This window comes from Periplaneta americana, chromosome 1, assembly GCF_040183065.1.
Source record: "Periplaneta americana isolate PAMFEO1 chromosome 1, P.americana_PAMFEO1_priV1, whole genome shotgun sequence".
NCBI lineage: Eukaryota > Metazoa > Arthropoda > Insecta > Blattodea > Blattidae > Periplaneta > Periplaneta americana.
In genome coordinates this window covers 190,567,333-190,628,280 of record NC_091117.1, presented here as the reverse complement: position 1 = coordinate 190,628,280, position 60,948 = coordinate 190,567,333, and the positions used below count along the sequence as shown (strand labels likewise).

Below are 60,948 nucleotides of genomic sequence, written 5' to 3'. Positions count from 1 at the left end.
GTACAAATAAAATTTATAAAACAAAATGTTTCTAGCCACTACTGTAAGAGCCAGGCTAGTGTACGGTGTGGTCTTAGTCAATAATATAACATAAAATTTACAAATAAAGTTTACTAAATACGGTAACTAACTTAATTCAAATCAATAAATAACAGACAAGAGCAAAAAAAAAAAAAAAAGAAGAGAGAGAAAAAACACTTTTAATATAAATTGACAATCAGACAGAAGCCAGTGATATTCAATAAAACATGAATATAGTCGACAGAAATAAAAGGTAAAAAAATACATTTGTTAATATTATATATCATGAATAATTTTATAAATTTCTTTTTAAAAGCTTCAATTTTAAAATATTTCAAATTTGGAAAAGGTTTGTAATTTTATTACAAAGTCTTGGGCCGAAATTAGCACCATGTTTAAGAGCTGCACTTGTATGACATTTAGGCTCAATTAATGGGAAAATAGACTTTTGTCTTCGAGTACGATATTCACGTCGATTAGATTTACTGACTCCACTATTCAAATCCATGGTTTACTGATTATAACGACGGTGTTTTGAACAAACCGAAAGAAAATGCAAATGTAGTAGGTTATCACAACGAAATGAAGTAAATTTGCGGTTAATATTCGCCAAAGCGTTAATTACGTAATTATGGCCGCGTTGCCGTTTTATTTTTGGTCTAGAGAAAATATCCCGTCATGTAACATTTTTGTATTACTTACATACGAGTAATATGTAAATGAAATAGTTTATGTTTAGAGTTACAAATTATTTATTAAGTACAATACGATATAATTTAAATGAGTACATGGACAATGATATGATATCTTACGTTTAAATTAATAAGTTTTGACAGCCATATAAAATATGACAGCATTTGTACTACATAATATGTAAATGAAGATTATATTAAAATCTCACTTGGCTATCCCCTCAACTAACCTAACCTAACCTTGTCACATTCCTCGACCTCGTCACTTAACTATCCCATCATCAAACCCTCCCTAACTTTGTCATATTCCACAACCTCATGTCATTTAGCTACCCCTTATCTAAGCCACGTAATCTACTCGCACTATTTACGCAAATACACCCCGGGGGAGAGTAAAACATAGTTGAACACAAGATTCTTTGTTAATAAGAAAAACAACAGTATCGAATGCTAACGTCAATATATTTGAAAATATTGATAAGGAACAACACAATTCTAATGAGAATGTATTTCAAGATACTTTTAAAGAACAGCATAATCCTAACTAGAGTATAATAATAGTTTAATAATAATAGTTTTATTTTCCCCGGCAGAGTTAAGGTCATCAGGCTTTCTCTTCCACTCACTAGGCCTATTTAAAAATATTAATATCTTATCACTGTTCATGTGTCTAATTTAGACTAATATATATACCTCTTCATCAAACCCTACCTAAAACCTTGTCGCTAAAAGTGGTGCTATCTCTCAGTAATGTTCAGAAGAAAGGAGGTAGAGAGAGAAAAAAAAAGAAAAAAGACACACAGGCCAACGTCATGCCCTCATGTTGGAGACATTGTGTATTTGGTCGTAACCGTAACGGCACGGTTGAAAGCTACCATAGCTAATTCTCCAGTTTAAACATTTCTGTTACTAAATTCAAGAAATGATTTTAAAGTGGTCTTTTAGTGCCACTTACAGCTTCAAATCGTTCGCATACTTCATCCCACGCTATATTATTTTACTCCCATATTAAAGTATGTTTTCTTATTTTCAATAACATCACATTTGAGGGGGTGAGAAGCAAAGGGGTACGAGTGACATTTCTAAGAACATGAGTTAAGTGCATCTAGGGCAAGCTAACACATTTAAAATTTTAGTGGCAAAGGAATGCATTTTTAACCACATCACACACTAAAATTGAAATAAAAAATTTCACGTAATTTACGAAATCTTAAGTACTTTCAACCACATTTTCTCACAAATAACTTAAGTGCACTTATATCCCTTTGCTTCTGACCTCATTTCTCATCATTAACAATTTTAAAACTTTATTTTTTTTCGATAAAGAGAAATTTCTCTGTATTTTTTATTTCAGTCATATTAATTGATATACCTGTATATTTACAACAGCAGCCACGGAAAATAATGAAAAAATAAATGACAACAGATTATGTAGAAACATCTGACAAACGTATGTACCAACTGCTAGAAACTTTGCATCAGTGCGTTAACCGAAAGTAAACTTTAACTAGAAGATGATAAGAGAAAAGCAACGTTTACTGCAATTTTACTCTGACCTTAAAATTAACAGAAGCTTAGCTTTACTCCTACATACCTGATCATCGTAAGAATGACTCTAAAACAAAAATTAAATTTCCTTGCATGAAAAAGCTCATCGGATAAAGCTAAGACTACGACTGAAACAAGCTACGAATATGATAGGTTCATAATTATTTTGTACAATTTCTCCGTTCGCTCCAGATTATGCTGGTACAATGCATTTATGCGACACGTGTTGTACATTAAGGACGCTACATGGGGCCTAAAAAAACAGTAGTGACTCTTAGGGAACACTGACATTAGTACTTTGTGGCTTAGTGTGTCAGCTAACTTCCGCTGAAAGTACTGTGTTCTAAGTGAAGATTTCTTTTCGTTAACATCTAGTCTCAGCAGCATCTTGTTTCCACGAAGACTGAAATCCCGCCATTTTCTGTCACGCAGAGACGTAATTCGTAAGTTCCCCATGATATTCTGACTTCATTGTCATTCATTCTTATTTCATTCCTTTTCCTATTATCACTGGCTATGATACCTTTTGCAGAATGGTACAGCCTTATATAATATAATAACAAAAAGGAAAGTACAGACAATGTGAAGCAAACAGAGAGTCGGAAGCAAATGTATAAAGAAAAACCAGTCTACAATTTAAGAAAATTATGTGTAAATGACAAACAAGTGGAAAAAGATATTGAAAAGAAAAAGGATGGAGTGTAGTGGGAGAGAAAGGCCGAGAAAAGCATAATGTTATAAATAATAGAAAGTGTAATAATTATAAGAAAAAGATAATAAATGAAATAGTGAAGTAATGTAAGAAGTAGAGTGAGCTAGGAGTAGAAATAAGCCATGATACATGCCAGTAAGGACTAAGAATTATGAAAGAAAGAAATGTAGTATCAGATGGGATAGAAAATACGAAAAATATTTTATGCCATATGAGTAAAACAAGGAAGAGATAGAAACGGCAATGATTGGTATGTATAGGGAAAATAGAGTCTGAATTGAATAGTAAATGAAGTATTAGGGATACGGGAATTAGATTTAGATAGGTTTAGAACGATAAATAGTGATAGTTGATTAAAGTACGAAACAGAGGAAGTGATAAGAGAAATGAATGGACACGGAAGGACACCATGTTGAATAAAGGAAGAGAAGTGCGTGAGTCGTCCACTAAATTTATAAAATTGATGTGAATATTGTAAGAACGGGAATGATGGCCCGAATACAGGAATGTGAAGGGCCAGCAGGACCGAAAAGTTGGGTGACAATAAATCAAATCATATCATACTAAAAAAAAAGTCTCTGTGAAAGAAGCGGTTCTTGCTGAATCGCCTTTTTATATAGACATATTTAGACCTACGTCAAAAAGTGCATATTATGATAATTCATTAGATCATGTCCGTTAAATGCAACCTGATGGATTTACTACAAAAACCAGCATATTTCAAATTTCAAGAAAAATCTGATGTAGTTAAGCCTTAGAATTTCGCCTCTTTTCCCGTAAGTAAGTGAAGATTTTTTTTAGAAATTGTAACTTTACCCATTACTTTTCTTCTGTTATGTATTATTCAAAGCATGATCTGTTACCATGCTAACGACATTCACTAGGAGTGCAATAGTGTAGACGTCAAAATTCTCATAAGAGTGAAGGTGATTATTGTTTTCTTTTGACGTTGATGACATTATTATTATTATTATTATTATTATTATTATTATTATTATTATTATTATGTTATTTTATTTATTTAAATTCACCACCAACAGAAGCAGGCTTCCAATTACAGGTAGCTTACACAGACACATACACAAAATCTATACTAATAATAAATCTGTAGCCGAAATTTTTCTGGTAATTTTCGATTTTCCAAAAATAATTGGTCCTAATATATATAATTAACCGCCCTGAAACCGAAAATCGATTTTTTGAAATTTTTGTTTGTATGTCTGTCTGTCTGTCTGGATGTTTGTTACCTTTTCACGCGATAATGGCTGAACCGATTCATATGAAAATTGGAATATAAATTAAGTTCGTTGTAACTTAGAATTTAGGCTATATGGCATTCAAAATATTTTATTTAAAAGGAGGGTTATATGGGAGCTTGAATTAAATGAATCGAAATATCTCCCTTATTATTAATTTTCATGAAAAATATTACACAACAAAAGTTTCTTTAACAATAATTTCCGATAAGTTTTATTCTATGCAAAATTTTGATAGGACTGATATTTAAAGAGATAATGAGTTTCAAAATTACAGTAACAACGCCATCTAAGGCGGTGTAATGAAATAAAAAACAAATGACTTCATCTATAAGGGGCCTTGGACAACAACAATCGAAAGCTATGAAACATTTCCTACAGAGAATGTTTCTGTGTTTGTATGAAGTAATATCGGAAGCTAAATTAACCGATTTGTATAATTAATTATTAGTTCACCATTGGAAAGTGTAGTTTCTCTAGATGGACATAATGCTATAATGTTATTACAGTAACTTCTGAGTGAATCTAGAACAGGTAAGATTAAAATAGCTTCTTATGCACAAAAAACTTGACAGGCTATTCTGTACATTCGTTTCCTGTATTTCCTAAAATAATTTTTATGACCGAATGAGAGGTCTCTGGATCAAAATGATAGCATTTTAATTTTTTAATACAATTTAAATTAAGTAACATAATAAACGATTTATCCTTGTATCAAACACGAATGTTCCCTGGATCAAATGTCCTATTTTAATTATGTAATCACTTTATATTTATTTCAAACGGGTGCAGCGGAGCGCACGGGTACGGCTAGTAGTACGTAATAAGAAAAAAAAAACAAAACAAACAACACAAACGAAAGAAAGAAAATACATAACGGTAATAGATGCTAGAATATAATATTGCAGTTAATATAGTGCCAAATACCAATATAATGATTATGGTGTTGGTAGTGATAGTGGTGATGAAAGATTAGTGGTTCAGGAAAAAGAATTTATCCGATTTAAATTTATTCTAGACTCTCATCTTGCTTCTAGAATAACCTTAATCAAAACATCTAAGACTAAAAATTCAAACGGTGGGATGGACGCTGTAGCACGCAAGGCTCTGACTTCAGGCAGGGAAACTGACAATTACCTGGTGTCCTAGTCCAACACGCGACACTTTGTTCCTAATAGTCCCACGTCTCTCTTACCTACTTGTTTCCTGTTCCAGCGCCTCAAGTCGTACGACATCTTCTCTCTTTGCTTTACCACGTCGAAAATGTAAGCAACTCTATACGTGAATTGTTCGACGCTATCTCAAATAAGAGAAAAATCAACATAAAACTAGCATATCAGGCCTAATCCTAGCCCAGATGACGAATTTCTGCAAGGAGTACCGATTTCCCGACAAATCCAGTTGGATTTATGTTGGATGAAGCAGGTTTCCTCCAAGCAGTTCGATGTTGCATGTAATTCTCATTTTGTTATTGAACTATTCTCGCTGTACATCTCTGCATTTCTGAATAACCTTGTGTGTGTACGTGTGAGTGTGTCCAATGCCTACTCACTTCACTTGCGTGATTCAGGTTCCGTATATTGCGGATAGATGCAGGACTGTGACCAATTTTCAAGTCGCACACCACTTCGGCGGGCCCCGCTATGCATGATGTGTATCTGTGGAGAGTTACGACGTGAATGGGTGAAGATGATGATGATGATGATGATGATAATAATAATAATAATAATAATAATAATAATAATAATAATAATAATAATAATAATTCTTTATTTATACTGGCAGAGTTAAGGCCATAGGGCCTTCTCTTACACTCTACCAGATCACAAAGTATACAAGCAGTTAAAATTTAACAAAAAGTTAAAGAACAGCATACTAACGATGATGAAGATGAAGAAGGGAGACGGGGAAAACGGTGCCGGCACGTAGCCTACTACTGTCGAATAGCACCAAGGAGGCAGCCAGGCTTAACGTCCTCGTCCGACGGACGAATCACTATCAACAGTGACCCAGAAACCAGCATTGTAACAGCGAGATTACCGAGGACGGCGGAAGAAGACGACGAGATGGTGGTGATAGTGATGGTGAAGAAGAAAAGATGATGATGATGATGATGATTATGATGATGATGATTATGATGATGATGATGTTGTTAGCCCACACCTGTGGAGTAACGGTTAGCGCGTTTAGTCGCGAAACCAGGTGGCCCGGGTTCGATTCCCGATCGGGACAAGTTACCTGGTTGAGGTTTTTTCCGGGGTTTTCCCTCAACCCAATATGAGCAAATGCTGGGTAACTTTCGGTGTTGGACCCCGGACTCATTTCACCGGCATTGTCACCTTCATCTCATTCAGACGCTAAATAACCTAAGCTGTTGATAAAGCGTCGTAAAATAACCCACTAAAATAAAAAAAAGTTGTGGTGGTGGTGGTGGTGGTGGTGGTGGTGGTGGTGGTGGTGGTGGTGGTGGTGGTGGTGGTGGTGGTGGGAATTATATAATGATCATGGGCTATTTAATTTCGGACATTAAAACCTACAGAATCGACTGAAATGAGATTCCTCCGCCATGTTTGTAGCTGAATATTCATTGTTGGACCTTAACCCAAGCAATGAAAATAGGAAAAAACTGAATGTCCAGAATATAGCGGACACACTCACACAGTCCATGATTAATCCATGAGCACTTACAACGTATCCTATGCCAGAAATCAGAATAGACAAAACTGCACTGCAGTGTAATGCTAGTAGACGACGAAGACGAGAACGTCCTTGGAAAAGACGAAAGAAACAAACTTAAAGAGCTGGAACAGGTCAAAGACCTAATTCTTAAAGTCGATTATGATAATGATGATGATGAATTTATAGTCAGTATGCCTGTACACATTTTGACTGACGTCTCCCTCCAGTGTTTTATATGTTTATCAAGCTCTCGCTTCCGCAACACCCAAATCATGTCTGACTCTCCCAACGTGACATATGCATCCGTTTCCCAACCCGAAGCCATGCATGGGCACTAACCTTGACCTCTACCTCATTTCATGACCAACGCACAGTCTATAGCGAATGAATAATTTCTACTGACCATAATGAGAGCTTTCTCCTCCCCTAATAAGTTATCCGAACAAAGGTTTGGGTTACGCGTTTAAAGGAAATTTTCAACTTACTCTTCAAAGGCACTTAAGATTTTAGAGAAACAGAAACAGAATATTAGATAACTACTAGTATTGAAGAAAATAAATGTAGATTGGAAAGACAGGAGGCTGTTCAGTAACCTAGTATATGAAACAACGAGTCAAAGTCAGGATAGGAGAAGAAATGTCTGCAGGAAGTGAAATAGGGAGAGGAGTACGAGAAGGATGCCCTTTATCATCTACCCTGTTCAACATCTACTTGGAGGATTTGGTGAAGAACAGTTTTCAGAACATGGGAGGGGTAAAAGTAGAAGGAAGTAGAATAAAGTGCATAACATTTGCTGATGATATCCCGTTGACATCAGAAGAAGAGACGATACTAAGGGATATGCTTACTTACTTACTTACTTGCTGGCTTTTAAGGAACCCGGAGGTTCATTGCCGCCCTCACATAAGCCCGCCATTGGTCCCTATCCTGAGCAAGATTAATCCAGTCTCTATCATCATATCCCACCTCCCTCAAATGCATTTTAATATTATCCTCCCATCTACGTCTCGGCCTTCCCAAAGGTCTTTTCCCCTCTGGCCTCCCAATTAACACTCTATATGCATTTATGGATTCGCCCATACGTGCTACATGCCCTGACCATCTCAAACGTCTGGATTTAATGTTCCTAATTATGTCAGGTGAAGGATATAATGCGTGCAACTCTGCGTTGTGTAACTTTCTCCATTCTCCTGTAACTTCATCCCTTTTAGCCCCAAATATTTTCCTAAGAACCTTGTTCTCAAAAACCCTCAATCTCTGTTCCTCTCTCAAAGTGAGAGTCCAAGTTTCACAGCCATACAGAACAACCGGTGATATAACTGTTTTATAAATTCTAACTTTCAGATTTTTTTACAGCAGACTAGATGACAAAAGCTTCTCAACCGAATAATAACAGGCATTTCCCATATTTATTCTGAGTTTAATTTCCTCCCGAGTGTCATTTATATTTGTTACTTTTGCTCCAAGATATTTGAATTTTTCCACCTCTTCAAAGGATAAATCTCCAACTTTTATATTTCCATTTCGTACAATATTCTGATCACGAGACATAATCATATACTTTGTCTTTTCGGGATTTACTTCCAAACCTATCTCTTTACTTGCTTCAAGTAGAATTTCCGCATTTTCCCTAATCGTTTGAGGATTTTCTTCTAACATATTCACGTCATCCGCATAGACAAGAAGCTGATGTAAGCCGTTCAATTCCAAACCCTCTCTGTTATCCTGAACTTTCCTAATGGCATATTCTTGAGCGAAGTTAAAAAGTAAAGGTGATAGTGCATCTCCCTGCTTTAGTCCGCAGTGAATTGGAAAAGCATCAGATAGAAACTGGCCTATACGGACTCTGCTGTAAGTTTCACTAAGACACATTTTAATTAATCGAACTAGTTTCTTGGGAATACCAAATTCAATAAGAATATTATATAAAACTTCTCTCTTAACCGAGTCATACGCCTTTTTGAAATCTATGAATAACTGATGTACTGTACCCTTATACTCCCATTTTTTCTCCAATATCTGTCGAATACAAAAAATCTGATCAATAGTCGATCTAATACGCCTCAAACCACACTGATGATCACCAATAATTTCATCTACATGTGGAGTTAATCTTCTCAAAAGGATATTCGACAAAATTTTGTACGACGTCAACAAAAGTGATATTCCTCGAAAGTTACTACAGTTAGTCTTGTCCCCCTTCTTAAAAATAGGTACGATTATGGACTCCTTCCATTGTTCTGGTACAATTTCCTTTTCCCAAATTGCAAGTACAAGTTTATAAATTTCGCTAGATAATACGCTTCCACCCTCTTGTATTAATTCTGCTGGAATTTGATAAATACCTGGAGACTTGTACTTTTTCAGATTTTCTATCGAAATTTCGACTTCAGAAAGTGTGGGTTCCGGTAAAAATGGCTCAGCAGTTTGTATGTGAATTTCGTCCCGATCATTTCTACTTGGCCTATGTATATTTAGTAGTTGCCCAAAATAGTTTTTCCATCTGTTAAGGATTGAATGAGAGTCTGCAAGCAAGTCACCATTCTCATCCTTGATCACGTTTACCCTTGCCTGATATCCATTTTTAAATTCCTTTATACCCTTATATAAACCTCGAATGTTTTTATTCTTACTGTTTGTTTCTACCAAGGGATATGCTACTGGAGCTAAATGACAGCTATGAGAGCATGGGATGAAGATAAATGCAAAGAAGACGAAGACCATTGGCCATAGGAAGAAGAATAAAGAAGGTAAACTTGCGAATTCTAAATGAGGCAGTAGAGCAAATGAACAGCTTCAAATACTTGGGGTGTACTATAAGCAGTAACACGCCGGTCTTCAAATGCCTATCAAATTATCTTAAAGAAATATCTGCACAAAAAATTTAAGAAAGTTCTCTAAAGAGTTTTAATTAAAAACTACTTTTACAGTGTTAATGAATTTATTGAAAATTGAACTGACTAGTAAAAGGCGGCTTACTTAAAAAAATTACTTTCTCTTTTGAAGGTCCTGACTTCAAGATGAGACGTTTTCCCACTGCTCGCAGACAGAATTTATAACCGTAGTTGGCCCCAGCCAACACGTACAGTAGTGGCAAAAAAAAAAAACCGGACCGATCCTTGTAGCTGATACAAAAGAATCCTGTGCTGTGTATTGTTTCAAACTGTGGTAATTTCAATATGGATAGTGAAGCCAGAGGCATGTACTGCTATTTAATGTAAAAATACGCAGTTATCTTTGCCGAATAGAGGTAGAAATGTAATATTGATGCCAGATGAAAATAAAACTCTCAAAGTTTTTTCGTCTGTAAGTTTGAGACACTGAAGGAAACAAAAGATGGTAAGAATCGAACAAATGCAATAAATTTCATTGTTACAATTTTATTAATTATACAACATGGATGTGTTTTGTGACTAGCAAAATTTGTATCTGTGACTCTGAAATCAGCTACAAGGGTCGGTGTGGTTTTTTTGCCTCTACTGTACACAACAATTAGTAAAATATAGTGTCCCAAGGAGTTATCATTAATGTGAATTGTTAATTTGGAAATTATTTGTACCTTATGTTGCAAATTTTGCATGTTGTAATACGTTTTGTATTTATGTTATAAGTCTGACTTGTTCTTTATGGTTGTGAAACTTGGACTCTCACTTTGAGAGAGGAACATAGGTTAAGGTGTTTGAGAATAAGATGCTTGGGAAAATATTTGGGGCTAACAGGGATGAAGTCACAGGAGAATGGAGAAAGTTGCACAATACAGAACTGCACGCATTGTATTCTTCACCCGACATAATTAGGAACATTAAATCCAGACGTTTGAGATAGGCAGGGCATGTAGCACGTATGGGCGAGTCCAGAAATGCATACAGAGTGTTAGTTGGGAGGCCGGAGGGAAAAAGACCTCTAGGGAGGCCGAAACGTAGATGGGAAGATAATATTAAAATGGATTTGAGGGAGGTGGGATATGATGATAGAGAATGGTTTAATCTATCTCAGGATAGGGACCAATGGCGGGCTTATGTGAGGGCGGCAATGAGCCTCTGGGTTCCTTAAAAGCCAGTAAGTAAGTAAGTCTGACATGGCCCATATTATGTATAATGAACAGTTGGCCGCAATAAATGAATTTAAATTTGAATATAAATAAGAATAATAATTTCTGCATCTTTTGTGGCCTATTTGAAATTATGTGGATTACTTATAGTGCTGAGAATGAAAGGTAAGTTACAGGCGCTCGTTTACACGCCAAAAAGCAGCGCATAGGAAGCAGGGAGGTAGAGTTCCCATACGTTCTTGACCTCCGCACCAGGAGAAAATTATTTGGTTTGCGCCACACTTCGATTTTCACCTTATGGGAAAATCGATGCTTCACTTCATAAAAATCTGAATGAACATCGGAACTGTTTCGAAGATAAACTATCCTTCAATTGGGTTTGAACCCGGACTCTATTTCAGGGGGTCGCTCTTTTCCAGAAAAATAATTCATCTGTCTATGCCGACGGTGCCCATAGAATTGACTATATAGACTTTTATGGCCACCTAATGTCAGAAAACCAGTCTAGAGCGAGGAACTGGATTTGCTGTTGGTTTCAAAGCTGAGGAATTCCTTTCGTTGCTTTTCTCTCTCATGGTTTTAAAAATAATATTCGTAATTACATGTAATTACGACAGCACAGAAACCTAAGGTTACCAAAAAAAAAAAAAAAAAAAAAAAAAAAAAAAAAAAAAAAAAAAAAAAAAAAAAAAAAAGACGGAAAGGCAGGAGAAGTGTTCCTCTTTGTACAAGATTCGTTTTCATGCTGCCCCTTCCTCTCCTCCTTGCTCTTAAGTAGGTCCTGGCGTGGAATTTAGGATGCTATCAGGATCAGTGTCGTTTCGACTCTCGTCACGGACGCTTCGGCAATGAAAATTAAGTAGTGCCCCGTGTACAGGGAGGGGGCAAATCGGGGCGGTAGAACTCTTGCCTTTCGCAAGTGTTGAACACATGGTTCGCGATCACTAGTGAGTGCAGAGTGCAGAGAGGACATCGGGTTGTCCAACTGGAGTGTGAGTCAACTCGAGCGTGCAGCAGTGACATCTTCACTTGTCTAGTCGTAAGTCCATCACACTTATCAATATGAGGCTTCAAAAGTGAAACGTATTGTATATGTAACATTGATGTGACATTTGTAAGTTGAATTCCAGTACTTTAAGACACTATTAAGGGAAGACTCCACTGAAAATCATGAAAATTTTTCCAAATTTTTTTAGCTATTTCACTTATTCAGAATTTATATTTTCATACCCCAAATGGATTCAGCTCAATTGTGATTACAAATACTCGTATGTTTACACTTTTTAAATTAAGGTTGGAAGAGGGCGTGGAATTTAAAGAGCTGTCAAAATTGTTTTTCATCGAAGAATTCTTTTTTAAAATTTCTGATTACAAATCTAGTAACTTTTTGTTGGCTCCCTGAAGTTACTAGTTGAATGAAGCGGAGGAGAATATTAATTTACATAAATATTCATTTTATTTTCAAGTATATTTTTCTGTGTTCATTTTTGTTGATTCAACACCAACTTTCTTATGCCAAATATTAATCAATCTGGAAGAAATTTTTACTGCAAGTATTTATGAGGTAGCTGCATGTCTCTATGCATTTATTTTGTGAGAAATGCTGCTAGTTTATTTTATTAATATTTTTCTTAAGAAAAATATTAATAAAATAAATTTGCAGCATTAAGAAAAATATTAATAAAATAAACTTGCAGCATTAAGAAAAATATTAATAAAATAAACTTGCAGCATTAAGAAAAATATTAATAAAACAAACTAGCAGCATTTCTCAAAAAAATTCATAGAAACATGCAGCTACCTCATAAATACGTGCAATAAAAATTTCATCCAGATTGATTAATATTTGGCATAAGAAAGTTGGTGTTGAATGAACAAAATTGAACACAGAAAAATAGATTTGAAAATAAAATGAATATTTATGTAAATTAATATTCTCCTCCGCTACATTCATCTAGTAACTTCAGGGAGCCAACAGAAAGTTACTAGATTTGTAATCAGAATTTTTAAAAAAGAATTCTTCAATGAAAAAAAAATTGACAGCTCTTTAAATTCCACGCCCCCTTCCAGCCTTAATTTAAAAAGTGTAAACATACGAGTATTTGTAATCAGAATTGAGCTGTATCCATTTGGGGTATGAAAATATAAATTCTGAATAAGTGAAATAGCTAAAAAAAAAATGGAAAAATTTTCATGATTTTCAGTGGAGTCTTCCCTTAACAGAATTCGACGCCGTGAAGCAAAAATTCGACAGTTTTATAAATCTTTTGTAGTTCCAAAATTGTACAGTTCTGGTTGATGCTATTTGGAAGAAAAACCGAAAAGCAGAAACAACTGAAATTTATTTTTAATTCAATTTCAAGTTTTAAACGAGCTGTTCATACACGAAATGAAAACATTAGTACGTCCGCAGAAAACACGAATGACCAAATGTAAGCTTTGGATATCGAAATAGTCTAGTGCAGACATTCTTGAAGCTAATGGTGATGATAATGAAGTTAAGTTTTATAGCGTATTAACTTATTGATTCAGTGAGTGAGATATACCACAGTCAGATCAGAAAAAGTAATAATAATAATAATAATAATAATAATAATAATAATAATAATAATAATAATAATAATAATAATAATAATAATATTGAGTTATCAGTCCGGAAAATTTGTGACACACCACAAAAGCTACTAAAATTCCATACGGTTTAAAGAGATCTTAATATTTAAAAAGATAAAATACATATATTTTGTTCAAAATTACAGTGTTTCTATTTTGTTTGCAAAATATATTTATGAGTATGTATAACAAAGTTACTCACGACTGTATAAAAAATTAATTATTACATTCAAACTGCTCCAAATAAACGATTGACAGACATGTTAATATTTAATTTTAAAACTATATATTTTTTGTTCCAAATTACACAATATTTCTAGTTTTTGTTTAAAAATACATGAACGAGTCTTTGTAACAATGTTTCTCATAACTTCATAAAAAAATTAATAATTTTCAAACAGCTCCAAACAAACCATGATTTAAAGACATGTTAACATTTACAAATATAAAAGACGTAATATAAGTTATTATATTCCAAATTACACAGTATTCCTATTTTTGTTTGAAAAATATAACAATGAGTCTTCGTAACATTCTTACTCACAACTTTATAGAAATTAATAACTTTCAAACGAAGATTGGAGGCCATATTAATATTTCCTAAGAAAAAAGACATATATACTTTGTTCCAAATTACACATTGTTTTTTTTTTTGTTTTTTTTGTTTTTTTTTTTTTTTTTTTAAGATATATTAATGAGTTCTTTGTTACAATGTTACAACTTTGTAAAAATTAATTACTTTCAGGCGGCTCTAAATAAATTACGATTGGAAGTCATGTTAATATTGTCTAAGATAAATTACATACGAGTATATTTTATTCCAAATTACACAGTGTTTCTACTTTTGTTTGAAAAACGCATGAATGATTTTTTGTAAGAATGCTATTCACAACTTCATACAAATTAATGATTTGGAACGGCTCCAAATAAACGACGATTGAAAGACATGTTAATATTCGTATTTACTTTTTTAAGACAAAAGACATACTTCATTCCAAATTACAAATGTTTCTAAATTTGCTTGAAAAATATAATAATGTTACAACTGTATAAAAATGAGTAACTGAGAAACAACTCCAAATAAATAATGCACGTAAGATTACTTTTTCGTTTATGTTTTCCACATGAAGGAAAAATTTTATATTTTGGAAATTCTATACCATACTGAATTGTTGGTGTTCTATAGCCAATGGTCTAAAGCAAACTTCCACTAAGCATACAATAAATGTATGAAATGGTGTCAAACGATTAAGTATGCTATCTTGTTCTGACAGTGAGAGCCCAATTACCATCCTCGTAAACAACACGATTCAGTCTCACTGACCTCTTCAAACTTGGCAATGTCTAGGTTAGTTTATAACTGCTCGCCTCACCATTTTATCGGTACGCCAGTTTTATACAAATGTTTCATGTTATTTTATTCTAAAGTAGTTTTTTTATTTACACTATGCAATAGAATACACAGAAAATCATAATTGAGTTCGTTTTATTTTGAATGATAAATACAACTGATTTAATTTTCATAGGTTAGCATAACTTTTCTTATAAAAGTAGTATTGTGGTTGTTACGACACGAAATCATATTAAAAACAGAGAGGGGACTTAAGAAATCCTATGGTATGCGTGAAACGTCTTTACTCATGGTATTTAATTAATTTCACAGGTTTTAGATCTCGTTCGTACCAGAGCCTGTCACATAAATATGTTAACAAAATGTTTATTAAAATAATTAAATAGTACATTATGCAACGAGCCTATAATGGTAGTAATTAAGACGCGAGAATGTTTATGAAACGAGCGCAAGCGAGTTTCATAATTTTCATACGAGCGTCTTAATTAACATTATAGTCAAGTTTCATATGACTTTTTATGCTCGACCATATTTCTAACTTGAAATTATTCATAAGTATTCATGTTATTCTTATCTGACTGAGGAGCGGAACTGACCTTGTGCAATACCTCGTAAATTGTGAGATGTGCGCAGACGCGAAAGTATTGATTTTTTCCGAGAGAGAAATGTCAACATTGACCTTGATATAATCTAGAGAGTAAAATAAACATTAATCTTGATATAACCTTGAAATTGAATTAAATTTTTTTATTTTATTGGGTTATTTTACGACGCTGTATCAACATCTAAGTTATTTAGCGTCTGAATGAAATGAAGGTGATAATGCCGGTGAAATGAGTCCGGGGTCCAGCACCAAAAGTTACCCAGCATTTTCTCGTATTGGGTTGAGGGAAAACCCCGGAAAAAACCTCAACCAGGTAACTTGCCACGACCGGGATTCGAACCCGGGCCACCTGGTTTCGCGGCCAGACGCGCTGACCGTTACTCCACAGGTGTGGACTTGAATTAGACATTGAAAAACGAAATGACAAATTGAATTTATTTGAATATTATTTACAATTAACGCTATCTTCGAAATCTTGAACTCTTCTATTCCTTCGTACCTGTCGTCTCGCTTCACTTACCTTTCTTCCCACCACAATCTGAACACACGCTCTCGCCATGAAACAATACTAACAATACCATCCCATCGCACCTCCTCATACTCATCCTCTTTCACAATAGCCCTGCCAAGACTCTGGAATTCGTTACCTGCTAGCATCAGGGACTGTCGAAATAAAATTCAATTCAAACGCAAACTTACTAGGCACTTGGTCAGTAATTGAGACTCGTTCAGACATGGTTTCTTGTAAATAGTTATTTTAATCTACCACAAAATATCTCAATATCCGGTAATTTCATCACTATAGAATTTTGTTATTCTAGGTTTAATTTGTAATTTAGTAAATACAAAAATATTCTTTGTTCTTAACTTCTATGATAAAATGTCTAGCTTTCATTAATCAGGTATTCTTGTCGTACTTTAATTTTTATTGTAATTGTAATTGTAAATTTAATATTAATTGTAATCTTATTGTTCATGTTATAGTTGTAATCCCCTGGTAGAGGGGCAGAGAATGCCTGACGGCCTTATCTCTACCAGGTTAAATAAATAAATCTAATCTAATCTAATCTAATTATTATAGTAACAGAACTGGCTTTATTTCAAATATAGGCGATTTATTGTGCAATTGATGAAATGAATTTGCGGGAATGTGCTTTGTGAAAGGCTGGAAGATGACTGCGAATTGATGTTAATTTGTGTGTTGTTTTTTTCGGCTGAATTTAATATTGTATTTGAGATTTCAATTTTATTTTGGATCGATTCTTCAACATAACCTTCTGCGACAGTATTGGATTTCCAGCCTCCGTGGCATATCCGAGAATAATCGATACTTGCGCTTTCATATTGCTACAATGGTATTTTCTGATTGGTGGAACACCTGAACTTTAATGAATAGGTGTACTTTAATGAGGTCGATTAAAGGGCTGCTACCAGGTGTATAATTACTACATTTCGGCATGGTCGAGCATAAAAGTTCTTTATAACATTTCTGTCTTTAACAATGATTACATTTACAGTTAATGTAGATTCATTACATAGCTATTATATCTTGTAAAACTGTTCATCGTTCCTTTTTGCGTTGTCTGTACTACCTTACACGTTCTTTTCTCACTCTTTTGGTATGTATTGGTTTTATCGGTTCACCATATTTATTTTCATTATTATCTTGTGTTTTTCGCTTGCGACTCTGCGACTTTTTCGCTTCCATAACAAAGTAATACTGACTTTAGTAAAAGTTATCAATTTTAAAAGCTCAAGAGAATTTCAGAAAAAAAAAAAAAAATCAATCTGGATTACAATCCTGTACGAACTGTCACATTTTTTTTAAACAAAAAGCAATGATTGCACAACAAATCTTTCAGATAATCTAACTCTATCTCAAAATTCACAGATCTAAGTTTAGTTATTCTGTAGTAATTATTTTTTTTCCTAAAAAATAATATGTAATTTTCAATAAGTTTCATAACAGAGAAATCTATATATATAATTTGAACTGGTAATGGAAATTACGGGAAAACGGCTGAACGGATTTTAATGAGTGACCCTTCATTTTGAAGCTTGGCTTCCAAGGATTTTCAGAAAACCAGTAACTTTCAGTGAAGCGTTAGTTTTCCTACATAATTTTCCTATTTTCCAAAATCCATTTTCCGTCGGTTTTGAGAACTAATAGCATTTCAGAATAAAACAAAACACACACTACAATAAATAATAGGCTATTACACGAAGACCATGACGTGCAAGATTGCTGACATATTTAGAGTTCAAATTCAATTGGTTATTAAAAATTTCAAGACCTGCTAAAATAATTTACAGGTCTGATTCTGCGGTGTGTAATTTTCTGAGTACAGCTGTGTATTGGATATTAAAATCTACAAAACTTGAGGTGGTTTGATGGCATATTGCCATTAGAAATTAAATACTATTGTTATAGTTAATTCCATGATGTTACAACTGCAAAACTTGTGTAAGATACTAATATTGTTATTAAAAATCAAATATTTTTATAGTTATTAATCAAGTGGGGTTGGGTCTTTTTCATATACTTAATGGCGGTGTGGTGTAGATACTTATATACGTCATTCTTTTCAGTATTGGCTCGAGAGAGCGAAAAAAATACAGTTCCTCAGGAAAGATCAAAAGATATTACTTAGTGATAAAATAAGAAGCCTACAAAATTTTGTAGTCCCCCGATCATTTCAGCAAGATCTCTTAGCAGGATAAAATGGTGTTACCCTCTACATTTCAAGCTCTACATCCAGCAGCTGTACCAAGATGCTATGTCTATTGTTCGAAAACATAGTAAACCTGACTTTTTTTTAACTTTCACCTACAATCCACAATGACCTGAAATCGCTATTGCTTTACTCCCACATGAAAAACCCACTGATCATCCTGACATTGTTACTTGCGTTTTCGCGTTGAAACTCAAAAACGGAAGGTGGATAGGTTCAAGAAGAAGTATTTGGCATAAAAGAACCATTCATAAGGAGTATGTTTCATTATTATGGAAGCAAATAATTTTCAAAATGTCTGGTATTTTTCATTGAAAATAAATCAGAAAAAATTTTATTTGAACGTCTAATGAACTTAGTTTGCAACATATGCTGCACAAGCCACTAGATGTTATACAGGGACATCATTTTATTTTTACTTCAATTTTTATTGTACCTGAGTTTTTGAATGTACTTCACTCCCACCCCTTCTACTAATGAAGTTCCAACTGTCCTCCACACAGAACCGTGGCCGCATATAGTAAACAGGACTGAGTTAGTGAGTATAGTACGTTCAAGAAATATGTTCGCGTTTTCCAGTGATGAAAGATCTTTCAATACTGAATCATATTTTCGCGCAGGTACTGTCATCCGTTTGCCTACGTCGCATCCCGATTTTCCCCATCTGCTTCTGCTCGCCCCTCTGTAAAAGCTGGACTGTCTTAGCTCTTTTCTGAAAACATTAATTTCTGTTAGGAATTGGACATTTACGTAAATTATACAATTGTTTAAAATAACTTAAATAAAAGGGCTTCGTTAAGTAATTAACTGTCACGTGATTTCCCCCCTTTCTACGATCCTGCGGCATAACCACTTGGACGGACAGTAGATAGCATGTCTGAGTAATTTTATCTTTTCGGATCGGGCAGAAGTGAAGACTGAATTTACAGTACGTAAGGTCCTCTTTTATAGAGTAGGTATATAATTATTTCAACATGAGTTACTAGCACGAAGGATGAAACTGGTAATTGGAATTAGGTACAATAGTCTATAGTGCGATAATATGCACATTAGAACTGAAGCATGTATCGAAATGAACAGCCACCATTTTCAAAAATGTGTTTAAATATCCATATTATGATTATTTTTCAATTTAACTTCATTCTCTATATTGTAAGCTAATGTGCTGTAGACAGTATAATATACACTGCATAATGAATACGTTCGCATGGATGACTCAGTTCGTGAGTAAAAACACATTCTTAATACAGCACTGCATTTTGATTAAACAAAAACCTAATGAAAATTATCGAACTCAAAATCGCGATATTTCCTAGTTTACGTAAATAGATGAACTACTTTTCTTCCCTCCTATACCTAGTAAAGTGATTTGTTTGTGTTTTACGCCAGTATCATCGAATTACAGTGGTGGAAGGGTGTAGCAAACGGTGTTTCCGGTTCTCTAAAGGTATAGCCAGGTTAATATTAAAAATGCTAGTAAAAATAAAATGATGTCCGTATATAATCCACAGTTTGGAAGATAGACATATTGATTTTGAAGTAAAAATAAAAACTTCTCTTGTCACAGGCATTTGGTCTGTGTATGAAAATCAGGGAGTTTCACATAAGTATGACAGGAGTGAAACATCACTTATGGAGGGGTGTCCTTAAACTTCTGGTTGGGGCTGTACACAATTTTGTAAATAGAAGGCTGATATTTTAGAACGTTCTTACCTGTCAGTTTCTTTAATGATTTTATGTTGTCTTTCGAATGAAAGAGCAATATAATTATTTCAAATAAACGGTTGCTAACTACATATAAAACTATGTCGATTAAAACTGCGAGAATTCAGAAAGCGCCTCATAAATTTCTAGGAATGTAGCTTGAATCCGGTACAGGTGTGCTCCTTTTCGACCTGCCTTGGGTGTCCTGTGCGTGCGTGTGTGTGTGTAGGCGGGTGCCGCCTCAATTACGTCGACCTTTGATTAAATTCCTCATCGTGTGCGTCGCTAAAACTAACACATTTAATAGGCCACGACCATTGAAATGCATCATGTCTGCCAACATATGTGAAGGAATCTACCCATCTCGTCAGCAATTCTGACCAAGTACAGTATGTACACTACGTGACCATTACTTCAGAACGACCGACAGTTCGATAGTCGGGTAACAGTCACCTGATTGACACATCAGGGCGTATTTATACTGTCGTATTGGTGCCGTGCTCTTATTAGATGAGTAATAGTAATGATATTAATAATAAAGCGGAGAGTTAAGGCCATCAGACCTTCGCTTCCAGTCAGCCAGAAACAAAAGAAGCTTATACAGGGACATCATTTTATTTTTACTAACATTTCTAATATTAACCTGGCTATACCTTTGGATTAACGGTTGAGAACCGGAAACACCTTTTGCTACTCCCTTCCACGACTGGAGTTCGATGATACTGGTGTAAAATACAAACAAATCACTACTAGGTATAGGAGGGAAGAAAAGTAGTTCATCCATTTACGTAAACTAGAAAATATCGTGATTTTGAGTTTGATAATTTTCATTAGGGTTTTGTTTAATCAAAATACAGTGCAGTATTAACAACGAGTGTTTTTCTCACGAACTGAGCTATACATTCGGACGTATTCATTATGCAGTGTATATTATACTGTCTAGAGCACATTAGCGTACAATATAGAGAATTAATTTAAATTGAAGAATAATCATAATATGGATATTTAAACACATTTTTTTAAATGGTGACTGTTCATTTCGACACAGGCTTCAGTTCTTTTGTGCATATTATCGCACTATATACTAATGTACCTAATTCCAATTATCAGTTTCATCCTTCGTACAAGTAACTCATGTTGAAATAATTCTGTATCTACTCTATAAAAGAGGACCTTACGTACTGTAAATTCAGTCTTCACTTCTGCCCGATCCGAAAAGATAAAATTACTCAGACATGCTATCTACTGTCCGTCCAAGTGGTTTTGCCGTAGAAAGTGGGGAAATCACGTGATAGTTAATTACTTAACATGTCCTTTTATTTAAGTTATTTTAAATAGTTGTATAATATTACTAAGACGTCCAATTCCTAACAGAAATTAATGTTTTCAGAAAAGAGCTAAGACAGCCCAGCCTTTACAGAGGGGCGAGCAGAAATACGGGTGGGGGAAACCGGGGTGCGACGCGACGTAAGCAAATGGACGGCAGTACCTGTGCGAAAATATGATTCAATATTGAAAGCACTTTCGTCACTGGAAAACGCGAACATTTTTCTGGAACGTACTATACTCACTAACTCAGTACTGTTCATTATGACCGTAAGGCGACATTGACTGCATACGCGGCCTTGGTTCTGTGTGGAGAACGGTTGGAAGTTTACTAGTAGAGGGGTGGGAGTGAAGTGCATTAGAAAACTCAGGTACAATAAAAATTGAAGTAAAAATAAAATGATGTCCCTGTACAATGTTGCAATGATACAAGTTAATGATTATACCCATAGAATAATATTTAAAGAACACTCAAAGAGTGATGTTTTTATACAGGCACGAGTTAAGTAAGAGAATACAAACATACTAAATTATAATTACAAAATAATATAAGGCTTAAAAGTTACACTCAATGAATACTCGTATGCAAGGGGTAAGTGAATCAATATTACAAATTCAGAAGTAAATTATAACTATACAACACTGAGGAATATTATACAGGATGAACTGTAAATAATGTCATTAATTTTAAGGGCTTATTCTTTGAGATATTTCAAATAAAGAAGTTTAACACAATTTTGTTCGTTTGTGTTTCCTTTTCGGAGAAAAAAAATATTTTATATGAAATATTTCATAGCGTATTTTGAGAAAACTATTAAATAAATTCCCAATATGCTCAGTCAATTTAAGAGAGCAGTGTATTATGATAATAAATGACTGAAAGAATTTAGTTTTGTCCTTTAAATGTGCAGTAATTTAATCCAAATCAATGTAAGTTTTCATACCGCAAAGGAATTTAAAAACCTGATGCAGTGCGACAACACTGTAAAGCTGCCTGAAGAGATGCAGCTCGCGTACGCAACGAGAAATGGAAATGTAACACAACTGCTTCTAAATATGGCTCGGGAAACTTGATTTCTTGTATTTAAATTTACCAATTACTGCTTTAAAACTTAAAGTGGGAGGGAACTATTTCTAACTTGCTGAAGAAAATGATCGTAGTACGACAAAAGGAGATTTTTTAATTCAGTAATAATATTTATATAATGTAAAACAAGCTTTTTTAATGCCTGCGTTCACTGAATATTAAATTAAAATTAAATAGAAGAGTTTAAAAATAAAATTTGTTGTATATCATCATTATAAACAGTCTTTAACGTTAGTGAAAATAGTGCATAATATGGCACATTATCGCACTAGTGCTGTAAAAATATTACCATGGCAACCAACACGTCAGGACTTTTATTAAGAAGGCATAACTTGTATCACAAAGTTAACATTATGAAACGATTTGCCAGTGCTATAATATTTACTATATCAAATTTGTCATAGCAAGCTCTTTCTTCATAGAACATATCAAACTATACATCATTACAAATCTGATGTTATGTCTTTATTAATAATGTTTTATAATACTATCGTACAAAAAAAAGCGTATGAAATTCATTTATAATATTATACAAATTATTACATTCGTAAAAGTATGAAACTCACTATGTTCGTATCATAATATTTGCTGACGTAATAAACTGTGACATTATAAACTTGTTTCATAATATTACTACTTTAATTTTGTTCGTTACTTTAACGTAAAATAAGCATATCGTAGTTTTATTTCTTTCCTTTAAATTTTTCAAATGTTTTAAAATTCTGTTTCTATAACGTGAAATATGCATCATTCTTGTATACGATCTCTAGAATATTAAACTGAAACGGGAGTATAGAAATATTTCTTAATCTTTTCACTTCAGTTTGAAATAAGCGTGTCTTTTTGTCTGTGTTCTCTGAACATTTAATTAAATTTAGGTTTTAGAGTTCATTTTAAATTTTCCAAGATTTTATATAACGTGATATGAGCATTGTTCATTCTCCGTTCTAAATTAAATGGTATACCGTCTGTATTTTTCCTTACGAGTTTAAAAACAATAACCTTCAATAAGCCAGGTGAAGGGGACGTTCACAGAAAAACAATTGAGTGTATACTCCCAGCTAGTTGCAGCGCGCAGCGTTGCAAGATGCCATAATTTATGTCTTTTAAAATGCACGTTCTTATGGAAAACTATTCAAAATATAGAAAAATGATATTTGAGTTGTTTGTTGCTCTTCACTCAGGGAATCATCGCCCACCAGAATTAATGACATTACTTACGATTCACCTTTTAGGCAGTAATTTATTACGAAATCCGAATGGCTAAAGCATTGGCATTCTGTTCAGAAAACCTGGATTGAAATGCCGACGAGTCGAAGCGAAATTTGTGGCGAATAAAGATAGTGATTATGTCAAGTATCAGCTATTTCAGTTCCGATGCAGGCATTTTATCATTTCTCCATTGAATCACAATCATCGTCGTCATCATCATCGCAATCATCGTTACTCTGGTGTAAAGTAACTACACCTTCTATGAAGCAATACAGTAATATCAGTCCAGTATATACAGTCACGAAGCTTGAGTTGTTAGGAACTATAGACTGTTCCGGTACTATTTCGCATGAGGCGATAGTAGCGATCCTAGTGGTTAGCAACTATCTATGGATGCATAAGCTAGAGTATGCGTCTGTAATATGGTCACCTCAGTTCCAGTCCCATCAGATGCAAATAGAAAGGATACAGAAAAGATTTTTACGTTATTTATATTTTTAAAAACATCACGTGTCGTCTTATGAAAAGCAAATTTCATATAATCAGTTACTTTTTTAATTTAATTATAAAACTTTAAAATCTCGACGATTATTAAATAGTCAAATTTTACTCTATAAGACTGTTAACGGCATATTGAATAACTGTGATTTTCTTAAATTCCTTCAGTTCAATGTAAAAAAAAAACAGAATTACGTCATAGGCAACCTTTTGTTATTCCCATTCCTAGAACTGTTTACTTCAAGAACTCTCCATTGTTTGTTATGTGTAATACTTACAACTCTCTGTCTTTAAATTGTGATTCTCAATTAGATTTCAGTTTAACAGTTGAAAAATTTCATACAATATTAAAAAGAATTGTATTTCCTTAGACATTTAAATTATGAAGAAGTGTATTATAATGTTTTTACTCCAGTTTTTAAATAATTTTGCATAATTATATTGACATTTGGCACTATATTAACTGCAATATTATATTCTAGCATCTAATACCGTTATGCATTTTCTTTCTTCCGTTTGTGTTGTTTGTTTTGTTTTGTTTTTTTTTTTTTTCCTTATTATGTATTTTGTGTATCTATGTAAGCCACCTGTAATTGGAAGCCTGCTTCTGTTGGTGGTGGATTTAAATAAATTAAATAAAATAAATATTCCCTACGTATTGAGCTTCGTGACTGTATACACTAGACTGTGGTAATATACTGGATCGTTCACTCGAAAGCTGGCCATCGCTTATAGAAAGAAAGAAACTAAACTTACTGTTTAATACTAGCCAAAACTGTGACAACAGGTGACAGATTCCCTGTGGACTGGAGATGAACTGTAAACCAATGTTTAACAGCATTTTGCACCGTTTCGTCCGATAGAAATATGCTTCCCTTCAGGCCTTCCTTCAAATATCCAAAGATATGGAATTAGAACAGGTCTGGGCTGTAAGGGGAGTGTGGTAATGTTTCCCAGCGAAATCTTTGTAACTCGTCTCTTGCTGATGTATCAATGTGAGCTCGAGCATTGTCATGGAATGAAATAACTCTTGTCAAAAGACGTGGGAATTTATTCTTGGTGTTTTGTCTAACAAGGGAAGGGTTTCGGCTCGAACAGGAATTTTTGGTTAAAAATTTGTACAGACGCTTACCTCACAAAAGTGATGAAGACCGTAAAAGCATTCATTTATGTAACTGTCCGTTTGGTTGGTATTGGTCAATACACTTTAAAAATGTACATGAGGATACTCTATAAAATGCATGAAACAGCATGGAGCAGAGCAATAATCACAACACGCAGAAGCAACACCTGAACAATCTTCTGAACCACACTCCAGTGCTGAAAAATCAAATGCTACCTGAATTACATTTTTGAAGTTCAAGACTTGTTCTGGATTCACGTAACCAGCTGACTGCCAGGAATACTGAAGAATAGGGCGGTATACTGGAGCAGACAACTGGTTATGAATAACAGAGTGCATTTTCATTATAAACACTCGATTTTCCAATTTAAGTTCTGGATTCTCAGCAAGAGTCCTCATGTAATCTGTTATCCTCCGAGCATATATTTTGTATTGTCTAAGGAAATAGATATCCAGAGATTGGAAATATTTAATTTTTTTCAGGTGGAATGATCATACATTCCATGTCTTAGCCTTGGAATGATCCATTTATCAAGGTTGTGTCCTTGTGCACATTCAATGACTCACACAACAGTGTATATTTTTGATTAGCTGCAATATTTTCAGACAGAACGATGGAAAAAAATGTTCTTAAATGGGCTCTAGACATTTTACCATTCGCACTAGCTTCTAGGCTAGGCTAGGCTTACGGGTAAGATGTCCCAGCCTCTTAACTTGTGCAGTGCTCTCCCCACCCCTCAACTTGTACAGTGCTCTAACAGACAAACCACACATTACACAAACGAATGCTTTTGGGAGCTTTACAGAGATGTAAAGATGGGCCTGTATACAAATTTTGGATACGAAATTCATGTTCGAGCCGAAACGCTTCCCTTGTAACATGCCCGAGAGTTTCTGCATAGCGCTAGGCATTGATCATTTATCCACGATCCCGAAATTACACTACCAATGGACCTAATTAATCGGAAAAAAATTGATAATATGACTTTCCTTGTATTGTCTTGTAACTTGAACTATTTAGGGTGAGAATATCCGGTGTTTTTCTATTTTATGCCAGACCGACGGGAGTGTGGCTCCTTACCTGTCACAATGCGATACAAGATATAATCTGAGATTCTATTGACAGATTCTCGCACGTTCTGCTTTCTGTTCAACACTTAAACAGTGTGGCATCCACTGCGCGCAAATTATTTTCCAGCTTCAAACACTATATTATGATGTGAAAGCTATGTAGCCTACCACTGCAGATCAGGCCGACCAATTTAGGAAACTACAACTGAATGTAATCCGATATATTACTTGAGATCCTCTAGAACCGGTTGATCGCTTCCCATGTCCCCTTTACACTAAGACAGTTTTAACTTAGTACATTCACGAAGTGGCCTGCCAGGTGACCTTCATTCCTTCCTCGGAAGCACGCTTGGGCGGGTGAGTAAGATTTCCAATTTCAGCTGTATACGAGTTTGTAAGTGCTTGCAATGGCTTCAGCCTCTTACAGGGATCGTGATACAATACAAAGCACTACAGATGATGTCACGGACTCTTGAACTCTTGTAGTACTTGCTCCCGTTTATTATTTTGTGCGAGATCGTGTGTATTTGCTTGGTTTTCGCACAAAACCAATCCGCGGAAAGTCTAAAATTCCACATTCAGTATTCCCAACCTAACACACATAACAATTTCCCTCTTCTTACCGCTTAAGTGACATATTGATTTTACTGCTTTAGGCTTTTAATATATTATTTTTAGAGACGTTCAATATAGTAATAATTATAAATTGGAAACTTACCACTGCAATTTCACCTACATTGCACTGTTAATTATTGTTTTTAAATATTTGCCAAAATTAAGTAAACTCTACAACTCCACTAAAGTTACTGCATTCGTTACATTAAGGAAGCCGTGAAAAAATCAACAAGACCGGCAAAATTAAACTTGCCGATGTTATTACTGCAATATGTTATATAAATAATATTGTTAAAATATTAAAATGAAAAATAAATCATTACATAAACTTACCGTTTGTTTTAAGTTCGCATTTATAGACTGGGGGAAGAAAAAAGACAGACGTATATCACGGCCTGCTGGAGTATAGTAAACACAGAAAACATTTTAAAGCAACAATGTTGAAGATAGATATTTTTGTTTTGCAAATTTGCCGTCATTGAACAGAAACGAAGATGGAGATTTCATTGCAACTAATTAGAAATTCCTCTTTCAGGTATGTAATAAACGATCTTCGCACAAAATAATGTACGATACACGAGCGGCATGTTTTCTTTCAATTCTCGGAAATTAAAAAAGCTCAACTACGTTTCGCTTTTTCAAACTTTTCCTCGAACATGAAAACTTCAACATACCACTCTTGTAACGCATATTACTATTGGATATTCAAGACAAGAAAACTTTAGATGCAAATGTCAAAATATACAGTATTTCAGTGACGTTCAGGGTAGCTAGTTCCCCTATATATTAGTACGCTCTAAAAGCTGGTTCATAATAAACCGGAAACGAAAACGAGAACGGAAATATTGTTAAAATAAATGTATTTAAATATGAGCATTCACAATAGTTTTTATTTCGGAAAACGTATAATATGTCTTTCACGTGTTAAATTTTATTACCTGTTAACATGTTTCGGCCTGCTATTGGCCATCTTCAGAACTGGCTGTTGCTGGCCTTGGCACCTTTGCTTTTGTTTCCTGTGGGGGTGTGTTTGTGTAGTGTAATGTGGAGTTAAAGAGTGTGTATGTTCTGAAATTTATTTTTTTTTATTTATTTATTATTTTGCTAATAATTGTAACATAAATTATACAATAATTGAGTTGTGTGTTGAGAATTTCATTTGGATGTGTTTTTGTGTCTTTATATTTCGTATTGTTCTAGCGTGTTTAGTTTCTGGCTTTTTGATTGGATGTGTAGAATTTACACAACACAAACAAGCTGCATTCCGAACAATGGTAATTACACAGACTACTCAACATACCAATGAACCACCATGATTACAAAGAAGAGCTAAACACAATCAAATACATAGCACAAGAAAACGGATAAAACCCCAACATAATAGACAACATAATACGAAAGACAAAACATAATCACAAAAAACATAAGAATACAATACAAAATACATCACACTAACATACGAAAACAAAAACACATAGGCCTACAGATTGCAACCACATTCAAGAAATTAAATTACAACATCGCATACAGAACAAATAATACTCTACAAAAACACCTCAACACAGAACACAAACAAATGAATACAATCACACAGACGTATACAAACTCAAATGCAACATCTGCAACAACTTCTACATAGAAGAGACAGGCAGATCATTTCAAACACGTTACAAAGAACACATCACAGCCATAACAAAATTACAAAACACTTCCACATATGCAGAACACATCACAAATGCTAACTACACCTACAGAGACATCAACACAGACATGGAAATTCTACACTTCCAACCAAAAAGCCAGAAACTAAACACACTAGAACAATACGAAATATACTGACACACAAAAACACATCCAAATGAAATTCTCAACACACAACTCAATTTCAGAACACACACACTCTTTGACGCCACATTACACTACACAAACACATCCCCAAAGGAAACAAAACCAAAGGCGCCAAGACCAGCAACAGTCAGTTCTGAAGATGGCCAATGGCAGACCGAAACATGTTAAGAGGTAATAAAATTTAACACGTGAAAGATACATTATACGTTTTCCAAAGTGATATAGTGTTAAAAGTTGTGTAATCAAGATGTATAAATAGTTTTTATTTTAACAATATTTCCGTTCTCGTTCTCGTTGTCGTTTCCGTTCCCGGTTTATTGTGAACCAGCCTTAACATTAAAATTATGTAATTATTTTATGTATGTATGTATGTATGTATGTTCGATGTGTATGCGTGCGCGTGCGTGTGTAGTATTGGTGATACGAGTACCTTTCTGATTTGAATTCCAGTATGTCGAAAGAGGATCAAGGAGTACAGAAATTGTTGTATGATATAATATAATAGCACATTCCACATTACAACACAACATGAGCCACATACCATGTCATGTTATCTATATTATATTATATTATATTATATTATATTATATTATATTATATTATATTATATTATATTATATTATATTATGGATAACCACGACACATCCATAATACGATTTTTAATTTTTTTGCAGCCAAGTGAGGTAACATGTCGCAGATCATAATTTTGGCTGCTTTGTCGGCCATCTTTCTATTGACAACAGCGCAGGGAGTAAGCAGAGACAACACAGTTCAACAAAAACAGGGATATAAAATTCAGACACCAGGACTCTGGACTGCTCTGGGATGCATCGTAACAGACGAGGATTATACCAAATGTGTCAGAGACAGAAGTGCGGTACCCGAAGGTAAATCTGCAGTTCATATTATGCCTTAAACACGTTTCTTCTCATTTCATAATCACACCCAGGAGAAGAGGCAAACCTATGTAGTGATGTAGAAAATTAAACTCCATATTCGGAATTGAAGAGTTTATTAAGACAAATGTGTATCGACTATTTTTGTTTTACTAATTTATATTTATATTATGGTCTATATTTGTTTTATATAAAATATCTTCAGGCTTATTTTCGTCTCATGAACTAACAAGCAAACATTCACATGGGGACAGATAAAAAAGTTATATTTTTCTTCCACCAAGTTAATGATATCAAGACAAGTATTTATACAAATTTTGGCCACTCGAGCGCAATTAAGAGGGCCCCCAAGAAGCCAAGTTTCCCTGGGACCGTTTACAGAAGAAAAACGCAATTTCATGGAAATATTTATTGGAACAGACACAGCAATTGTTGAGCTACTTTTCAACATATTCCCCACCGGAATTGATACATTTGTCATACCGTGGTATCAACTTTTGTAGCCTGTGTCGTAGAAGTCTGCCGCCTGGGATCGCAACCAGTGTGTGACAGCAGTCTGCGCCTCTCTGTTGATCCCATGGTATGACAAATTTAATGTCTCACTTTCGATGGTAAATATGTTGAAAAATAGCTCAATAATTGTTGTATCTGTTCCAATAAATTTTTCCAATTAAATTGTACCTATTCTCTTTCTGTAAACGGCCCCAGGGAAATTTATTTTTACGTCTCTTGTAATTGCGCTCGAATAGTCAAAATTTCTATATAAGCACTTGTTTTGACATTATTAACATGGTGGAAGAAAAAAAAATAAAATTTGTATCTGCCCTCATGAGAATGTTTGCTTGTAAGTGTATTCGAAAACTATTCCAGCCATCTCTTCCTTAGTCTACCTGGATTTCTGTTTTTCCCAAGTCAGTAATAAATTAACAATTTAGGTATGCTTTCTTCAGTTATTATTTAGAACTTATGTGTTGTTTCTGTTTATTTCTTTATCTTCTTTTTCATTTGTCATTTTAAATGCAGCCCCATCATTATTTCATCTCGTGGGACGTTAGCGATGTATCCAAGGAATATTTCTTACAATAAATTTTCAAATTAAAGAAAATGTTATATTATTTATCAAGATAATATTATTATAATTAGTATTGATTAGTTTGAAATCGGTTCATTAATTTATTTCCATTTGTTTGTTTCTCTTTGTATTTTCTTAAAATAATAAGTTATATCAAATATAATACACTAGTTCTACTACACCAAAAGTACTTCAAAGACATCATTAGCGAAATAGCATAGTCTAGCATATACAGTCACGAAGCTCAATACGTAGTAAATATGCATCCATAGATAGTTGCTAACCATTAGGATCGCTACTATCGCCTCATTACAGATAATGCGAAATAGTATCTGCACAGTCTATTGCTCCTACTACTCTCATAAACTCAAGCTTCGTGACTGTATATACTATTAGACCGTGGAAATAGTCTATGTCTCATACACACAACGACTTCAAACTAACACTAATATTAGAGAATTTATTTGAAAAATTAATAAGCAGAGAAAATAAAGGCAAAAGTAACACAATCTTCGCAGCCCCAATCTCCTACATACAGATAAATACATTTTTTTGTTAATTCTATATACCACAGGCCACGGACCACTTCCCTTCCCCCACTCTTTCTCTTCTACTATCACAAAGAACTTGCTAATTTCTTAGACAACAAACCTGTATTATGATAATAGGGGAAAATAATTATACTGTAAGTTCACAGGGCTAACGGCTTCTAAGCTGGGTACCTGGTTCTAATGAAGTGCACAGGTAGCAATTTAAAACATGGGGGCATGAGATAGTTATTCTGCCTGCCATAAAAATTCACTTCAATCATATCCCCAAGGTTAAAAAAAAAATTCTATATACCAATGCCAATTTATACAAAATAATATTAATAGCAATATATGTGATTTCATATACTGCCAAACAGAACTTGCAAATGAAACATCAGACCTCGCATTATAACTCAGTATCCTCCACTGTTCTTGGCACGTGAGGTTTGTACAGACCAAGAAACAAAATTTGGGCCACCTGAATTTTCGAAGTTCCACTTATAACATACTGCACTTGCCCACTGCTAATTGACCATGCGCAATATGTTATAACTAGAACTTAAAAATTCAGGTGGCCGAAATTTTGCTTCTGGGGCTGCCAAAAAAAAAGTGGCCGCACTCGTGAACAGCGAATATTTTCTAAGTCCACTTCGGATCACGGTGATGTTACACGGTGGATGCGCTTGTAGAAGCAGTTTCGGGACAATGAAATCATTCGATATTTGCTTCTCGTAGAGCAGCGGTAGACAGCTAGCTTAATGATTCGAAGGTTGTGAGTTGGAGCCTTGTTCAAGTTATTTTATTTTGTTATCGTTCTTTAGCGATATAAATGATATTCAAGTTATCATTATTGTATTCTGCTATCATCCTTTAGCGATATAAATAATATTCAAGTTATCATTTATATTCTGTTATCGTTCTTTAGTGTTATAAATAATATTCAAGTTATCATTTATATTCTGTTATCGTTATTTAGCGTTATAAATTAATCACAGTCTAGTATATACAGTCACGAAGCTCAGTACGTAGTAAATATGCATCCATAGATAGTTGCTAACCACTAGGATCGCTAATATCGATTCATTACAGACAATGCGAAATAGTATCAGCACAGTCTTTTGTTCCTAGCACCCTCACAACTCAAGCTTCGTGACTGTATATATTAGACTGTGTTATAATCATGGCGTATGATGCGGATCTTTCCTTTACTGTAATTACTCATTTACTAATAAATATTCCTTCTCTATAAATGAATCACTCATACATTTTATATTCTTATTTCCAACAGTGAGGAGAGATGAGTATACAAGCGATGAGGACACAGATTCATCGGAGGACGACGGTCCTGGATTTTTTGACGTTATTAACGACTTCGTAAGTGAAGGGTTCATGAGATTTTTTGAAGGTGATGAAAAAAATAAGAAAAAAGACACATACGACAACAATGTAAGCAACAATGAAAGCGAAGAATCTGCGGCTGCTGATCATGAAGACGATGATGACCATGATGATGATGACGATGACGTTGATGATAAGGAAGATGACGATAGCGATGATGATGATGATGACGATGACGACGATGATGATGACGACGATCCAGATGATGATGATGACGACGACGATGATGACGATTTTTCACAAGAAAGCAATATTGTGGACACATCCAACAGGACCACAAAGGCAAAAACTAAACATATTAATAAAAGAAGCGTAGAAGAAGGTAAGTGCATAAACCTCTATCATAACAGCAACGATATGAAAAGAAAATATTCGTACACTATACAACCTTAATAAAAATATGTTTCCTGTTATATTTATACAGTATTTTAAATAATATAAAAACGTAATAATGCACATAATATAATGCAAAATATCGAGAAAATAATAAAACAATAATACCACATATGTGTTGAAATTAAAGTAATTTTTACGATCTCGAAAAACAAGGGCAGAATAAGTATTCGTACAGGTGCTAGAAGTCATGTTTTCTCCATTCTATTAGGCTGCTGTTAATACTCGTATCTTGAAGAATACTTTTTTGACTTACTTAGGCTATTGCCTCCAATCTTTTTCTTTTATGTAATGGCGGGTATAGGCTAGATCATTCGTTATCTCGTGAAACCAAATTCGCCATAGCATATATTAGTAAGAAACTTATGGTGGGGTTAAGTGAGCTCGCTAGCTATAAGTAGAAGCGTAGCGAGGGAGGGAAGCTTCTCAGTTTACTTTCTTCTTTTTTTTGTTTGTTATTTAATGACGCTGTATCAACTACTGGGTTATTTAGCGTTGATGGGATTGGTGAAAGCAGGATGGTATTTGGCAAGATGAGTTCCAGGATTCGCCATAGATTACCTGACGTTTGTGTTACAGTTGGGGAAAACCTAGGAAAAAACCCAACCATGTAATCATCCCAAGTGGGAATTGAACCCACCCCCGAGCGCAAATCCGGATCGACAGGCAACCGCCTCAGCCAACTGAGCTACGTCGGTGGCTTATGTAGTTATTACCTTCATCAACTTATTCTTGAGCATCTCAAGAACAGCCGCATCTTTCTGGTATTCGTATTTATTATACTCGTATTTTGCGCTTTCATATGAACAGTAACGTCTTTGCAAATTAAATTTGGTGAGTTTATACACTGTTTTTGCACAAATTAAAACACTTGGACACACCATCACATTTATCAAATAAATACCGTATATTTTTGTTCCACTGAACATTAAAGTACACTGTAGGCAATTTATTTATTTATTTATTTATTTATTTATTTATTTATTTATTTATTTATTATTTTGCTAATAATCGTAACATAAAATATAAAATATACAGAGAAACTTTAGCTCGCCCCTGAAAGAGTAGAACTCGTGCTCAGAGGCGGATTCCTGAATTGAAATTAATAAATATACAATACAATTATAATTAATAATTATACAATACAATTTGCAATTATAGTATATAAATTTAAATTTACAATTTTTCAATTTTTTATAAAATCCATACATAACTTTTTAAATTTAATAATAGAACTATTCGAATTGACAAGATTTGGATATTTAAATATAAATTTGTTATATATTCTTGGGCCTAAATTACTACTATGATTAAATACTGTAACAGTGTTGCATTTTGGTTCAAACAATCTTAAAGAATTCATACCTTTTGTTTCATAACTATGAGAATACAATTCAAAATTATTTCGATTTTTATGTATGAATTTTATTAATACAATATAATAAATTTGTCTTACGTTAAGTACATTAAAGTCTAGAAACAAATTTTGAGATGGAAAATCAATAGGTTTATGAAGACATATTTTAATTATTTTCTTTTGTAATAAATAAAGTGGATTAAAATTGGATTTAAATGAGCTATCCCATCCTATAATTCCGTACATAATTACCGATTGAAATAAAGTTAAATATATTTTACGTAATAAACTTATTGACAAGTAATTCCTCAATAAAACAAAATAATATACTATTTTACGTAATTTATTACAAAGGTAATTAATGTGTTGCTTCCATTTTAAATGATTATCGAAAATTATGCCTAAATACTTAACTTATCTTCGTTTTAAAGAACACACTGTTTCTGACATTTCGTGTACCGATATATCTACTGTTTGTATGTTAAAATTGACAAGTTTAAACTGTTGTTAGATATGCATAACCGAGTAGGTCTATGGCAGTGGTCGTCAGCACTCGCTGAAATGGGTAACGGGTAAGCGGTGCAACGTAATATGCCCCGTCGTGCAGTAGGAAGAGGGAGAGAACATACCCGCCAGCAGCCACCGATGCACTATAGTGCAGTCTCTTATCCGGTTATTCACAGAGCACACTGAGAGCAATAACATACTGTACTTTGCCCAGAATTTTACGTCTTGGTCATGGCTGACATAGACAATTCAGAGCGGAAGTAATAAGAGAGCAATGGTGGAAAAAAAAAATGGTGTGTGTGCGTGCATGCGCGTGGGTGTATGTTTTTGGAAGGGGGAAGGTCCATCGGACAAAGTCCACGAGTGTCCCTTATGGACGCTTGATTGTCGCGTCTGCAGTACTAAATCTTACGGTGTGTAGACATATCACAGTGACTGTAGACATATTATCATATTGACTGTACCACTTGTACATCAAGTTCATTTTATGGGTGGTAATGAATGGTGACATTACGGGATGACGGTACTGGAAATTGCCTTTTCGTCCATGAATTTCAATGATTCTGCTGGGATTTGAACCTGAGACTGTGATAGTAAGTTATAGCACTCACGGAGCTAATAGTGCCCTTTTATGAGAATGACAGAATCTGTCCCACAATCGTGCTGTCTATTAGAAATCATAGGATCTATCTGAAAATCTGCTTCCAGATTCTTTTGTAAAAGGTCATCAGCTAAGTGAGACACTCCAGTAAATAACCTTAACCCTTAAATTGACAAAGTTTCCTATAGGATACATCAAGTTAATAGGCTATATGCTATAATTTTAATAGAACAACGGAAAAAAACTGGTAGGAAAATTAAAATTCCACAATACTATATAATTGTACAACATATAAAATATGGACATTGCGATAGTTGTTTTCTTTACGGTCCGACAAGGTTTAATAAACTAGTGTGAGAAATGAAGCTTTGCCAATTTAAGGATTAAGATTACTTTATTACTCGGCATCAACCCCTTTGATTTGATTAACTGGTTGGGTTTTTCCGAGGTTTTTCCCAACCAAAAGGCAAATGCCGGGTAATATTTTGGCGATCCTCGGACCTCACCTCATCTCACTATCTCTCGCCAAAATATTGTAAAAAAATTGTACAAAATTGTAGAAAATTACTAAATTATAAAACTGTAAAAATTTGTAAAAATTGTAATTGTAATATTGTAAAATTTTGACTTGTTCCACATCTTAAAGCTTCATTGCTCATGTAAGATCTATAGAATAAAATAAATGAAATGAAATGAAAAAAAAAATAATAATAATAATGCTTCAGTTCAGTGCATAAAATTTAAATAAATCCAGAAGAAAAGCGCGGTAAAATTTAATTTTCTTTTCAACCTTATGGTCAAATAGATGCTGTTTTAGTGTTCATTAATGATTTTCATTTTTTTTTCTTTCCTTATTACCAGTATAGTCCACACCTGTGGAGTAACGGTCAGCGCGTCTGGCCGCGAAACCAGGTGGCCCGGGTTCGAATCCCGGTCGGGGCAAGTTACCTGGTTGAGGATTTTTCCGGGGTTTTCCCTCAACCCATTATGAGCAAATGCTGGGTAACTTTCGGTGTTGGACCCCGGACTCATTTCACCGGCATTATCACTTTCATTTCATTCAGACGCTAAATAACCTAGATGTTGATACAGCGTCGTAAAATAACCCAATAAAATAAAAAAATTACCAGTATAAACTTTTCATGGTTCCATTGTTTTTTATTAAGACTGTAGAATTATCAGTGTTTAGTATTAATGATGGAATTGTTATTACAAAAAGTGCGGTTTTATGATTCGAAAATTTCTATTTCATGCATGTGGCTTCTAAACAATCATGTCTTGTTGATCATCTAAACAGACTATGGAATTTTGCCTTATAAAATAAATCCAGAAGAACCCAGAAATGCATACAGAGTGTTAGTTGGGAGACCAGAGGGGAAAAGACCTTTGGGGAGGCCAAAACGCAGGTGGGAGGATAATATTAAAATGGATTTGAGGGAGGTGGGATATGATGATAGAGAGTGGATTTTTTTTAAGTTTGTTATTTAACGACGCTGTATCAACTACTAGGTTATTTAGCGTCGATGAGATTGGTGATAGCGAGATGGTATTTGGCGAGATGAGGCCGAGGATTCGCCACAGATTACCTGGCATTCACCTTACGGTTGGGGAAAACCTCGGAAAAAAACCCAACTAGGTAATCAGCCCAAGCGAGGATCGAACCCACGCCCGAACACAACTTCAGATCGGCAGGCAAGCGCCTTAACCGATTGAGCCACGCCGGTGGCTAGAGAGTGGATTAATCTTGCACAGGATAGGGGCCGATGGTGGGTTTATGTGAGGGTGGCAATCAACCTGCGGGTTCCTTAAAAGGCTATTTGTAAGTAAGTAAGAATATGCAGTCCATTTCATATTATTTTAATTCTTATATTTAGCCTACTATTAATATCAGTGAAATGGAGGAAGAAACTGGCCATCCTACCCCATTATCTCCTGTCTCATAAGTGATTTCTTATTGGTGTTACTTATGAAGTTCAAATCTGTCTTTGAACAGTTGACTAAACAACAACAATATCCGTGAATGGGTCTGTTTTACTCCTGATTCGTTTTGTTTCAGGAAAAAATGAAGATGAAAACAAAGAAGAGGGCAGGAGGAGAAGAAAGAAAGACGACAAACTGATGAAATTGATGATGCTTGGCATGGTACTCAAGTCCAAACTCAGCACCATCCTGATGTTGTTCGGAACCTTGATGCAGCTGAAGTTCTTCGCCCTATCTATCCTGAACCTCTTGGTCGGACTTGTACGTCTGTACCTGGACTTGACAAAGAAGAAAGAACCCCAGAAAGTGATATACTACGAACAGGCGCATCACCAACACGTATACGACCAGCCCCATGAGAACAAAGGGTGGTTCGATGGGTGGTTCTCAAAAAGTGACAGTGTAGCAAACCCAGATGAAATTGCTTACAGTGCTTACAAACCATCAACTTAACACCAGCTCCATGTATGTACATACAATTTAGCAATTGCTCCCAGGTAGGAACGAATTCCTGAATCATATTTTTTTAAAGAACCAGTATTCTCGTTGGAATCTATGTACATATAAACTCAAGTAATTCGTACGAAAAAAAATTGAGAGAAAAAATTAACAATTCAACACGGGAGGCGAAAAAGTGCCTTTACACGTTACTAGATAGTCCAACAAAGTAACATAATACTAGAAATAAGAGAGTCTTATTTATGAATAAAATTTCTAACCTCGTCTTTTTTTTACTTTTCGTGTGAAGCATGAATTTTCAGCAAGTTAGGCGAAAATAAAGTGGACATTTTTAAATGTATGAGGAAGATATTCTGGTGCATACAACTTGGGTGTCGTGGTCAATAAACCACAATACTTGGGTCCCGGATCTTTTCTGAAGGTAATACTAGTTGGGTTCCATGTTTCCATGTCCTTTCTTATTAATGACTGGGTTCAAAATGCTAGTCTAGAGGTGTACAAAGCGAAAATCCTGAAGTATATTATTTATTTACTAAGAGTAGTAGGCCTATTACAATGTAATAATGGAAGATACATGCTAAGAATTTTTATAAAATTGTAATATTTCATACTTCCTAAAACCTACAAACATTTACCTCTGTGTATCTTTTATAAAACTTCAATATCCACACTCCTTAAAAAAACTGAAACATATCTCTCTACTTATCTTTGATAAAAGTATACAATATTTTACATTCTTCAACTTCCTGCTATTTGTTTTTATAAAACTGCAATATTTCATGCTTTTTAAAACCTCTACATAAATTTCTAAATAACTTATTTAATAAAATTACAATATTTCACTCCTTTTACCTAAAACGTTCTACATACATCTCTATGTATTTCTTTTATAAAACATTTCACACTTTTTTAAATCTCTACAAACTTCTCTGTATTAAAAGTTGTATAGTAGAAATCTACATGATAACTTTTCCAGGAATTCCATAGCAGATGTTTCTTTGATTCATACTGTAAACATTTTCCCTTTCAAAAATCTCTCTTTTAATGAATTTCCTTGTTTCTCCTTCGATGTACATTTACACTCCAAATCTTCACATGTGGAGTGTGTATCAATTAGAATTTCTATAAGAGCTTAGAGTATATTAACACAAAAATATTAGGATTCAAGTGTTAAAACACTGCATTTAATTTTGAGTGTAGCAATTCACAGTATTTGGCTGTTCTCAGCATTGAAGAAAAACACTAAGCCCAAGTGGAGGAAGAAAATCACTGTTAGAGGGAATGTAGTGTCCAAAATGGATTTCAAATTCTTGAACGCTTACATTCTGAGACTGTATACATAAGTTTGTTCGTGAAAACATCAACATTTTCTGGGTCAATGTTGCGCAATCCAAAAAATAACTCTACAAGATGTACCATACTTGTTTCTGAATAATTATTATTGTTACTCCGTTCTTAAAATAAGTGAATGGATTTTTCTTATTTGGATGAAATCGACATTTTAAAATTCACTTCAGGGCACATCAATTTATAAATTGCACAATGTACTATTTTTTCGAAATCTGCATACACTTTAATAGGACACAAAGTTGTTGATGTTGCTAGTTTGCCAATGATGAACAGCTGGACTTAATTCATTATTCTTCAGGCTTCTCAGTATAATTATTGAACAATGTTGTTTTGATTATGGTTGGAATTAAGTTTTCTGCACACATTCAGGTGAGCAATATAGGCCTACATGAAGGATTCTTCATTATAACATACATTGCACCTGGCAGACGTTCAAATGTTCACTCTTTGTAGATGGGCTACTAAAAATTCTTCCCTGGTGGTCAGTCGAAATATGGCCATAGATTCTTTTCCTGGTTTGTTTTTATATTTCTCCCATTTCTCCTGCATTCTATTCCAAATTTTTATTGTTGTTGGAACATATCTACAAGATACTTCTTCAGGAATTCTATAGCCTAGTAGATATTTCATTAATCCTAATTCCTGTAAATGTGGATTCCTGAAAATATCACAACACAGTCTTCACTATCATTTAATAGATAGAAAGTTCTCTCTTTTTTCAGAAAAAATTCTGATCCCAACTAAAGCAAAGTGAAGTTCCTGTAAATTCTGGATCAATTTCTAATAATGTAATCTGGTACTTCCAAAAAATTTACCCTCCGCTGATAACATGAATACTAGGCCTACAGCATTTGTTGATAACAGGGGTTGCATGCCACCCCATGCATTTAATATGCAAATAAACAAATAGTATTACTTACTTACAAATGGCTTTTAGAGAATCCGGAGGTTCATTTCCGCCCTCACATAATCCCACCATCAGTCCCTACCATCATATCCCACCTCCCTCATATCCATTTTAATTATTCTTCCATCTACGTCTCGGCCTCCCCAAAGAGTCTTTTTCCCTCTGGCCTCCCAACTAACACTCTATATAACTTACTTATGCATTTCTGGATTCGCCCATACATGCTACATGTCCTGCTCATCTCAAACGTCTGGATTTAATGTTCCTGATTATGTCAGTGAAGAATACAATACGTGCAGGTCTGTGTTGTGTAACTTTCTCCATTCTCCTGTAACTTCATCCCTCTTAGCCCCAAATACTTTTCTGAGCACCTGATTCTCTCCCAGAGTGTCCAAGTTTACAACCATACAGAACAACCGGTAATATAACTGTTTTATAAATTCTAACTTTCAGTTTTTCTGAGAGCAGGCTGGATGACAAAAGCTTCTCAACCGAATAATAGCAGGCATTTCCAATATTTAACTTATTCTGCATTTAATTTCCACCTGAGTGCTCCAAGATACTTACATTTTTCCATCTTTTCAAACGATAAATTTCCAATTGTTACATTCCCATTCGTACTATGTTCTGGTCACGAGACATAATCATATAGACTACTTTGTCTTTTCGGGATTTACTTCCAAACCTATCTCTATCGCTTCAAGTAAAATTCCCGTGCTTCCTCTAATCGTTTGTGGACTTTCTCCTAACATCAGGGACGGTGCCAGGACTTTTAATCCGGGGGTGGGGAGCAGAGGTGGAGTGAGACTTTAGCTTGGGAGGGGGATGTGTTGAAGTGATTTTGTTAAGTATTAATGTTGTAATGAGGCAACTATTGTCGTTTGAAAAATGTATATGCACTTTCATACATATTTTATATTTTATGAATTAATATAGGCCTACATAGCCCTATTTATAATATAAATTATTTCTTTACAATTGCGTTACCACGTTAAGGTACAAAATAATATATTTACGTACTTAGTCGAGTCGTATATACCTTAAACAGAAGAAAAATTGAGTGCCGACACTAATTTCGCACAAAATTAAGGGTGGAAATGTACTGTGAAAATGTGACTAGTGGAGAGGTGTGGACAGACGGGATCATTCCGTCGAAGTGGAAGACTGCAGGCAGAGGCAGGACATAATAATATGTCATTTCCATGCGTTTCCTTACTGATCACAAAGAAAAGTCTAGTTTTCGTAAGATCGAATCAGTGACAGATTAAGTTAAGGCTTTTGGTATGCCTTGCATGTACTCACAGTCATTGTCTAAGAATGTCACTACCCCACCCAAACTCCTCTCTCCCTCACTATTCCGTAGTGTCTTGGTGTGGGGAGTCCTTGCTATGCGCATTCCTTTGGTAACGCTATTGTAAAAATTTACCTATTTATTAATTTTGTCAGCATTAAACAAGTAATGTTGCTTACCTTGGTACGAACGCCAGTGTAGATGGATGCGTCTATTGTGGAGAGCATGAAATTTGTCCACGACGGTGTCCATGATGAGGTCCTTGGTTAATTCCCTTTCAATGCAAAGAATTACTAGGCTACCGGTACCTAATCGCTCGTTTGTCATTCGGTTACGGAGATATGTTTTTATTCTCCACATACACGAAAATGAACATTCACACGAAGCACTAGAAGATGGAATTGTCAGTGCAATAACAGCTAGTTTGTAGGCCTATACTTCATGAAAAGCTAATTGAAATTCTTCCAAAAATTTCACAAATTCTGCTAATGTTTTTATCGCACTTGCACTTCTAGATTCATAGCAACTTATTGTCTTAGGAAGAAGTTTCAATCGGAAGGCTGATAGCCGGGCCGGCTCTGGACGAAAACTCGAACGTCCCCAACTAACCTCACTGTACTTGAACACTAGCTAGGCCTATGTCACACGATAATGTTCAACAAATGGCTTTAGAGTTTCATATGCTAAGAAAGGTGGGGTTTCTGAGTGTAAAGCGCGTATTTCACTAAAGACAGAGCTATTTACGGTAAATCTTCTGTTCAGTTCCGAAATTGCCCTATCAATATTATCAATCGCTGATAGACCGTTTACTAGGGCCTGCCATGACAATTATAAAACCTAAAACTGCATTTATTACAGGGTACCTACTTATTAGAACATGTAGAACACTTCACTTTTTCAATGAAACACGAGTACCGGTACTGGTAATATGAGGAAACTGCTCTCCCACATATTACGAAACGTAATCAGAAATGAAACTACAAATTTTTTAACATATCGCGAACAACAATCACTACTTTGAAACGAATTAGGTACTACCAGAGTCTAGTATATAGTCACGAAGCTCAATACGTAGTAAATATGCATCCATAGATAGTTGTTAACCACTAGGATCGCTATTATCGCCTCATTACATACAATGCGAAATAGTACTGCACAGTCTATTGTTCCCAGTACCCTCATAAACTCAAGCCTCTGACTGTATATACTAGACTGTGGTACTACCGCATTATTTTCAAACTATGCCACTTTCGCGCCATACTTCAGCCATGGATAAATATATATATTTATATATATATATATTTATCCATGCTTCAGCTACGGATACTAATCGACACATTTTCATACTCGATAAATCTGAATCATCGCGCGGGCCCTTTAGTAGCCAATCGTAGCGAAGTCACTATGCATAATCAAGCAGCTGACGTAAACCTTTCAATTCCATTCCCTATCTATTATTCTGGACTTTGCTAATGACATATGAAGGGTCCAGGGGAAGAACCTGCTAAGTCACATTTTACTGTTTTTACAGGAGAGCAAGTTAAAATTTTCAAAATCCATTACATTCTATTGTCACTGAGGAATCATTCTTCAAATATTTCTGGCCTAATCAAGTTTTTACTCTACAATTAAACCACAGAAATCTCTACTGCCTGAGGTATTTATTACATGGCATTCAAAACAAAAAATTTATAATTTTGGACCTAATAGGTTTTTCCCCTGGACCCTTCATATTCTAGAGCAAAACAAATACTATAGATGCATTTATTTATGGAACTAATTTCACTATTAAATTAAGTCTTTTCTACATACAAAAATAACATATTTATCATAAAAGAGTATACAGTGGTATAGTTTTATGGTGCCAAAAACAATATGCCAGTATACAATAATGTCCTTCCTATGAACACTACAAGTTGGTCTGTCACTCTCATCATTTCATGACTTCAATTTTTCGTCCTTCAATTAATTAATAGGCTTTTTTAGATAAAAAATTATAATAACATTGCTTTCACTTTTCTGTCCTTTTCTCGACAAATGAAATAACAACTAGAATATTTTTTTTAGCTTGGTGGGTCTGAATTCAATCTCTTCAGCATTCCTGCCTTGTTTCATCCCTAGGAATAAAGTAATGTTCACAAAGAGGTCACGGGCAAATTCTTGTCTAAACGTCATTTCATGTCAGTAGATACAAGTTGGAAAGCCAGGTTCTTAAAAAATTGTTGACGTATATAGGACCAATGAATTTAGAGCAGCTAGACTGAGAATTCTAAAGAAGATAGAGACTGGTCAAGGGTGCAAAATGGTATAATCATGTACATGTCTCTTTGTTTTCTCATTTACTCTTGAGCACTATGCATTGCTGAGAAAAGTATAGGCTAATTTATTTATCCCTTTTAGGCATGGTTGGCACGAGGCTTTTGTCATCGATAGCAAACTAAACTGTGAGGACAACACTTTATTTTTTTCATTTGATGCTTCATCGTTTACAATGCACATATCATCATCACATCATTAAAAAAATCTGGAAATTTTGGACCTTTCACATTCATACCAGATGACATGTCAGACAAATAGACAAAAATACTCATAACTTCACTACAAGCGGTTGAAACCTAACACAGTGAATACAAAAAAAATAATCCTCTTTACACAAAAGAAACTGAGCAGAAATTGAGCATACTTTTCTCGGGACAGGGGACAAGAGGCTGGAAAAAGGTACAATTCCATTAAAAATGGGACGTCTGGTCACCCTAGTTTATACCAGTTAATTTTTTTAGATTGAATGGAGTTTCTATATACAAGCATTGTCTAATAATGGGGAGAAATGTTTAATTGGATCATCAAATGTAAATTACATAAAAACCAAAATATACAGATCTATTGCAATTCTATAGAGTTTCTTGTTTGTTTTAAATTTAATTTTAAGTTTTAGTTTTGTCATACAACTTTTTTGGAGCTTTTTTGTTACAGTAATAGTTACTTCTTTGTATAGGCATAGACTATGTGTAGAATTATTTCGTACAGTATGCAAAATATTTACTGAAAGCATTGTTTAGAGTTATACAATTTTATTTATTGTGACAACCGACTGTACTTCCATATAAGATACACCAAAGAAACGGAAGTACCTAGAGTCGACGGCAATTCAGAAGGCGGTTGTCTGCTAGTGTTTGCGTCGAGAGAGACAGATAGAGAGAGCAAGGCAGCTTACAACATTGCCACATTGTACTTCACGAGCACGTGCAATACAAATAGCGCAGGAGAGAATTTAAATTACCAAAAGACAATAATGATCTTAGCCGTTGATTACTGTAAGCATGACACCAAACAAATCCTCTTTCCTTCACTAACAATATTCTTTGCACGGTTCTCAATCCCACACCACATGCTTCTGCAGTCGATTTCTTGCATGTTGGCAACGTTGCTGCCAGCATCAAGATGGCCGGCAGTGTTCTGCTCGTTAACGTTTTTAAAATAATTATACACCTTAAACACTATTTTCCGCGCCTGCTTGTGTAATACTTGTCTTTTTACAGTCTCTTCTTCCATTTATTTACCTTACATACACACAGTAAATGTTAGTTTTACTTATTCAGTGTATTGAAACACTCGCACGTGAACAAACGAACTCGGGAAGTGCTTGTTATAGACTGATTCTGATTGGTTCTACTGTATAAGCTTGTGACGTTACATACCAGGAATGCTACGGCGCATGTAGAAGCTAACCGCCTTCCAAAATGCCGTCTAGTCTAGCACTCCTTTTCGTAGCCTTGAGGATATAGTCACAGCATACCTAACTTGTGTTTAATGTGACCAAACACTAGGCTTTACTGATTACCGTTCGCAAAATTCCTATGTTACCGAAATTTGTAACAGTATATTGCAACAAATTAAATCTTTATCCTCTTCTCTCTAGTCTTTAATTTCAAGCTCCATATCCGCACTCACAACCTGTGCTGAAGCCAACTAACTTTGGCTGAACACACAAGCAATCAGCATGTGCCAGAAACCTGGCATCCACAGATCAACATGCACATCCTTGTCAGTATTAGGTTACCGGTACTGACTTGGCACATAGCTTAATGAAGTTTTGCTACTTGTGACTGCTACTTGGGGAGGTCCGGAGCTTCTAGGTATTTGATTTCAATTTCCTGATTCATACACACAGAACTTTGACTAATTTGGGATTGCCACATTGAATATATCTCTTGGAGACTGTCCAGAGTCCTGTACCTCTTAAGAGTAATGAGACATAAAATACCCGGGCAGTACCTGAGAAGTGTTTATTTTGCTTTCTTTCAAAGCATATTGAAGTACGGAATCCTGGTGTGGGGAAACAGCAATAAACTTATTGAAGTCCTACTCATTCAGAAGAAAGCAATAAGAATTATCACAGAAGTACCAAGCAAAGCACATTGTAAACCACTGTTCATAAGGAGTCCATCTTAACTATTGTTAATGAATATATTCTGGAACTCCTTCTTTACATCACGAAAAATCTTTATGGCTTCATCAGTAGGATGGATAAACATGAGTATAATACTCGTAATAAAGAAAAACTGGACATACCATTTTGCAGACTATCCAAAGTTAAAAGTAGTCCTAACATGTTGGGCTGTAGGATGTTCAACATGTTACCACAGGAAGCACAGGAAGTGTCACTTGACATATTCAAAGTCAAAGTGAAAACGTGGCTTCTTAGAAACCCATTCTATTCTGTGCAAGAATATTTTGAGTTTGAAAATCAAGCTGTAGATATTTTTTAGGTTTCTTTCTCTGAATGTTATTATTATTTTGTAATATATTAGAAAATTCTCATAAATTGTTAAGTTAATTCTTGTTTTATTGTATATAAACGGAGCATATCAAATAATATTTGTGATCAGTGTGTTACAATTTTCATCTAGATATTAGCCTATTTTTGATAATATTGACTCTCAATTTTAAACTCTAAGGAGTATTTGTGATCATTTTGTTTTATGTTTAGTGTTGTAATAGAATAATTTTCATTTTTGCACGATAATTTCACACGTGTAATTTGACAATGTCATTAGCTTTTGCTATAACGACAGCTAATAAATACTATACTACTATACTATACTATACTACTTCTCTTTCGGATTACAATGTGTATCACTACTGCTGTATGTTAGTATTATTTTAATACTCAAAAGTCAATTTCCTGAATGCGCAACCCTGAACGAAGGATTGTATCCAACTGCATTTTGACCCGGGGCCTAGCTCATATGAATAACTTACATTTATTCGGGACCAAACTGGAAGACACCCAACTACTTGAAACAGTCCCACCAAATAACGTCAGAATAGTTGTAAATAATGTACCTATATCAATTAGCCATGTTACAGGGTGCCATAAGAAAGAAATACAGTTCTAAACAAATGTTTCGAGAACTTCACAAAGGAAAAACATCCTTACGTAGACCTCGAGCAAGATACAGCGACAATTTAGAAAATAACCCCAAAATTTATTGTTCGAATTTATTATTCGAATATAGTTTGTGAATAGACTTACAGACGTATTTGGAACTATATCTCAAACTCAATTGTCAAGAGTTTATATATCTTGTGAGGCTTTATAACTAATATCAATAAGTCCCATGTGAGGAAACTGTGTAAGTAATGTGAGTATATACGGTATAGTGTGCAAAAAATATTGTTTCACTGAAAGTTTTATTTAAACCTGTACAAATATTTTAGATGTAGGTCATTTCAACAGATAACTATTTTATCCACACACACAAAACATACATACGAAACAATAGAAACAAAAAAGTATGAATTGTGAAGATATTTCCTTCCTTAATTGACTGTATCTCCTTTCTCCCTGTAGTTTATTTGAAAACTATTTGCGAAGAATGGGCAGAATTCCTGCACGGAAATATCATATGTACGTTGGTACATCATAATAATATTAAAACTATTAGTAGGTAGGCACTCCAGAACTTCATTTCATTAAGTAATATCATTTAACATATATTTCCAGTTTACTAATATTACAGTATTTTTTGGGAACTATTAATACAAGAATAAAAAAAGAGATTTGCAGTCTTATAATTTCAGGATCTGCACCAGTGGCGTATACTGGTTAAAGGGTTTAGATATATTTTGTGTAATAATTACTTTAATTTTAATTACTATGGTAAAACTAATAATACAAAATTATTACATTATGTTATATTATAAACTTTTTCTTTTGTAATTTCCTTGTGCTACCGCCGGTAGCCCCGGTAGCCCACAAAATATGCCCCTGATCTGCACCAATTATAATGTCACAGTGAGTTTGTAATTTCTTTGCTGAAATAGGCCAGTGGACTGCAGTGTGCCCAGAGCTGAGATGTATATAGATCATTATAAAAACATGTAGCCAATATTTCATATTTGACATGACATAACAGAAACATATTTTGTTACCTGTTTACTGTATTGTAGATATCTTTTGAAGAGAATGTAAACATGAAAATAATTGTACAAAACACATCACTTCATTGTATAAAATCTTTGTTTTTCATTTAATACAAGTCTATGACAGTTACCAACTTCACAAAAATACCTTCGAAGTCAACAATATGTATTGATTTCGTAAGGAATAACATGAATCTAACATAATTTCTATCGATACATGAGATAGGTACTGTACCGGTAATAGTTACAGAAAAAAATACGTGTTAATGTTGTTTTATAATGTACGTATTATTGTTATTTATTGAATTATTTATAAATGGACAAGATATTAACTTCTGTCACATTATTTAATAATTTATTTGAAATTTATTATGTACAGGAAATAATAATTTATTAATATCTTGTAAATAAACTATGGATGTAATGTAATTAAAAGTTAAATATATTAACTACTAGCACTGGTAATATATTATTTTAAAATGATACAAAACCGAAGTGTTTCCTATTTCATAGTTTTACCCATCCTTTAGCTATTGAAATTGAAATAGACTGGCTGTTGTTTCCTACAAGCTGTTTCATCTGCTATCTCTGTCCATATTTTTCTAACATAGTGTGTTTCTGTTTAATGGAAGCCTGCCATAACACCTGAGTCCTGAGAGTATAGCATACTATACCATACTTCAAATATTATTATGATACAGAGTGATTTATATACAACTAACACATTTCTTTCTTTCTTTATTTCAAAACGAATGATGCTAGCCACAATTTGTTATATCTCAAATGTAGAGTATGAAGATAACCTACAAGAGGTTGAAACTAGTCAACAACAAGGTACCTAATTTTAACACGTGAAAGAAATACAGTATATATTCCGAAGTGATATAGTGTTAAAAGTTGTGTAATTAAGATGTATAATACATTTTTGATGGTTTAAACGGACTTTGTTCTAATGAAAAGGTTCAGTCTATTTAAAAAAAAATGCAATGATAAGATTTTGGTTGGGAACTGTTAACATGTCCAAAGCATAAGAAATCACCAAAAATATTTTATGGAACAGTCTGAATCACATGCGTATTACTGATATGAAGAATATTATCAACAAAAATATTTTGAAGTGATAGACACAGCTGTGGTAGGATTTAAAAATCGATTTTTCAATCAGTGTGATGAAAATCTCGAAATGGATTTGATGTGGTTTCTCTTTATATTGTAGATACCAGTACTTCGTACAATGATAAAGTAGGGAAGAAAAAAACATCTTCACCTGCATCTCCAGGACTTAGAACTGATACAAAAAACAGAAGTGACTGAGTGACACACCACACCTGTCTTCAGAAATAATTTTATTATACTGTACGGTATATTAGAATAATTACTTATTAAATAGGTTCGGCTAATAATGAGGATTCTAAAGCAAACTAGGTGTACGAATATACATATTGTACATGTAGAGAATTTAATGAATGATAAATAATAACAATATGATCACAATCATACAGTCCAACATACCAGTACAGAATTAAAATGGAACATCCTCACGTGAAAATTATTTCTGCTTTACCATTCCCTCTCTTAGATGGAGGGCACAGACACTCGTCATCAATGTGTTCCTTTATCCAGCTGATATAGTTGTTCACTTTAGTAAACACACCTGGTGTGTTGGCTTCACCACAGCCAATCCCCCATGACACAATTCCTGAAAGAGCAAGTTTACAATCACTCAATTATTACTTTTATGTTCAAGTGTGTACTACTGCTACTTCCACTACGGTACTACTACCAAACTACCAAGAGTCTGAGAAAATTTTAATTACTCTTTCTCAAAAATGTCGTTTGGTATTTTTCAGAAAATAACATTGCCTGATTTTTTATATAATATCCATGGAAATTGCTTAACTCAAGATGGTTGAAAGCTAAGGCTCTTATGCACTACATTTTCCCTTTCACTGCTTTGCTTAACCTTTGTTGATCCTTGCAGCGATGATGAATATGAGTTATTAGCTTCAATGTCACTAATACAACCCAATTTATGATTCTGTTTCCATTTATTGCAATTCTATTTTGGACAGTTTTCTTCATTAAGAATTTATTCATTATCAATAGTCACATAGCAACTGCTAATCATTTAACAAGCACACACACTATTGACGACGATCATCACAAAAAAGATCACTGAAACTGAATGTTGATAACGGATGCTTTTAAATTTCGAAACAAATTTAATTGTTTATGAAAAATGTTGAACATTAATAATAATTTAACTGATATTAAGCAAAAACACAATCGAATACACTGTTTTAATTTTAACTGTTAATTCTGTATTACTAGCTCTGGATAGTAATACTTATGACCATTACTATTTGATCACATTAGTTGAAAACTTTGAACTGAATTGAAAAAATGTGAATCATGGACAAAGAAGTGAAATCAACGTTGCATCATGTATTTCACCTATCTCATAATATAAGGGAAAAAAGAAAGGGAGGGAGTATTTTGATATGCTTATTGTGGAAACTGGACATCTCTATGGATTTGAAATAAATTTGGGGGGGGGCGAGGCCTTCTACCACCATCACGACCAATACCACAACAACCACCACCATGATCACCACTACCACTACGACCACCACTACCACTACGACCAACACTACCACTACGACCAACACCATCACCATGACCACCATCACCATTACCATCACTACCACTACAATGACCATGACGACCACCACTACTACACTAACTACACTACTACTAGTGAAAATGGATCTCTTGGATATGGAACAACAAGTTTTGATGGAGAAATCATTGCAATAAGTGAAAGTCTCAGGAATCTTCTATGCCACAACAATAAATTTAAGAATGCAGTTATATTGTCAGACTCCAAAGCAGCTATTCTATCAATCGTCTCTAAACACACACCTTCATCTCAAACAGTAGAAATAACTAAAACGCTCTCTCAATTAATATCACTCAATAAAAGAATTGTATTCCGATGGATACCATCCCATTGTGGAATCCTGGGAAACGAGAATGAAGATGCTTTAGCAAAGAAGGGCAGCACTGTTACTTACAGACCTGTTACTATATCTACGTGTTATTCTGTGAAAAGATTTATTAAGTCTACATACTTAGACTTCAACAAACAAAATTCGATAACACAATCTCAAGGGAAAAAATGGAACTTTCTGCATCATAATCCACAGTTAATTCCCGATTTACCACGAAAATCGTCTGTAGCTGCATTTAAATTGGCAACAGGCCATGATTGTTTGGCCAAACACCTGCATAGAATTGGAATATATCAGTCCCCTAACTGCCCATTGTGCAACTCAAATCAAGAAATGGATTCGTAATACCTCAAAATCTGTGCTTCAGTGGCTGGTCATGATAATAATATCTTTGAAAAATATTGGAGTGCAAGAGGTCAAATGACTTTATTGTCAGACGCCTGGCATTAGAAAACAACAACAACACTACCGGTACTACTAGTAATCATAACCATTACCACTACTGGTTACCTCAGCCAAACGCGAGCCACATGCAGAGTTTCTTCATACTGGTTGGTTCCTAGCTTCACACACTTATGGCAATGTTCTCAGTCTGAGTTATTCAACCTTTGTAGCAAGGTGACTCCAGTTATCAAGAAATAGACTGAATATCTTGAATGTATATTGAACTTCTCTCAAAGCAGAAATTAAAATTGTTAAAATGTTAAAAACTGGTTAGTAATAAAGTATTTGAATTAAGTAGTTGTAGAATGTTGCATCCATTAACTTTAGTCATTTTAAAAGAGCAATCAAGAAATATTTACATTGCTACAAATTCTAAGGACTATTGTTACCATTTCCAATAAGCTGAACTCAACATGTGCCAGAAGATTTTCTGCAATGAAGAGAATCAAGATTGCGAACTTCAATGGCCCGAGAGAGAGTCACTAACCTTGTACTAAACATAGGAAATGGAGTGAGTGAGTGAGTGAGTGAGTGAGTGAGTGAGTGAGTGAGTGAGTGAGTGAGTGAATGAGTGAGTGAGTGAGTGAGTGAGTGTTGTCCAGAGATTTGCACAAAACCTAGGTGACTACAACTAAGACTATATCAAGGATATTACCACTGTTGCTACTAATATTACCACTCTGCTTGTGATACTATGGCTCAAAAAGCTGTTATAAGCGGTGCCAAGGAAAAGTATTTTTAATAGCCTACCTGAGAACATCAAAGATGCAACCCTAAGTTTGATTTTGAGCTTCTATGTAAGCTTAAATCTTACTAAAAGGTTTTTTTTTAGAAAGCAATGACAAGAGGCAGTTACAGCCTGTATAACCCATTTACATTTCAACTCTATTCCATTCTATTACTCATATTCCCAATAACACTATTACTACTACTACTACTACTACTACAGTCTATAACTAAGTACTACTATTATTACCACTACGATACTACTAGTAAAATCAAAACAATTACCATATTGCCAATACCGTACCACCACCACCATCACCACTACTGTCACTATGAGTACAGGTCCAGATATAAAATAAGGCATGAAATCTTACCTATAATTTCTCCATCCAAATGTAGTGGTCCACCACTGTCACCCTGTAACATACAATTATTTCCAAATAGATAATGTGCATTCATACTACTCATATTTATTCAATAGTTAAGCATTACAAAATGCAACATCAGTAGGCCTTCTGTAAGTCAAATTAAGTTTAACATACGGTACATGTGTACTTATATGTTTCACAACATAAGTTGCAACTAAAAAAGTGTAATGTTACACTAACGTATACTTTTTATTATAGGATTTTCTATAGTGTTGTAGTTTCTCCCAACCAAACAAAGTACAATACATAAAAAATGATTATGATGTTTATTCAATATTTTTCCTCCATTGTTCCCTTCTAATGTATCTGGATCTTGTAGTCCCTTCAGTTTCCATATTTCTTGAGTCGTTTCATTACAAATGTGATAGTCTGTCTCATAAATAAGAACTAACAGTTCCATATCATCTAAATATCAGTCACTTAGATGTCGCCAGCAATGTTAACAATAAGCAAGTGTGTGGGTGATTCCTTAAAATTATTATTGTCCACTGATATTAATTAATACGACTGAATACCAGTACTGTTATTTGTTGAATATTTAAATACTTATATAGTCACAATCATGCCATGGTATGAAAGAATATAAGTACTATATAAGTATTTAAATATTCATTAATATGTCACATCAACGGACGTATATACCGGTACAACATCCAACATCATAAGATGAAGTTTACATTTGTTATTTTGTTATTGAAGCAGGAAATTACATGTTTAAACGAGGAAATGCATTAATAAGCTTATCCTAACACCAGATGATAGATAACATTAAGATACCGGTACATAGTTCATATGAGGAAACAAAGAGGAATTAGCATAATAGTAGGTGACAAATCTAGGGAATCGTGTAGGACCATTTTCAAAAAACTATAAATAATACCCATGGTTTATCAGTATATTTTTTCCATTAATAAACTTCCTTCTATGTAACCGTAAAAACTTTGTAACTAATTCAACAGTTCATAGGGTGAATGTTACTTATGTCCTGCCCATATAGGAAACAGGCCAGTTTTACACTAATCCTAAACATCTTGACGGGATAATAAAAACCTAAACTAACCTAACCTAACCTAACCTAAGTGCGTCGGTGTCTATTCCAAAATCGGTGGAAGTCGCTCAACGCTCATTTAACCAATATTCGTTCAGTGGGCGGTGGATACTCTACATTGACCGTTCATAGAATAAATATTCATCAAAAAATTACTTTCATACTCCATCAGCAAGTACCGTCAAAAAGGAGTGTGTTAGGCCTATATAGCAGTAAATATTCTTAATAGTCTCTCTATCACTATAAAAAATCAAAGTCAACATCATGAACTCTGCTTAGGCTTTGAGTGTTGAAGTTGGACGAAAGCGAGGTTAAAAACGACAAAATTCCTGTACACTGGACAATAGGCTTATTCATCTTCCATCTGCTACAAAATACTCTACACAGAATTCTACCACCTTTATCTTCAGAAGAAGAAAACAAATATTGGTGGGAAATATTTGTTAAATACTCATTGAGAATTCAATTATGCATATTCAAATCTTTAGCACTGGTGCCTGAATTTGCACTTCCACCTGAACCATATTAACATGGTGGCTAGACTTGGCTTTTTGAGGGCCTGACTCAGGACGGATCCATGTATGTAGGCCTACAGCAACCTACTGTGAGCCCCATCTATGTGACAGTGGCCTGTTAAGAGTGTTTGAGAATAAGGTGCTTAGGAAAATATTTGGGTCTAAGAAGGATGAAGTTACAGGAGAATGGAGAAAGTTACACAATCCAGAACTGCACGCATTGTATTCTTCACTTGACATAATTAGGAACATTAAATCCAGACGTCTAAGATGGGCAGGGCATGTAGCACATATGGGCGAATCCAGAAATCATATAAAGTGTTAGTTGGGAGGCCGGATAGAAAAAGATTTTTGGGTAGGCCGAGACATAGATGGGAGGATAATATTAAAATGAATTTGAGAGAGGTGGAATATGATTGTAGGGACTGGATTAATCTTGCTCAGAACAGGGACCGATAGCAGGCTTATGTGAGGGTGACAATGAACCTTCAGGTTCCTTAAAAGCCATAAGCAGGTAAGTAAATAAGTAAATTAATACATTTTCTCTAAAACTTCAGAAAATTATTCCTTATAGGCCTAGTTTTCATTTACAAGACTTACATTACATTTAATTAACTTTTACTTTAATTCACTTATATGTATAAGCTGAATAATAATATTATTCTTTAAGGTTATCCAGTATTAATGGTTGAAATATTAAATATCCTAATTCATAACCTTAAACAGACATATGAGGTTTTTTATAAACAATGTTCTGTTATAAGGACGTTGACATTATTAAACATAGGGTAGGTACTGGTATTACAGAATTTAATATCAAAATCAACTTGTCATCACCATACCCAGAAATAATCCATAAACTCGCTCTGCTGAGTAGCTATTTACTTACATTGCAGGCATCCTTCTTTCCTTCTGGGAAGCCTGTGCACAGCATGTTCTCGGTTATTCCGAGTCCTTCCAAGGCCTCCTTGCATTCTTTGAGGCTAACCACAGGTAACTCCACTTTGAGAAGAATGTTAGACGATGCTTCATTAGCTCCGACCTGTCCCCAGCCTGCTGTTATTGCTATTCTCCCAACATAGTCTTTATTGTCATCTACAACACACGTTAGTCATTTTAATTTTGTTAAATGGATGTTTGTATGATGTGAATAGGTACAAGAACACATCAAAGAAATCCTCCAAGTTACAGACACTATCACCAAGCAAAATTACATCACAAACAACAACAAATACTACACGCAAACTGAAGATCTATCCATGGGATCATCCATCTCCAGAATCCTAGCCAAAAGTTTCATATAATACCGTAACATAGGACAGACACACATTCTAAATAAGAACAACAACAAATATGCAGACGAGGAACAAATGGAGACTTACCTTACAAAGTGGAGGAGGAGGTGGCGGTAAAAAGGAAAAAGAGGAGGGTAAAGAAGAATAAAAAAAACTGTATAATATGTATTAAATAAGAGCAAGAAGTGGAATACAAATAAAATGAGAACATACCCTCTTTAGGAAGACAGGCTGGAAGAATATTTGGAGTAAAATCCACAGATGAATCAAGTTTCAAAATCGCAATGTCATTGTCAAATGATGGCTCATCAAACTCATCATGTGCATCTGCAGAAACCACACTTCTGATCTCCGTGGCTGTTTCCATGGGATTGCTGCGGTCATATTCCCCTAGGATGACTGTGATATCACTTGGTTCTGGAGCTCTTTATGTAAAATTCATAAACATTGGTGTTACTAATTTAAGTTACAAAGTGCCAAACTTTTCCCACACTTGTGGGCTATACTTTTATATTTGTATTTTGACATCTGTATTAATGCATAAAATTATATAATCATCCATCGGCGAATTTAGCCTATCAATTTTGGAAGGGGGGGGGGCTTGAGTTTGTTTAAATAAGTTCTCATTATTTTACTTTAAAGTCACTATATCTTCAGAATATGTATTATATGTCTTTCTCGTGTTAAATATAATACATATTCCGAAGTGATATAGTGTTAAAAGTTGTGTAATCAAAATGTATCGCTATATCTTTTCCTTTCACAGTGGTATTACTGTACTTGAAAAATAAGTAAATTAACAATATGGTTAACAAAGAAAATTATATGCTCACATAGGCCTACTCACAATCTCAGTTGCAACCACCATGCTTTCTGTGCTAATCTACTGGCAACAACGTCACTTGTGAGGGTGTTTTTTAAGTAGCCTACTTTCTATCTTAGAGTTACCATCCCTCCGGCAAAAGGAGGACATAGAAATATATAAGAATAATCATACAACATCTACGAAGTGTCAATATCAAGCTGCTGCTTCAGATCTATAATTTCATTTGTAGGAGTATTAATATTTATTTTCATCATATGAGAAATCATCATATGTGTATACCACTGCCACCGGGTGCTTGCCCACTTGCAGTGTAAATAAATACATACATACATATCTTCTTTTTTAATCATTTCATCCTCTCCGGCAGGCATTTAAAATAAAATTAAATGTCCGGCATTTCGCATTTCAACTAGAATTAATATGAATATTGAATAATGTGGGATATTATGCATAGAATATCTAAACAAATGGTGAAAACCTATGAAAGAATTCAACTGCTTTCAATGGTTGAAGCTGGAGCACATAAAAAATATAAAATATGATGACCTATTGACATATATTGAATTCTTACACTTTAAAAATGTCACTATTCATGATTCTAAGCTATTTTATCAATTTTAATCTGCAATGCACAAATATATGCCAATCAAGTTAATTTTGACAAAGATTTAACTTCAGATAAACAATGGTGAAAATTCTTCAATTCCAATAGTTCTGCGAGCACTGAAACTTTCTCAGAACTCTTAAAAATATGTCAATTCTATTTATTTATCCCAAGTCACAATGGAAGTGCTGAGAGAGTATTTTCCCTAATATCTGCTCAATGGACAAATGAACGAAATTGTATGCTGACGTAGACAGTCAGAGGTATCATCATGGTGAAATATAATTTCAAGGACATGTCCTGTGAACAGTTCCATAGTTATTTGTTACAAGATATAAGTTGGTCCCTTCAGGCTCTTGTGCACAAAGTGGGCTCCACCAATAAGTAGGGTACAGATGTAATACTGATCCAGCAACTAGTGAGAGAACTAAGGTGAACCATTGTTTTTTTTGTTCATACCAATTTTTAAAAAGTCCTCCTTTTTTCAGCACTGTTCTCTTATTTTGGAGTCCATCTCCTCCTACAGAATACCTTCTCATGGTAACCCCATTTTATCTGATGCAGGACCAGGTTAGCAAATCTCTCAGAAGTAGGTTTTGCTTTACTACTTTGTTCAAATGACTGAAGCCAATGCCTTTCAATTCAACTGCTCTGTTTCTAATATAAAGTACAGTATATACCATATTTCAACTAGACTGTGACTGTAATTTATTAAGAATTTATAGTCCTATTTATAGATTTTTTTTTTCCGTTTGACATGTTCCATATTCTAACTGTAAAGTGATGTACGAATATCATGGAATGTAAATAAATACTATACTACTACGGTACTATATTATACTACACTGCTCTACTAAAAATACATAAAATTACTCGTACAAAGTGTGAAATAGGAACAAATTTCTCTGCTTTTGATTTTTCCACTTCAGGAATTCCGAACTGTAGTCACATTATGTAAAATTACTCTGATAAACTAAACTGGCGAGTGATTTAGATTTGTCACTTACTCTTTCAAGCAGTGGGCCGCGGTGAGTATGTGATACCTCGTAATAAGCACGCCAGCACAATAGAAGAGGTTAGAATTCAGCATGAGAGCAACAATCCATGGGAATTCTCCGGGCTTCGTCTCAACACCTCCCACTATAGCTCCAGTTTCGTCTTTCGACTTCCCGCACACTTTAACAGCAAATTATGAAAAATTTCATTACTCCTCTCCTTAATTTTCCATTTTAAGTGAAAAAAAGTGCCCTGTACAATATAAAATCATCTTGAACTCACCACAGGTACAGTCGTCCACTGTGTAACCTCTATTGACAACAGAATTCGATAAGTTTCTTCTTCTTTCAGCCTGAGCAGAGAAATATTATCATGAGATCATAATTTGATAACTATAGATATAATAATAATGGTAAATTCTTTTCTTCCTAGAGAATTAAGTAGGCCTATAATACAGTACATGATTACACAAAATTTTCTCGTACAGTATGTTTGTTTGTTACTATATTATGAATCAGTAAAAAGAAAGTAGCCTATGGTATACGATTTCGTGAAGTTTCTAAATTTCCTGCAGTAAATAACCATGCCTTTCTGATTTATGTGATTTTTAATATTCTAAAGTAAACAGAGTTATCAACTCGGGACGTTGCACCAATGTAACACACAAGATCACTCTTGGTGAGGGAATAAAATCTTCCCTCCCAGAACCAAAGTATGGATGGGATTCTGAGATTTTGATAATGTTTTATGCATTACCCTGTTGAAACTGTATTTGCATACCTCGTTTTAATCGTGACGTTTTTTTTTTTTTTTTTTTAAAGCATTCTGATTATTGTATTATGTCTCTGTTCTGTAAAGAATTTTAGATAAGGGCGCAAATAGCCAGAGATGCTGACGCGCCCTTTTTAAACCCCACTAACTAACTAACTAACTGGATGGGATTTCCAATTTGGAAACCTAAAATGTTACAGGTACCGGTACACAATATGTAGACGCAATGAGAAATTATATAATATAAACTTTTATTTTTAGAAGACAGACTATATTAAAACTGATATATATTACCAGTTGTTCTATATGGTTGTGAAACTTGGACTCTCACTTTGAGAGAGGAACAGAGATTAAGAGTGTTAGAGAATAAGGTACTTAGGAAAATATTTGGGGCTAAGAGGGATGAAGTTACAAGAGAATGGAGAAAGTTACACAATACAGAACTGCATGCATTGTATTTTTCACCTATTAAATCCAGACGTTTGAGGTGGGCAGGGCTTTTAGCATGTATGGGCGAATCTAGAAATGCATATAGAGTGTTAGTTGGGAGGCCGGAGGGAAAAAGACCTTCAGGTAAGCTGAGACATAGATGGAAGGATAATATTAAAATGGATTTAAGGGAAGTAGGATATCTGTCTGTCTGTCTGTCTCTCTGTCTATTGTAGAGACTGGATTAATCTTTCTCAGAATAGGGACTGATAGCGGGCTTATGTGAGGGCGGAAATGAACCTCTGGGTTCTCTAAAAGCCATAAGTAAGTAAGACTTTATTAAAAAAACTTCATTTTATTCTGATATGGTATGAAATACAAAATAGTTGTACAAACCATTTAATATCTTTCAGTGTGTTTAATTAACTTCTAAATTTACATTTTCAGCGTGGTGCCTTAGCTTTAAATAGACATTTCCTTCTTCTTCTTCTTCTTCTTCTTCTTCTTCTTCTTCTTCTTCTTCTTCTTCTTCTTCTTCTTCATGTTTTGTTCCTCATAACATTACCAACCAAGAGCTAGATGTTTGTGCATCGTCTACAATATTAAAAACTTCAGTAATACAGTATTAATCTTATAGCCTCCTGGGACAAAGTACGGTCCCTAAACATCAGTAGTACTAATAGCAGTAGCATAATAAAAGTAGTGTAGACTGTATAGAAGCAGTAGGCTAGTAGTAGCAGGAGTAGCAGTAATAATATTAGACGATGAAGAAATAAAATAAAAATATGCAAAGGCTTTTCCGTTCTAAATGCAATGAATTATAGTCCCTTTGTTAATCCTCAAGGCTTTCAATTTGATTCAATGTGTATTGAGTATGTACACTGTAGGTACATAGTGAGTGAACAGTTAATATGTGATGTAGACAGGTTAACTCTTCACAACTGGTATCGACTTGATTGATACTGGTACTCATTATAACAGTATTCACACTTCGTAGCCTACATGTAAAGTGGAGAGTTTAATTAATCGCGGGCTCAGAATGACAAGGTTCTATCTGACATTTTTAGCAAAATTGAGATTTTTGCTGCATTGAATTCTGCTACTTCACAGCAATCTACCATAAAAATTATATGTTGATGTCTCAATTATTGTTCGTGGTAAAGTTAATTTGAAAAGGTTCTTATCTGCACTGATTTTATTAACAACCAAACTTTTAAAATGCTCTCCTGTAAAATTTACTAAACACTAGATAGAACCTTGTCATTCTGAACCCTCGTAATTACACAATGCAACTTTAAATAGAAAGGGAGTACTGGTACATTTACTATGTAGGACCAAAGATTTTGCTCCCTTATCTGAATTTTCTCCATTAAAAATCCATCATCGACAACCTGTGTATTATAAGTCCAGAGGCAAGCACGGTAAGCACCAGGCCATTGAGGGCTAACAATGAATATGATTTTTACAAATAATGCAAGAAAAGGAAATACTCACGCCTATGAACTGTAGATAATTGGCAGACAGCAAGACGAGTGTGATGAAATTAAGTCTTTTCCTGAATGTAAGAAATGTTGGACGCATGGCTGGTAAACGAGCCGAGGTGATACCCAGCTGCAAGTAAAAACAACATTCATCAACAGTGATTTTGTTAAATGCAATTTCTCCTGTTTCTCATCTAGCCTACTTACGTATATCCACTGATTTAAAAAACTGAAGTGAAAATGTTTGTCACCCACCATTTATTTCTTATTGTTTCATTCTGACTTTGAACTACATTTTTCTCCTCACTAGGTATGAAGAATAAGTTGGGAATTGACCATCACATAAAAATACAAACTCTCCTCCTAGTCGCCATTTTTTGCTTGCTTTCCTCTTGTTGCCTTTGCCATCGCTTAGTTCTCCTTATATTCTATTTGTTCTTCTTGTCATCCACTTATTATCCCTG

General features: G+C 34.5%; 2 protein-coding genes across 2 annotated transcripts in view; one reads left to right on the top strand and one right to left on the bottom strand.

Moving 5' to 3' along the window:
• The first annotated feature begins 11,808 nt into the window (after window positions 1-11,808).
• Window positions 11,809-40,979, top strand: LOC138705803 (uncharacterized protein F23B12.7-like). The gene is made up of 4 exons (XM_069834452.1): window positions 11,809-11,998; window positions 29,418-29,630; window positions 32,530-32,961; window positions 37,554-40,979. The coding sequence occupies exons 2-4, from the start codon at window positions 29,432-29,434 to the stop codon at window positions 37,928-37,930; spliced, it is 1,008 nt and encodes a 335-aa protein (XP_069690553.1). The 5' UTR covers window positions 11,809-11,998; window positions 29,418-29,431; the 3' UTR covers window positions 37,931-40,979.
• Window positions 40,980-48,206: 7,227 nt separating this feature from the next.
• Window positions 48,207-60,948, bottom strand: part of LOC138705794 (trypsin-like) — a 13,209-nt gene continuing 467 nt past the window's right edge. The window contains exons 1-7 of the mRNA XM_069834440.1: window positions 60,498-60,948; window positions 58,086-58,155; window positions 57,815-57,983; window positions 55,591-55,802; window positions 54,972-55,177; window positions 52,466-52,508; window positions 48,207-49,609 (exon numbers count right to left, since the gene is read on the bottom strand). The exon at window positions 60,498-60,948 is cut by the window's right edge and continues 467 nt beyond it. Of these exons, the coding sequence (XP_069690541.1) occupies window positions 49,449-49,609; window positions 52,466-52,508; window positions 54,972-55,177; window positions 55,591-55,802; window positions 57,815-57,983; window positions 58,086-58,155; window positions 60,498-60,584 (948 nt within the window). The 5' untranslated portion in view covers window positions 60,585-60,948 and the 3' untranslated portion in view covers window positions 48,207-49,448. The remainder of the gene's footprint in view (window positions 49,610-52,465; window positions 52,509-54,971; window positions 55,178-55,590; window positions 55,803-57,814; window positions 57,984-58,085; window positions 58,156-60,497) is intronic.

Excerpts from the sequence above, each read along its gene's own strand:
- LOC138705803 (XM_069834452.1), top strand. The coding sequence starts at position 29,432 with ATGTCGCAGATCATAATTTTGGCTGCTTTGTCGGCCATCTTTCTATTG. Across the intron at positions 29,631-32,529 it reads CAGAAGTGCGGTACCCGAAG|TGAGGAGAGATGAGTATACA; the intron begins GTAAATCTGCAG and ends TATTTCCAACAG. Across the intron at positions 32,962-37,553 it reads TAAAAGAAGCGTAGAAGAAG|GAAAAAATGAAGATGAAAAC; the intron begins GTAAGTGCATAA and ends GTTTTGTTTCAG.